The sequence below is a fragment of the Oncorhynchus nerka genome, linkage group LG4, assembly GCF_034236695.1.
Source record: "Oncorhynchus nerka isolate Pitt River linkage group LG4, Oner_Uvic_2.0, whole genome shotgun sequence".
Lineage (NCBI taxonomy): Eukaryota > Metazoa > Chordata > Actinopteri > Salmoniformes > Salmonidae > Oncorhynchus > Oncorhynchus nerka.
In genome coordinates, this window is record NC_088399.1 from 56,812,705 (window position 1) to 56,884,200 (window position 71,496).

The window sequence follows — 71,496 nt, forward strand, 5'->3', positions numbered from 1 at the left end:
GTTTTTGTGGAACGATGGGTAGCGATGCTTCGAGGGTGACTGTTGACATGTGCAGAGCGTACCTGGTTCACGCCCAGGTCGTGGCGAGGGGACGGATGTAAAGTCTAAACTGTTGCATTAGCTAACCCTTCCCTTTAACGTAACTCCTAACCTTAACCCATAGCCTAGCTAACATTATCCACCTAGCTAACTTTAGCATTAGCCACCTAGCTAACATTAGCCACAACAAATTGGAATTTGTAACGTATCATATGTAATGCAAATTCGTAACATTGTACAAATTGCAGTTTGTAATGTATCATATGAATTGTAATTGTTAACATATCATACGAATTGTAATTCGTAACATATACGAAATGGATGACGGACATCCACAAATGAATACATACCACACCATGTTACATAATTTGTAAGTCGCTCTGGATAAGAGCGTCTGCTAAATGACTTAAATGTAAATGTAAATATCATACAAATTTTAGTGTTCCCGGACTTTTGTCTACTATAGATGTGATAAAGAGGTCAATGGAACTGGACCAAAACATTGGAACTGCCATGGAAATGCATGGAGGGAAGGGCTTGAGGGAAAGATCCCGAGTCTCTCCCAGCAAGATTAGCCCACATTTAGGCTATTGTTTATATGTGTATTTCACACTATGTTGAGGTAGAAATCGGAGTATAATGCTTGTGTGGATGTCAACCACTGCCAGTCAGTGCCTTTTAAGATGAGGGAGGACAAAAACAAAATTCATCAGCATGGCCTTATTTCTATTGAAGCATATTGGATGTCTCTTATTCATATTCCATTCACCCAGTTCAATGTAACAATGATAGGTTTAGGCTACTACATGATACTTAAATTTTCCCTATACCCATCATGAGGTTGCTACAACTTAGCCTATAAATGAAAGTTTACAACATATGTGCACACAGGTCGAGAGACAAATTTGAGGTGACAGACAGTCACATTCAATACCGCCTTGCACACTCCTGCCTGCATTTAGCTGATACAGGGTGTAATAATTTGTCCAACAGTTGTCCATCATTTGTCCAATGAGAGTTTCTATTGGACAAAATCAGGTATGTTTATCCTCGTTTGGTTCTGTTTGCTTCGTTTAAGAAATGTTTTTCAACAGAATCCACCCCGATCACACATAAACACAGTTCTCTTTCAGAGCAGCCACTATGTATTCCTTCTCGCATCTCCTCTCACATCTTCCCTTCGCCTGTCGACTTCAATGCACAACACTTCAGCTGAATGTGACCAGGCGAAAAAACCTTTCCAAGCCAAACCACTACACACACCCTACATCGTTGTCACCACATTAGCTAAAGTAACGTCATAGTCAGCATAGCTAATAGAACTAATTCGTTAGTAAACCCACTAAAATCATGCAGTAACGTTACAGTGTACAGTAAGCAAATACACCGGCGGGTCCCGGTGGCAATAAATTAGTCAAATCAAAAGCTTACCTTGGCTTGGAAGAGTTCCAGTGTTGTGTTGGAATGTCATAGCCAGCTAGCTAACATAGTATTTGTCTGTTTGAGCAGGGTGTTTCAGATTTCTTTAACGAAATCTCATCTCTATTTCTTTCTTGCTTCTCCTTCATTTTTGAACTACTCACTACATGTTATACACTGCAGTGCTAGTTAGCTGTAGCTTATGCTTTCAGTACTAGATTCATTCTCTGATCCTTTGATTGGGTGGACAACATGTCAGTTCATGCTGCAAGAGGTCTGATACATTGAAGAACGTCCTTCAGAAGGTGTCATAATTACTGTGTAAGTCTTTGGAAGGGGGTGAGACCCATGAGCCTCCTAGGTTTTGTATTGAAGTCAATGTACCCAGAGGAGGACAGAAGCTAGCTGTTCTCCAGCTACACCATGGTGCCACCCTACAGAGTGCTGTTGAGGCTACTGCAGACCTTCTTTGCAAAATAGTGTTTTAATAAATTATTTGATGACGTGATTATATTCAGTATAGTTTTATCGAAAAAGGATAACTTTTTTCATGTTTTACTATTTTTTATTTTTTATGAAATTCACTGAGAAAGATGGTCCTTCCCTTCCTCCTCTGAGGAACCTCCACTGATGTCAACCCCAACATATTCATGTCATCGTTACCAATCAACTGCATTACAGTTAGAAATGAATTTGACTACCACCACTGATTTCTGTATGCTAGCCATGCTAACCAGTTTATACGAACGGGAGTTAGTATTTAGAAAGTACTTCTTCTAAACCTGAAAAGGGACAACTTATTCAGTGAAAACAGCCAAATATATCCAAATTAGTAACCACATTGTGGGCCAGTTAAAATACAAAAATCATGACAGATTTGACAAATAATTACTTTGTTTGATCAGATTTGTCAGAGGAGTGCTAATCTGTTTTTTTTATTTATTTTACTAGGCAAGTCAGTTAAAGAACAAATTCTTATTTTCAATGACGGCCTAGGAACAGTGGGTTAACTGCCTGTTCGGGGGCAGAACGACAGATTTGTACCTTGTCAGCTTGGGGATTTGAACTTGCAACCTTCTGGTTACTAGTCCAACACTCTAACCACTAGGCTACCCTGCCACCCCAGTGGATATATATACGCTATATAATGGAATGTCTGTGTTCCATTGACTCCTTGCAGATGTTCCATTGACTCCTTTACCGCATCTATGTTACATCTACCCCTGAGTCCAGGTTGCCGTTGAAGCCTTGACACCCTCCCTCTCTGTTTTTGCTTTATTGATGCCCTACAATGAATAACAATATTTAATTAATTGTTAGAAGACTACGTTTTATAAGTGTGCAGCATTCTTTGGGTCCCTCATTGTGTGTTGTGTTGATTATAATGCAGAGGGCATTTATTTTCTATAACATCAATATTTTAGTACACTAGGAAAGGGAGATTTGTGTTGTCCAAAGACAATTAAGAAGGTGTAGTTTAGGCTATAGTTTTTTATTTGGCAGAATGCTTATGACATATTTCAATATAGGCGAACCTGTGTTACCGTTTCTGCCACAGTGTCATCATGTATCAGTTTTTTTGTGTGGACCCATGCAGATGTCAACTTTTGGGCTTTTCTCTCACTGCAGTATTGAGACATCCTCCTGCCTCCACATGCCTAATGCCATATGGCTAGCATTCCTGAGATGGAGCCCGGGGCACAAGATAGGAACCCTAGGAAGACCACATGAGGGCAGCAACACAGAACTAATGGTCACTGATTAAAGTGACTGCCCAGTGTTTCCAGATTTCTATCAAATATGACCTATAATTACTTTTGGGGTATGAGTTAACAAAATATGAACTTTTAAAAGTGAGATTTTTACTGGACAGTGACTTTTAAACTGACTTGCACAGTTAAATAATGGTTCAATCAACACATGGGAGCTCAGGATGATAGACGAGATTCCCACTAGTAAACACCAGTTAGAGAGCCGTTCAAGTGGATTTTCCCCAGTTGTGCAGGGTTCATTTCCACTTCCCACTAGGTTATGAACACAGCATCATTTATATCCTAAAATTAGAAGCTCACATAGAGAGGCTTCTGGAAGTGGAGATGGACTCCCAGACCAGTACTGACATCTACTTTGGTAAGGCAGATATCAAGACCACAGCTTTGGTCGAACGTTAGGTTCTCTTCTATACTGTAGCAAGATAGCAGCATACCTGTTTTATGTTGGGGTACTGTACTCTGGTATTCAACAGATCTAAATAGCTCTGCAGTGTGTGATTGTGTGCTAGGCTGCTTGCATTTGTGATTGGGGAAAGGATCAGATGTCAGAGTATTTCAGTTGACCGTTCAGCTCATGCTGGATGATCGAGGGATACTGAAAGAAACGTAGTTACAGTGTGTAGTTTGTGTGTATTGTGTGTGTGTGTGGTCTGACAATTTCAGGGAGCTGTGTAAGATGCAGTGAAGCAGTATACGGTATTGGCCGGGCTTGCCAGGCAATGGGAAAGCTATACCATGACACCTGTTTCACCTGCAGTGCTTGCAGTACATGTCATGCATCTATTCTACACACAAACATGCACACAAAAAAACAAATGTAATTTCATTAACAGCCTTCCCTGTTTTAATTCAGCTGTGTTTTGGTTATAGTTGTGACTATTCCGACTGGAATAGTCTTTATCCCACCCCACACTCTCTCACTATCCCTCATTTGAACTCTCTTTCATGTTTAGGTCAAACGCTAAAAGGCAGGCCATTTTACTACATGTCAAAAATAATATTTTGTGAAGATGACTTCCTGGTAAGCATCTCAATGTCTTTAAATCAGATATCAGTTAAGGGTGTGGTTCTGCTTCTTAATTGTTATGCAAAGGACATTCAGTATATTCAAACGTATTCAATTAGTTAATCAAGTACTGTCTCTTGTTATGAGAATTTGATTAAATATACGCTATTTTTCAATTACTTTGAAAGTACTCCAGAATTCTGTAATGCCTATGGATGTTTAATAAAAGAAAAGGTTTACTGTATCAGAGACTACCACAGGTGAGTTTGATTGCATTACTACTCCAACACAATGAGCAAGACCTTCACACACCCTTAAATCAACATCAACACCCTGTTACAGACACACCTTTATACAGCATAGCAATAATGATTAAACTATTACCACAATTGAGTCAATCACATTTCTCTATTTCATTTACATCTTGTCCTTTTATTCTCAGGCTTGTGGCACCTTGCTGTGCAACTTGTGGCCAGACAATTCTGCCATCTGAGGTTAGCTATGATATCTTGCTTTTGAATGTTTGAGCAGGTTCTAACTAAAAGCATGGCATAATAGCCTGGGTGCCAGTTGTTTCTGAGCAGATCCAAACAGACTGAGATACAGGCTATGATATAAGGCTATTTTGCTAAATGGTGCATGTGTTAATAATGAGTTGTCTGTCCAGAGAAGGATCTGGACCTCTGTCTGTATATCTGTCTTCCCTTAGGGCTCAAGAGAGTCCGTTCAGGTAGTGGCCTTGGACAGACGTACCATGTGGAGTGCTATCACTGTGATGTTGATTTGAGGTTTGATTGGGAGATTAACCTACACATGATAATCAGAGCGGTGTACCACGAGATGCTGAGCTGGGCTTCCTTTTATATACATTTGATATTGTGATGTGCAAAATCAATCATGTGTTGATTTTTCTGTCCAATTTGTGAGGCTTTAATGTGTATCATAATATATATATAAAAAGCACAAAGTAAGAAGGTGTCTCATTTATTGGACAGTTAGGTACTATATCAGCATTGAGTAAGTCAAATTAAAGTTCTTTACATCCTCGTGGGATTCCGAACCCAGGTCTCTACTCTTCAAGTCTCACTCAGGTTAACAGCGACATCGAGCGTTAATATTTGTCCCCACCGCTCACCTCCCGGAAGAAACTACCGACAGTAGTGAACATTTTTGCTAATGCAGCAGGGTCAGTGCTATCTGAGATCCTTGGGACGGACAGGTAAACGCTATGGTTACGGTTAAACTTACGTCCCAAGGATCCCGCACAGCACTGATCAGAGAGGAAGAGGCGACGCCTCTCGTTCTTTCTGCCTAAAATCAGGAAAAAGTCCATATTGAAATGGCGTCAGTCACTGCTCGTGGTATGACCCTTTGCATCTTGGCGCTGTTAAACTTTGTCTTCGTTTTTATAACCGGTGCAGACTTTGTTCGTTTCATCTCATTTCGAGCGATATATCATAACATCACTGGAGAGTCGCCACTGTGTCAAGGTATGTTTCCTGGCTCTTTGGCAAAGGGTTGTGTGTTCATCAAGAAAAGTAGCACATTCTAGTCTCAAACTATACAAACGGTTCACAGCTGTTGCAACTTCCGGATGTATTGTTTCAGTAGCAAGTTAGAATGTTTTTTTTGAATGGTTCATTCATCTCAATAAATAGTGTAACGAACCTGGGTTTATAAGCGCAACGAGCATGCTTTTGCGGCACAGTCGATAGCGCGCCGGACCTCGGTTTCGAAGGTCGAGGGTTCGAGACCTGCTCCCTGCTGTTTCATTACATTGGTGTCAGAAGTGATCGGACCTTGCATCCACGACGGTGCGCGTTCCTCTAAGACGTAGAGTCGCAAGCTAGCGCTCTTTGAAAGGAGGGAGTAGTGTAACGATCCTGCGTTTATGCGCGCGGAAATCGACCTCGGGCTAGAAGGTCGAGGGTTCGAGACCTGCTCCCTGCCTGCTTCATGACAATACTTTTGGACCTGGAACCGAGACCGTAGAAAAAAGTACTGCAGTCGAAATCGAACGCTGTGATGTAACGTTAATGTGTCTGTGCAAAACAATGTTAGCTGAACATGGTCCGGTTTCCCAAAAGCATCTTACCTTAAAGATCGGACTTTTTTTTTTGTCTTCAATTTTCACCTAAAATGACATACCCAAATCTAACTGGCTGTAGCTCAGGACCTGAAGCAAGGATATGCATATTCTTATATCCCATTTGAAAGGAAACACTTAGAAGTTTTTAGAAATGTGAAATGAATGTAGGCGAATATAAAACATTTAGATCTGGTAAAAGATAATGCAAACAATAAAACATGCTGATAATATAATATTGGAGTCTAGGCACAATTTAGATTTTGGCCACTAGATGGCAGCAGTGTGTGTGCAAAGTTTCAGATTGATTCAGTGAAGCATTGCAATACTGCACAATATTTTCTATGAAGTCTGCCCGACTGTGCCGAATTGGTCAATTTATACATTTTCAAGTACATAACTATAGAGAACATACATTTTGTATTACCATATCATTTTTGTAAGTTTACACACTACCAGGAATGTCATACATGGTGGATCATTAGCTCATACACTAACTTTCACACATCTAGATGGCCGGGCGGGGTGAGTGTGGAGCAAGAGACAACAGGGGTTCAAATTGTAGAACCCAGTTCATACATTTGACTATAACAAAAGATTTTATCAAACAAAACTATGCTACATTTTATCCCTGGGACCCTCGGGATGACAAATCAGAGCAAGATTACTGAATGTAAGTACATAATTTACCTTCGGAGGTGAATGTATCAAACCAGTTGCTGTGATAAACGTTTTTTTTTGTTTTTGTGAACTCTCCTCAAACAATAGCATGGTATTTTTTCACTGTAATAGATACTTGGATAGTGCAGTTAGCTTAAATTCTTGTTAATCTTTCTGCCCATATAAGATATGTCTATGTCCTGGGAAGTTTGCTGTTACTTACAACGTCATTCTAGTCACATTAGCGCACCTTAGCAAAAAGCGTCCCGGTATCTCAATAAATAAATGGGGCAGTGTTGGACTAGTAACCGAAAGGTGACAAGGTACAAATCTGTCGTTCTGCACATGAACAAGGCAGTTAACCCACTGTTCCCAGGCCGTCATTGAAAATAAGAATTTGTTCTTAACTGACTTGCCTAATTAAATAAAGGTAAAATATAAGGACACTGATCTCTTAGAGGTTAAGGCTATGTTCATTGTTAGAACCAATGCTTTTGAGAAACAGGGCCAAGACTGGTACCCTCTGACTAACAAGATCACTTCAACAATGGGAATTCATCATTATACTTTGCTCCAAGACTTTGTTGTTGTCTTGTACTGATAATCACCAACACCTAACCTACCACACCATATACTTATCGTATCCCTCTGTCCATATTTCTATACTTTATATAGACTCTGTACCATGGTCTGTAGCTTTGCGGGACAGCTCTGTTCTCAAGTCTGTGGTTGTGGATCTGGGGCTTCTGGCTCTTTTTATTGTCCAGCACAGCCTATTGGCCTGGGCTCCAGTCAAGCAGGCCTGTCAGTCTGTCCTGGGGGTACTGAACCGGGCCATGTACTGCTCCACCACTGCTATGGCTCTCCAGGTAACACACACACACACACACACACACACTTTCATTTATAAAATCTTATGGTCTTAAAAAAATGATACAATTCAACATTTAAATACCCCTTTTGCTGTCCTACTTCACTGTCTTGTCCCTGTTCTAGATATTGATGCATTACTGGCAGCCTGTGACGGAGGCTCCCTGTCTGTGGTCAGTACGTAATGCCCCATGGAATACCTGGTTCCCCCTGCTCTGTTTCACCCTGCACTTCCTCTGCTGGTCCATCATCTGCAGTATACTGCTGATCTTTGACTATCCTGAACTACTGGGCATCAAGCAGGTGAAGTAAACCCATGCAGCTGTAACAGAGTAAGATTGCAGTCACGTGATTGCGATCAGAGGACCACTAGTTTGAGGCCAGTTAGGGGACAGGGACAGTGGAGGAAGTGATACTGTTCACTTTCACACTGGTTACACCAAAGCATTTTCATGCATCACATTTGATCATTGATCATTGATGTGATGCCAAAGCTATAATTAGTCAGCAATAGAATGATTAAGAATATCCTTCTGATGAAATGTAAATAATAACTGGTATAATATCTGCAATAAGTAATTTATCCCTTTCTCCCGGTCTCCCTCTTCCATCCCTCTCAGGTTTATTATGAGTGCCTTGGTTTGGGAGATCCTCTGGCTCTCAAGTCCCCCCGGGCTCAGCGTCTCTTCGCCCACCTGCGTCACCCCGTGTGTGTGGAGCTGGCTGTGGTGCTGTGGCTCCTCCCTGCCCTGCCCCTGGACAGGCTGCTGCTGGCGGGGAGTCTGTCGGCCTACCTGGCCCTGGCTCACTCCCTGGATACACAGGACTGTGCATACCTCAGTGTCCAGCTGCATAGCAAACTGCGGCTCTTCTCTTTGCCACAGGATGGCACTGCTCAGAACAATGACAACCACAAGCAAGAGTGAATTGAAGTCATGGGTGTTGTAAGCTAGGTTTCCATCCAATTGCCAAAACATAAGAATATTCTAATATGCACATTTTCCCGCCAAAGATGTTTCCGTTAAATTGACTTGTTGGGGATTAAATTACTTTTGCGGTTAAATTCCGATGTACAGAATATTTGTAATTTTTAAAAAGAAAGTTAAATGGGTTTCCATCGCATTTTAAACTCTACTGATGGTATTCTCACACAAAAAATTGCGTTATATGGCGTGGACTTTTCTCGCATGAAAAGGTTGGATGGAAACCTGGTTACTATTGAGAGCAATAGTAATGGCATCTTTTTGATATCACTAACTCCGCCATAGCTCGTTGGTCAAAGCCTATGGGGAAATTAATGTTTTTTTTGTCTCAACTCCGAAAATAAGTTCTGTGGTAAACACAGGTTTAGGAGTTCTTATAGGTTTTGTTCTATTAGATCGTCTTCATCAGCTGATGTCAATTTTGGTTAATTTGAAGCATTTCATGTAATCAAAACAAGCACATAAATTCCAATTTCCACTCAAAATTTTCCGAATTGAAAAGCATTGGAAGAGAATTGGCGTGAGGATTTCATTGTACTTTTTGAGTTGACTGGAATTGAAATGGAATTGACCCCAACTCTGGTTATCTCATAGAACAAAATATATAAGATCTTCTAAGCCTGTGTTAACCTCAGACTTTATTTCTGGTGTTTATCCCAAAACCCCATTCTTTCCCCATTAATTTCCCTTATAGGAATGGCTGAATGAACTAAAGGTAACTAATTTCTGTTTTTGGGGGACTACAAGCTGGTGAGCTTTATTACTACACATACATGAATGGGATCAGATGGGATGTTTGTGTGGCTGCACACAGCAATTGACAAAAGTACACACTGCAGTTTGTTAACTTCACTTGGTAGGGGTAACACTGTTGATTTTAGAAAATGTTAAGATTCAGAACGTCTGTAAATATGCCACCAAGCATTTAGGCATAGCTTTTAACATCAATGTATTTGTAAGTAATTACTCCGAATATATATATATATATATATATATTTTTTTTTATCTAAAAGAGTATATTTTTATATAGCCTATGAACATAACATTACATTTTACATTCCACCCCCAAGTGCTAACTCATAGCCCTTCTAGTAATTTAATAGGATCTCTGTCACAAACTGTCAAACTTCCAGAAATGGCAGCCATATTGGTCAGGGAGAAATCCAACCCAGTCTAACTGGAATGAATGGCATTAGAGGTACAATCCTAAAAGTAAGGCATATGACATAAGAAATTGTGTGATAGAATTATTGTCAACCTAAAATATTGTCATAATTAAAAATTCTGTTTATACAGGTTTCCTACACATTTTCTGTATAAATAGCCTCTAAAATATATGTAAACAGACCATAAATGCCTCCTTGGGAAGCTGTGAGTTCTATTATATGATACAATATCAGTTTACAACTTGTCTAAGTCCTATCATCAACTGATTTCAGCCAGTGTATGGCTGTGGGATGTTGGCATATTGGCAGTTAATTTGAGGGGGGAAATCATTCTGCTAAAACTGTCTGGCTAGCTAGCTAACAAGCACAGTGCAGATAAATTATTCAAAATTTTTTTTTTTTACACTGTCTTATCACTTCACTGGCAAACCATGGTTGACCAACTTCCTGACACAAATGGCTGACCTATATCCCATCATAAGGTTCATGGTCATTCTAGTATTCTAATTATATGTGCCAACTGCTGTTCCACACTGTATTATTTTCAAAATTGGATTATGTCAGTGCTACATTTTGCTGTTGTCTTTCATTTTGTTGTATTTGTCCTGTTCCTTTCCTATTTCCCCACACACATTCTGTCACATTTTGAGGGTGTCTTTGTCTTATCCTTTTCTCTCCATCATCATTGTTTTTATATCCTTTGTGTTGCAGTAAATCAATGTATAATTACTTGAATAGCTGCATTCCTTCTAATTCCAACTGTGAGCATGGATTATAGGAGAGGATAAGGTATTCATTGTTTAATTATTTTATATTGGTCTAATTACAGTATTTTTAACTACATTAATTATTTTAATAAGATAATATATAGGTGAAACTACCTTAGAGCAAACTGTTAATGTGATGCCATATTTTCATCAGTTTTGTACCAACACAAGTTCTTTGTTACACTGGAACAAATTATAAGCAACTAAAACAAAATGTCTCAATAAATACAAGTCATAATGCATTTTTTTCCTATTGTCATTTTTTCTCATTATTTTTTAGAGTTAATTTAAGTTTGATTTAGGCTCTTACCATTGATGTTGGCCAGGACTATTCAACTCTTACCCTACGAAGTTCAGAGCCTGCTGGTTGTCTGTTCTACCTGATAGTGAATTACACCCATCTGGTGTCCCAGGTCTCAATCAGTCCCTGATTAGAGGGGAACAATTAAAAAAAGCAGTGGAACTGACTTCAAGGTTAAGAGTTGAGTTTGCGAGATGTAGGCTATTCTCTCATGCATGATTCCTCCACTGTCTAAACTGGGAAAGTTTTTTTTAAATCCAAGAGAAAATACTATCAGATTTTGGAACCTATCGTATAGGATTTTATCCTATAGGATTCCAATACAAGAATCCAGTAGAAAAACCATATCAGATTTTGGACACGGTTCTATTGGACTGTTATTCCCAGATTCCGTGTGGTTAGTTTGAACAGGACGTGTAATCCGACTCTCCCGTCTCATTCTACTGATTTCAACCAGCTACATTTTGGAGTGATGCATTTTGATTTGGTGGTCGCCAAAACGGAAAGAAAAATGCAACACTTACCAGTACCAGTCAAAAGTTTGGACACACCTACTTATTCAAGGGTTTTTATTTATTTTACTATTTTTGACATTGAAGAATAATAATAGTGAAGACATCAAATCTATGAAACAACACTGTCTTGACTTGACTATCATTAATCTGGTGACTTATTTATTTTATCAACTATGTTTAATTGTTACTCAATTAAATGAATCATATAACAATTAACTCATTAGGAATTTGGGGTACCACGGGAAAATGTTGTTTAATGAGTTACTATCTCCCGACTTAAACTCTAAAGATATATAGATATCTCTTACATCAGTAACAGTCACTTATTAAATCATTACTTCATATCAGTCTCATTCTGAACGTCACATACTCCTTGATATCTGCAAGAACCCTAACCTTATTGATGAATCAGCAATACACCAATTGGCTTAATTATTTATATACTAACTACCTAAATAATAACACAGATTACACACACACAAACACTTACATGCGATAAAAGTCCCTAGTGGACTGACAAGATATGATGGCTTGTTACAAAAGGGAGGGGTCAATAGAACCTTTGAGGAGGGGGGTACTGTCACGCCCTGACCATAGAGAGCCGTTGGGGTTCTCTATGGTGCAATAGGTCAGAGAGTGACTAGGGGGTGTTCTAAGTCTTGAATTTCTATATTGGTGTGAGTATGGTTCCCAATTGGAGGCAGCTGATGATCGCTGCCTCTAATTGGGGATCATACTTAGTGTGGTCCTTTTCCCACCTACGTTTGTGGGATATATTGTTTTGTTTTGGCTCAGAGTCATGTGCGCTACGAACTGCACGTTCGTTTATTCTTTGTTTTTTAAGGTTCACTTTAATAAATATGTGTAACTCTACTCACGCTGCGCCTTGGTCTGCTCATTATGTATACAACGAACGTGACAGAATATCCCACCACTACAGGACCAAGCAGCATACCATGGAGGTAAAGGAGAGCTGGACATGGGAGGAAATAATGGGTGGATGCGAGACCCTTCCTTGGCGGGAGTCGCCAATGAGTATAGGAGGACAGCGACGACGCCGGGGTCCACGGCCACAGAAACCCCAATCATTTTTGGGGGTGGGGTACAAGGGGCTGTGGGTCGAGCCGAGGAGAGAGCCAGAGACCGTCGGGGAGTCAATGGAGATCGGAGAGAGATGTTGGTTAGGTGTATTCTGCATGGCATTCGCCCTGAAGAGCGTGTAATCAGTCCGGTGCCACCTGTGCCGGCTCCACGCACCAGGCCTCCAGTGTACCTCCCCAGCCCGGTACGTCCTGTGCCGGCTCTCCACACTCACACTGAAGAGCGTGTCATTAGTCCGGTGCCACATGTGCCGGCTCCACGCACCAGGCCTCCAGTGCTCCTCCCCAGCCCGGTACGTCCTGTGCCGGCTCCCCGCACTCATCCACCAGTGCGTGTGTACAGTCCGGAGCTTCCAGCGACAGTCAACGGTCCGGAGCTTCCCACGCCGATGCCATGGCCGGAGCCTTCCTCTGCGCCGGTGTCCAGGCACGGCGTCGAGTCCCACTCCATGGCCAGAGCCTTCCTCTGCGCCGGTGCCCAGTCCAGGCACGGCGTCCAGTCCCGCTCCATGGCCGGAGCCTTCCTCTGTGCCGGTGCCCAGTCCGGGAACGGCGTTCAGCCAGGCTTCAGGGTCAGATCTGCGGTCTGGGCGGGGGCTATGTCCTGCACCGGAGCCACCACCGACGCTAGTTGCCCACCCTAACCTTCCCCATCCAGGTTCAGGTTTTGCGGTCAGAGTCCGCACCTTTAGGGGGTACTGTCACGCCCTGACCATAGAGAGCCCTTGGGGTTCTTTATGGTGCAATAGGTCAGAGCGTGACTAGGGGTGTTCTAGTCTTGAGTTTCTATATTGGTGTGAGTATTGTTCCCAATTGGAGGCAGCTGATGATTGCTGCCTGTAATTGGGGATCATACTTAGTGTGGTCCTTTTCCCACCTGCGTTTGTGGGGTTTTGTTTTGGTTTAGTGCTATGTGCACTACGAACTGCACGTTTAGTTTATTCTTTGTTGGTTTTTAAAGGTTCACTTTAATAAATATGTGGAACTCTACTCACGCTGCGCCTTGGTCCACTCATTATGTATACGACGAAAGTGACACAGTTGTGTTGTGACAATGAAGGGGTGGTATACAGAAGATAGCCCTATTTGGTAAAAGACCAAGTCCATAGTATGGCCAGAACAGCTCAAATAAGCAAAGAGAAACGACAGGCCATCATTACTTTAAGACATGAAGGTCAGTCAATCCGAAAGTTTCTTAAAGTGCAGTCGCAAAAACCATCAAGCGCTATAATGAAACTGGCTCTCATGAGGAAAGGAATACCCAGAGTTACCTCTGCTGCAGAGGATAAGTTCATTAGAGTTAACTGCACCTCAGATTGCAGCTCAAATAAATGCTTCACAGAGTTCAAGTAACAGACACATCTCAACATCAACTGTTCAAAGGAGACTGCGTGAATCAGGCCTTCATGGTCGAATTGCTACAAAGAAACCACAACTAAAGGACACCAATAATAAGAAGAGACTTGCTTGGTCCAAGAAACACGAGCAATTGATATTAGACCGGTGGAAATCTGTCCTTTTTTGAGATTTTTGGTATCAACCGCCATGTCTTTGTGAGACGCAGAGTAGATGAATGGATGATATCTGCATGAGTGGTTCCCACCGTGAAGCATGGAGGAGGAGGTGTGGGGGTGATTTGATGGTGACGCTGTCAGTGATTTATTTAGAATTCAAAGCACACTTAACCAGCATGCCTACCACAGCATTCTGCAGCGATACGCCATCCCATCTGGTTTGAGCTTAGTTGGACAATAATTTGTTTTTCAACAGGACAATGACCCAAAACACACCTCCAGGCTGTGTAAGGGCTATTTGACCAAGGAGAGTGATGGAGTGCTGCATCAGATGGCCTGGCCTCCACAATCACCCAACCTCAACTCAATTGAGATGGTTGAGTGAAAGAATAGCAGCCAACAAGTGTTCAGCATATATGGGAACTCCTTCAAGACTGTTGAAAAAGAATTCCTCGTGAATCTGGTTGAGAGAATGCCAAGAGTGTGTAAAGCTGTCATCAAGGCAAAGGGTGGCTACTTTGGAGAATCTCAAATAGAAAATATATTTTGATTTGTTTAACACTTTTCTTGGTTTCTACATGATTCCATATGTGTTAGTTCATAGATTTGATGTCTTCACTGTTATTCTTCAATGTAGAAAATAGTCAAATCAATAAAAACCCTTGAATAAGTAGGTGTGTCCAAACTTTTGACTGGTACTGTAAGTGTTGCATTTTTCTTTCTGTTTTGGCGACCACCAAATCAAAATGCATCACTCCAAAATGTAGCTGGTTGTCTTCAGCAGGTTCTCCTCTAACACGTGATGCAAATCATATTTCCAGTTTCCATGTGGGTTTTGAGTTGTGTTAGTTTCAACAGCCTGATCAATATGAGTGATTCAATGCCACTTGTCAACAGGGTTTTGGTGCATATGCAGGTGCTCGTTTAAAAAAAGACTCAATTGTGGCACATGTACAGTATGTGTAAGTAGTACATTTTCTGTTTATGATTTCAATATATCATAAACTGTTTTGATTTGGACATTTCAAAATGGTGTTTTGACATTGGGCTATTTATCAAAGGTTATTGTAAACAGGAAGCAGCAGCAGCATCATTTTCAACTTATGTTTTAGAAATGTTATTGGAACTTTCAACATTAATTTCCAATAGTATTCTACTTATTAGGTAAAAACTGCTGAATGAGTCCAAAAACTTGATGTGATGTGACTTATTTTGATGACCTGAAATCATGAAAATGGGGTTGACTTACATTTACATTTAAGTCATTTAGCAGACGCTCTTATCCAGAGCGACTTACAAATTGGACTTGCCTGTAATAAGACACATATTGTATATTTATCAATAACAAACAAGAAAAATTATAACTGCTATAAAACATATAACAGCTATAACAATACAGTGACTCAAAACAAAAACAACAAACAAATGGCTATAACTTAGCTAGCTATCTAGCTAGTCAGCTGACAGGCAAAATATGGCTAACAGTCGTTTTTTAGCTAGCATAAAAAAGCATAATATGATGTACAATGACGAAAATATGACAAAAACATTGACAACTTTGTCAGGAACATAAGGAAACCAATACTGTACTCATGGTTCTTGCATTTATTCACAGCACAGTGAAGGATAAATAGAACGATAATGTTAGAAAACCCGAGGTTCTCTGCACAGCCACAGCTGGCAAGCTGAATTTGGGAGTTAGGCTAACACTTACGAGCTCGTGCTTGCTGTGACATCATCGGTCACTCTTAAAGGTACCTGGCATAGGCCCATCCACTTGGGAGCCAGGCCGGCCCACTGGGGAGCCAGGCCCAGCCAATCAGAATGTGTTTTCAACACAAAAGGGCTTAATTACAGACAAAAATTCTCCTCCATATCCCCGCAGTTGAAGAAGCCGGATGTGGAGGTCTTGGGCTGGCATGGTTACATGTGGCCTTTTATTTTCCCCAGCACAATGTGTGTAATGATCATGCTGTTTAATCAGCTTCTTGATATTGCACACCTGTCACAGGTGGATTATTTTGACAAAGGATAAAATGCTCACTAACAGGGATGTAAACACATTTGTGCACAAAATTTGAAAGAAATAAGCTTTTGTGCATATGGAAGATTTCTGGGATCTTTTACTTCAGGCCATGAAACATGGGACCAGTACTTTTACTGTGGCATTTATAATTTTGTTCAGTGTATAATTTTATGGGTTTGTTTAAGAAAAATATGTTCTAATAGAATTCTGATTGGGGTGACAAAATCCTACAAGATTTATCAAAAACCTATTGGATCCAATCAGATTACTTTTGATTTCCAATAGGATTCCAATATGATTCTGATAGAGGTAATAGAAAATCCTATAGGATTTCCAGAATTATATAGGGTCAAATAGGATTACTTTTGATTCCCAATAGGAAAACACATGATCCAATAGAATTCCAATAGGATTCTATAGGAAATCGAGAACCCTATAGGACCCAATAGGATTACTTTCCATTTCAAATAGGAAAAAAGTTGTCCAATAGGATACCAATAGGATTCTGATAGAGGTGACACAAAATCCTATAAGATTGTGAGAATCTTATGGGATTCTATCGGATGAATCACCATTTTTGACTTGGGAATCCACCAGGGAAGACCGGTTGAAGCTTTTCACATCACCTAGGATAATTTGCATTATCTCAACCCTCATGTTCTGGCTGAGGTGACTCCTTCTCTCCTTCTTTTTTTCTTTCTTTCTTTTTTTTTCTTTCTTTTTTTCTTTCTTTCTTTCTTTCTTTCTTTCTTTCTTTCTTTCTTTCTTTCTTTCTTTCTCTCTCTCTCTCTCTCTCTCTCTCTCTCTCTCTCTCTCTCTCTTTCTTTTGTTCTCTCTCTCTCTCTCTCTCTCTCTCTCTCTCTCTCTCTCCCTCCCTCCCTCCCTCCCAATTAGAGGGACGAGGGGGTGACCGGCAGACGGGAGTCTTCTTTAAACGCCTTTTCTTGGGTCGGCCATTATGGTGTGTGCCACTAACTCCCCTGATGGAATTAAATGTAATTAGTGGATTACAGTAGTCGGGACAGCACTGCAGTTGGGGAATATTTACTACCAATGGAGGTGTTTCAAATTGACATGCTCTAATTCACATTGTAGTCGTCATTAAGATAATCGAGTTATGTAAACATTATTAATCCTGACTTTTTGACAACATCGATTAATCAACTACATTACATTACATTTAAGTCATTTAGCAGACGCTCTTATCCAGAGCGACTTATATCGGAAAGCTTTAGATAGAGACCAATCTTCCAGTTGGTGCTTTGAACGCATTATTAAGAACAACGGGTGGCGCACAGTCGCCCGTCATTCAGAAGCTGACTCCTCTCAAACCAACACAGAGGGGGATAGAAAGCATTACTGCGGAATACCCAGGATTTGGTAAGTTTGGAGAAAAAAAAAAAGATTTTTTTTTGCGTGCATGCTTAAAACGAGGAGTGCGTAATTGTGGTGAACGCGTGGCTTGCAAATTTATAGCTACATGCAGATCAGAGGCATAGTTGGTATGTATGTTCACTTTTTATGATTAGAGAAAGTAACCATCATGGGAGGAAGAAGCCTGTGTAAAATGTCACCCAGTAAATAGGCTACATAGGTGAGTTACATAGCCTCTACACATGATATAAAGTACAAAGTAGGCCTATTAATAGGCAACATTTCAATATAAAGTCTATTCTGATTTGAAAGCAAAGTGACGCACTCATTTTTCTCCAGTTTTCTATGATCAGTTCGAAAGGGAATATGCTATACAATTTAAATCACAACATGTGTTTATTATAATTATTACATATGTGTCCTTTTTGACAGACCTGTTGCCAGAGCGTTAAAAGAAAGGAAGATTAGGCAACTTGCCAAAAGCAAGACCTCTTCTCTGTTATGTCTGTCTCCTCTTTACCGGAATGGAAACAACTCCTGCTGGAGCGAAAGAGGAGGGAGGAGGAGGAGCGAGAGAAGAGAGAAAAAGAGGAGGAGGACAAACTCGCCAGCATGCCTGCCTGGAAGCGAGGGATCATCCAGAGGAGGAGAATGAAACAGGAGAGTTTCGGGGACAAGGAGAGGGAGGGCCCCCTCCATGTCAAGGAGGGCAGGTCCCCCTCTGACCCTGCGAGTGACCTGGACAGCTCTACACTAGTGCAGCTGGGAAGTGAACCACCACTCAGCCCAGACATCACAGGGCCTTGGCTGGATGAAGAGGCTAAACCGCAGAGTCTGGTGTTAAAGGAGACCATCATCCCTGTCGGACAAAACTCATTCATTCGCACACATGGCGGATGGAGGAGGGGAAGAGAAGCAGAGAGGGCTGGGGAGATGGGCCACGAGAAAGGGAATGAGCAGGAAATAGAAGTAGGGAGAGAGAGGCAAAAGGAGAAAGAAAGAGGCCACGTCAAAGGTCATGATGGAGAGTCTGGGAAGGGAAGAGATATAGAAATACAAATAGAGCGATACAGGGACAGGAGTGGGGGCAGAGAAAGGGACAGGAGTGGGGGCAGAGAAAGGGACAGGAGTAGAGGCAGAGAAAGGGACAGGAGTGCCGGGAGAGAGACGAGCCGGGATACTGTGAGAGACAGGGAAAGGGATTGCCCGAGAGGGAGAAAAGAGGAGGAGAGGGAGGAGGGAGACTCAAATTCTCCAACCGCCAAGTACTCCTATCCACTAGTCCCAGGCCTTCGTACCATCAGAGCAGACAACATCATCATTATTGAACAGGACAGAAAGGGAAGTGATGAAAGGAGGGGTAGAAGGAGAGAGTCAGAGAGGGAGAGGGAGGTGATGGAAGAGGAGCAGGAAAATAGAGATGTAAAGATGGACCTCCAGGAGTTTCTGGCTGGTGGAGGGAGTGTCACAGAGATCCGGGCATCAGAAATATTGATCATTAAACCCTTAGCTGGCAATGAGGACTCAAGAAGTGGAGGTCTCAAAGGGACAGGCAGGGAAGGAGACGGAGAAAGAGGTAGAGATGCAAAGTGCAATAAAGATGGAGGGAAAGACTGTGAGAGGCAGCTGGAGAGAGAGGTGGCATGGCTGATGATGAAAGATAAAGAGAGGGAAAACTTGAGGGAGAAAGACCGACCACGGACACAAGTAGCTTCTTCAGAAAAAGAGGATCGGAGATATGGTGACACAGATGACAGTATCCACAACGAGAGAGGAGTTAGGGTGAGTGAGCTGCTGAGTAAATTTGGGGAGCACACAAAGAAATTCAGAGAACATCCAAAACCCCCATCCCGGTCTAAAAGCTCAGAGTGTTTCATCCGGCCTGGCAGGGGCAGAGAACCGTTTTGTCTGGATGATGGAGACAGGAGAGGGGAGGAGGAACATGCAGGATTCAGGGGTGTGCCCAAGCGGTCATTCAGCTTCTCTGACCGCGTGATATGCACAAAGGAGAATGGCATGCAGGACGAGGGGAACCACGATAGGAAGGTTGTGGAGAGGACATGTTCAGACAGGAGGGTGGCAGCAAAGGGAGATGTAGTGGAGGGGGAATGGTCAGAGAGGGGAGGCAAGCAGGGGTGCTGGACCTGGCTTTCAGATAAAGTGCCTGTGGGGAAGCATAGAGAGGGATGCATAAAAGCAGACAGGACGGTAGGGGGACAGCACGAGAGACGGCCTGCTTTGGAAAGTAACGCCGGAAAAGAGATTGACCGTTGGGTCGAGAGAGTAACAGGAGTGGAGTTAGATTTTAGCAACAAGGGGACAGAGGGACTCACAGAGAATATGTATGGGGAGGTAGGGTTTACAATGGCCTCAGTTAGAAACACAGAGGCCTCGTTTGCCCGAAGAGTGCCCATCAGACAGGATGGTCGAGAGAGAGCAGTGGAAAAAGAGGTAGAGCAAATGAGAGAAGAAAGCGAGAGAGGGTTGGACAAGGCGAGGAGCAAAGGGAGAGAGGGGGTGGGTGGAAGAGAGGCGGAACCTCAAGTGCGGGAGAGAAGGGAGTCAGACTTTAGGAGAGGATCAGAGGTAAGGGACATGAAGAGGGTATCAGAGGTAAGGGACTGCACAATTTCAGTTGAAACAACTCAGCAAAACTGTGTGATCACCCTCTCCATAGACAGAGCCAGTCCTCCTCAGTCTGTCGATAGTCATTACAACCACGTGTCAGCGTTTACAGAGTGCTCATCAACCTTGCTCAGTACTGTGGCACATAAAGGAACAGATTGGCATAGTAGTCAAGGAGCACCGGGACACCATTCAACCCAGTCACCACTGTCACAGCACACAGAGGATCTTATCAACAAGATAGAGAGAGTTGGGGGGACAGTGAATGAACGTGACAATCACAAAGGGACCCAAACATTGATGCAGGATGGCAAAGGCGTGATGAGGGAGGACACAGAGACTGAGAGAGGGAGCAAAGCTTATAGGGAGCCAGGTGAGGTAAGCAAGGACACTATACATTCACCTGGCGCACACGTGCACAGTCATGTTTACCCCAAAAAGTCAGTTCATGAAGTGACCCCTAAGTGTCCTAAGTCTCCAAAGTGCTTTGCCTCAGTTGGAACCCCTCCAATGCCACTTGAGATACACATACCAAGGACCGTGTTCTATGGTGTGGGGGAGGCAAGCTTCCAAAGCGAATACGACCAGAGCTGTGAAGGAGAGGGAGGAAAAGGTGTGGACAGTTGGAGGATCGGCAAGCCCTTGTCTCACATCGAATCCTTGCGAGAGAAAATCCAACAGAGAGAGAAGGAGAGGCTGAGGAACACGGAGGGAGTGGCAACGACGGGGGACGATGGAGATGCGACTGAGGGAACAGAAAAGGCTGGGACTAGAAGGACTAGAAAAGCTTCAAGTTCAGACTGGTGTGAGGAAGGAGAGATGGGGAACGAAATAGAGCGAGAGAGACAGAGACAGGAAGGCTCCCCACCGCAGACAACATCCACTCAGTTTGACGTCACACAGGAAGTGAGCGTGTCAAAAGCCGTCTCCCAGCTTCCTGTTCCTCTCTCGTTCTCGCAAGCTGTCAAAGGAGAGAAAGAAACCAGAGGGATCTCCATCGCAGCCTGTGAAGTAGCCTTGTTCAGCTCTCACACAACTGAGAGAGGGGAAGATCCAACCAAACATGTACTAGCAGAGTTACGGTGCGACAGGGGTCGGCAGAGGAAACAGAACACCGGAGGCAGAGGAGAAGAAGGAGAGGATAAACTCTCGGAGGAAGAGTACAGGCTGCATTATCTGCCTCCTTCACACTCTCCCGCGCCCTTAGACTCTCTCTCCCCCTCTCTGCTTCACCCTCCCTCTCTTGCTGAAATGAGCCGGATCTATAACTTGAAAACGGTGGGGTCCAGGGCGGCGGTGTGCATGAGTGACAGGACCGTGGATAGGCCTATCCCATCACACACTCCTAAGGTACAGTCCGACATATCCGCAGAACAGCAGGAGCCATGCAGTCCAGAGAGATCAGTTGGGAGGCTGACACAGAAGCAGCTGTGGGGTGGTGGTGGGGCTCCTGGGAATAAAGCCTCTTCCAGCGATGAGAAGTCCGGACTTCAGACTGTACAGCGTCAGGTGGAACAGCTTCAGTTGCGAGAACAACAGGAAGTACAGAGACTATCACATGACGACAACGCAGCACAGTCGTCTTTTGGACAAAATATTAATTTGAAAGATAAAGAGTCTAAAGCTCAGCAAAGCCCTAGGATATCACACAACCAGCCTAATAAGGAACCTCAGCAGAAGCATCTGAGGCAAAAGGACCAGCAAACAATCCTAAATCCCAGAAAATCTCACTCCAATCTGCAACTGCACTCTGAAAGGCCTCCTCAACCCAAGCAGGCCCAGTCCAACCAACCCAAACAGGCCCGATCCATTACCATCAACTCCAGATCTGTCCTGACCCCCTCTCCTGAGAACTCATTACACCCAGACCAGGGAGTACCAACCACCCCATCAGCTTCCCCATCCCAGTCCCCCTCCGTCTCTCCCTCCCCTTCCCCTTCTCCGGCCCATTTCACCATCAGAAGCCTCTCTGGAGGCCAGCAGGTCAAGAGGGGCACCACCATCACCATCATCCCCAGGAAGCCTGTTGGAGGGGCAGCCGTGGAAGCTGTTTCAGTATCCTCTAGACCCCTGGCCAATACGTCTGCCCAGTCCCAGATGCCTGTCCTAACCGATGAAGGAGAGAGAGGCAAGAAGAGGTACCCCACTGCGGAGGAGATCGAAGTGATCGGCGGGTATCAGAACCTGGACAAGTCCTGCCTAGTTAAGACTTCCAAAGCATCTCCCAAAGGGGTGAGTGTAGACTGCCGTTTGGCATATTGCAGACTATGCACTATAAATTGTATTGATGAAGTATCGCATCTTGTAGTGATGATCATGGGATCCCATCATCTAAGGTTGTGTTTAATGAAGACCCAATTGGTAAAACAAAACGAAAGTAGCAGAAAATGGCTTGAATAGATGATCAGTGTGTTATGGGATAAGATCGATGATAGTGTTTTGAGTTGTCACACGTACTGTGACTGTCAGAAAACATCACCTCTTTCCTACTTGCTTCCATTTGAACCTTTTTATCACCAGTCCCCAGAATGCCCCCCCCCCCCCACACTATCATGTAGAATCCCCTTTCACTCGCATTAGAACATCCTGTTTGATTGAACTGAGGAGTTAGAACACGTCAACTGAGCTAAGCCTGTTAATGCCTTATCAAGCACGACATCATGATTCTCAGCTGTAAAGTAGCCTACTAGTAGCAGTGGCTGTGTGGTCTCATTTAATAATAAACTAATTATAAACCCGTTATAAATCATTTGTTAGGGTGACCGTAATGTATAGAATTACCAGTCACTTTCAAATTAGCCTTCATGTAACACTTGAGGAAATCACACCGACAACTAGAGCCACCCTTCCTCCTCCCCCCCTATCTAATTCTGTCTGTCTGACCGGAGGTTTTTCAGAGACGAGGTATGTGGGTTGTGAATCAGTCATCACTTTTTTCTGTTTCATATAGAAAGACAAGTTATCTCACAAAAGTTCAAAATGCTTTTAACATTGCGTCCCCTTTTCGTGAAAACAATTGGAGCCATAGCCTGTTAGAGACAGGATGCTTCCGGGTACCATTTCAGACACAGAAGAGTCTTTTAGAGTACTGTAATTAGGACGCCTACATAACAAAGTGGCTCATCAGGGCAGAACTAAAGACAAGGCTGGCAGTCTCCCCACACAAATAGAGCAAGAGCTTTAGAATGGGATGAGTCTGGTACAGTCTGTTTATATAGTAAGTTAGACCAGAATGTGCATATTTAGAGCAATTACTGTATACAGTATACCTATTGTTATATACTTAAACATGTATGGTTCATGTACTGTACTTTACTCAGGCAGCATGACCTTTAGTATAAAGCACGTTGCTATTGTTTCCTTTAGTTTTCTGTAAGATGCTACACAGTTCACGGACTGCGTCACACCATTATGTTGCAGGTTACTTCCTCTGCCAGATCCTGTCTTTCAATGAGTCTGTCGTTGTTGCCTTTCCGACAAGTCTTCCTTTGTATTTTCCTGTTTCTGCTGAGTTTGTTCTGCTGCATTGGAATTTTGGCAAGCGTTGCCCTATCGGCATATAACAACAGGGTAGGAAAGAAATGAATAGTCTCGCGATGCCAATGACATCCTTTCAAGACTTGTTCAAATATGGGAATGAATGATAACACCTAAAAACAAAATTACTAACTTGTTAATTTAGCAATGGCACTTGAGGAAGCTCTTGCCATGTTTATTGAATAGTTTTTGCAACATTTGACTAATGATGCTATCCTACTGTAACCTCATTTCCAATTTATACTTCTTCAAATGGGGTCATCAGGCCCAATTTTGGTGCGACTGAGGAGGAACAGCCTCTCATTTGTCAGTGAAAGAGGAGGGTGGGGTTAAACAGAAGTGTAGTGAGGGGAAGCTCAACAACCTTGTGATTCCCTAGCTGACACTGCATGTCTGAGTCCCTGGTCAAAACTAGTGCACTTTACAGAGAAAAGGGTGACATTTTGGATGCATTCACTGGGTATTTGCTCTCATTTCCTCTTTCAGGCCTGCTCACTTCCTCTGAATGATAGAGACAGAGAAATAGCAAATATAGGGGAGAGTGGGGTAAGTTGAGCCAAACAATTAGTTGAGCCACCCCTCGTTTCTAAGAAACCACACACAAGATGAATCATGTGACCAAATATTTAGGAAGAGGTCATCATTTCATGTAGTCTATGAAGGAAGAAACCACATGGAAAATGTGGTAAGCAAGTTAAATGAACATATTGTGTTGTAGGTTTCATGATGCTTGTATCTAAACCAAATGTTAAAGTTTTAAGATTGTTTTATACATCAGTTGGGGTCTCTATAAGCTACAATATGAGGTCCTAAACCTAGCATGAAAGTTCCTAGCTGTGTGGGCTAATATATAGTAGTCAAAATGTTTGCCTTGGGATAAGTTGAGCCCATGTCCATGGGGTAAGTCAGGGTTTCCTAAACTTAGTCCTCTGGATCCAAAGGGGTTCATGTTTTGGTTTTACCCCTAGCACTACAAATCTGATTAAATTCATCAAAGCTTGATGATGAGTTCATTATTTGAATCAGAACCGAGTTTGGGAAACGCTGGGGTAAGCCAACGGCCACCAAACCCCATTCAAATTATGATTACATTTTGTCAGTTTTATGTATTTATGTATATATATTTTTGCCACGTGTCATGCATATGAACTAAAGATCGTGCATTTTTATTGTGACAGAGCAGACATCATCATGCCCCGTGTTTCCAAACGTAAACAAGCAGGGGTGTAGCCCCCCCTCAAGGTTCTTGAGAGTTCAGACATGGAAGTGAGAGAAGGGAAAAAGTCCATTTGAGCAAGGGATGATTCTTTTTGTTTGACTGAATGACACTGAAGAGGTACACTGACAAAAAAAGAACTGTACCTGTTCGAAAGAGAGGCTATGAAAGAGTAACAGAGGCACACAAGGTCTTATCTGATGACATGGAGTCTGAGATGATAAACATATCAAGAGTCTTGCGGACCAATTTCATTGGGCTTAGTAGCCTCAAATGCAGAGAATTTGCCTACGAATTGGCACATCGAAACAACATCCCTGTCCCAGACAAGTGGTCAAGAAATGGGAGGATAAGTGATATTGAACAGAGAGATCTATATCTTAATGTAGGTATACATTTAGGATATACAATATACCACTCCCCCATTTCATGAATTCAACTTTGACCTACCAGCACCATCACCCATTGTCACAGGACTCCATCACCCACTTACCCCAAGGCTGCTCAACTTACCTGTCACTATGCTCAAGAGACCACTTTATTTGGACAAGCTATGTTTTCAAAACTGTTATGTTTACATTCATTCTGATTATTTCCAGCGATACACCACATCCTTTGTTAGAAAGAATACTATATTTCCCCTGACGTAGTGACGCTGAATGTAAAAAACGGCTCAACATACCCCGATCTCCACTACAGACTGGTTTTCAGTGAATCAATTATGCAGGGTTGTTTATTAATCAACTATGATACAGGATGTGGATAATGACAAAGTATCATCCTCTGTAACTGAATGGACATACTCTGACTGAAATCACCCAAATATATCCACCTGAATGAATCTCACCCACTCAGTCCACACTGAGTAATGAGAAAACCCCCAAGAATTGTTTGTTTGGTATCTGTTCGGCACCAACTCCTAGCTGTTAAGCACAGCTCTCCTTTACTATAGTCGTCCTGCTGTAACTCTTCCGTAGCCTATTGGTGCCTCCTGGCCACCTGTTGCTCACGTTGCTGTCCTTGAGACTGTTTGCCGTCAGCTCCCCCGAGCAGCAGCATCATCTCACAGAGGGGGGTGACTTCCTCCTCATCCTCGGTCAGATCTTTTGTCTCGCCCTTCCTCAATCCCTAGGTTCCCTTGGCACATCTATTTCTCTCAAACTAGACCAAGGTACCATTCTCGTCCCACATCCTGTGTAAGACATTTTTTTGAGTATTCGTAAAGGTTCCCGATGTGACTATTTCCTTATTTAACCAGGCAAGTTAGTTAAGAACAAATTCTTATTTACAATGACGGCTTACCCCGGCGACGCGGGGACAATTGTGCACCGCCCTATGGGACTCCCAATCATGGCCGGATGTGATAAAGCCTGGATTCGAACCAGGGACTGTAGTGACACCTCTTGCACTGAGATGCAGTGCCTTAGACCACTGTGCCACTCGGGTGCAGCGTTTGACACAGTGCGCCTCCTTTCTTCCTCATTCTCTCTCTCTGGTTCTCTGTCTGTCCTCCATGTTCTCCCCTGCTGTGTTAGCCTGGGTTAATCAGTTCAGTAAGGGATTAGCCTCCTGGGCCTGAGCTTGATTCGTCTAACTTCTCTCACACCAGTTTATTATCAGGAGTGTGTGGACAGTCAGTCTGTTGTGAATATAAATGTACTACACCGACCTATAATATAATGTACTATAACGACCTACACATACCTCCCAGGGGCCAGGTTTTACTTCCTTTTGGGTCCAGGCAGCAACTTTGTTTACACCAAAGTGAACGCAGTGTCCCTGCTAAGTAAACAAACTGTAGGTTACACACATTTTTGTCAGGGAGGGTCCGACTCAGTACAACCTAAATATGTCGTTTTTTATGGGTGCCTTCACCATCTCCCTTTCATACGAAATAAGGGCAACACTGCAAGTACAGGTTATTTTTTGTTCTTGTTCTTGAAGCATGTCCATCCTTATTATGTAACACTGCAATGTGGTCAGGCTGTCTATAAGGGTGTGGCTCATTTGTGTGAACTGTCCTAAGCCTCTCTCCTGTGTCTTGTTTGCCCCCTCCAGGTGAAGGTGTGCTTCGACGAGACCCAGCTGGAGCAGGTGTGTGAGTACCCATCAGAGACCTCCATGTTTGACTCCACCCACTCCCCCTTACTTGGTCAGGTGAAAGGGAGGGAGGAGGAGGTGAAGGAGGAAGACGAGGAGGAGAGAGGAGTGCTTGTGTCCAGGAGCAGCAGGAATGTGGGGGCAGCGGTTGGCCTGAGAGTGCTGAGAGTGGGTCAGTATATGTCACTTCCTTACAAATACACTACATGACCAAAATTATGGGCATTAATATGGAGTTGGTCCCCCCTTTGTTATTATAACAGCCTTCCCTCTTCTGGGTAGGCTTTCCACTAGATGTTGGAACATTGCTCCAGGGACTTGCTTCCATTTAGCCATAAGAGCATTAATGCAGTCGGGCACTGATGTTGAATGATTAGGCCTGGCTCGCAGACGGCATTCCAATTCATTCCAAAGGTTTTCGATGGGGTTGAGGTCAGGGCTCTGTGCAGGCCAGTCAAGTTCTGCCACACCGATCTCAGCATTTCTGTATGAACCTTGCTTTATGCACAGGGGCATTGTCATGTTGAAACAGGAAAGGGCCTTCCCCAAACTGTTGCCACAAAGTTGGAAGCAAATAATCGTCTAGAATGTCATTGTATGCTGTAGCGTTAAAATGACCATTCACTGGAACTAAGGGGCCTAGCACGAACCATGAAAAACGGCCCCAAACCATTATTTTTCATCCACCAAACTTTACAGTTGGCTCTATGCATTGGGTCAGGTAGCATTCTTCTGGCATCTGCCAAGCCCAGATTCATCCATCGGACTGCCAGATGGTGAAGCATGATCATTCCAGAGAGCGCGTTTCCCATGCTCCAGTCTAATGGCTGCAAGCTCTACACCACTCCAGCCAACGCTTGGCATTGCTCATGGTGATCTTAGGCTTGTGTGTGGCTGCTCAGCCATTGATACCCATTTCATGAAGCTCTTGACGAAAAGACGTTGCTTCCAGTATCAGGAATCAAGGTAAGATGCAGACACGTCAAATTGACAATGGTTTAATATTCCAACAGGGGCAGGCAATAGTCAGGTCAAGGCAGGGGTCAGTAAACCAGAGGTGGGGCAACAGTACCGGACGGCAGGCAGGGTCAGGGTAGGCAGAGGTCAACAATCCAGAGGTGGGGAAAAGGTACAGGTCAGCAGGCAGGCTCAGCGTCAGGGACAGGCAGAGTGGTCAGGCAGGCAGGCTCAGAGTCAGGACAGGCAAGGGTCAAAACCAGGAGGGTGAGAAAAAGGAGAGACTGGAAAAAACAGGAGCTGAGAAAAAAATGCTGGTTGACTTGACAAACAAGACGAACTGGCAATGGACAAACAGAGAACACAGGAGACAAAGGGCTGTGAGACATACGTAGGTTTGACTCTGGACACATGAAAGGTGGGATGTATACGAAGAGTACTTGGCAACAGAAGACTAACAGCAGAGGGGCTAATAATCTTGAAAATGGGAAATGGACTGATAACCGAACACCTTCCAGAACCGGGACAAGAACTAAGGCCCCCAGTCGGAGACCATGTCCGCGGGCAGTCCATGGATCCGGAAGAGGTGCTGCACCAGGAACTGGGCCATCTCCTTGGCCGAGGGTAGTTTAGGGAGAGTTATGTAGTGAGCGGCCTTGGAAAACCGGTCAACCACAGTCAGGATGGCGTTGTTGCCCTCAGACGGGGGAAGACCATGACGAAATCCAGGGAAATGTGGGACCAGGATCGGTGAGGGGCAGGCAGTGGTTGCAGAAGACCAGCCGGCGCTTGCCGAGGAGTCTTATGTTGGGCACAGACCGTGCGGGCGTATACAAACGCGGCAACATCCGGAACCATCATAGGCCACCAAAAGCATTGCCGCACGAAGGCCAGGGTCCGACGGGACCCCGGGTGGCAGGCATGCCTGGAGGAATGGGCCCACTCCAGGACCGCGGAGAGGACAGCGTTAGGCACAAACATCCGATTATCAGGGCCCCCCCCCAGGGTTCGGCTGGGACCACTGCGCCTCCCGGACCTGGTTCCCTATACCCCAGTTGAGTGCCGTCACCAAGCACGAGGTGGGAAGGATGGTCTCGGGCTCCGGGGTGGTACCCATGGGGCTATAACAGCAGGACAGTGCATTCGGCTTGACATTCTTGGATACCGGCATTACGAGAGGGAGAAGTTGAACCGTATCAATAGCATGGCCCATCTGGCTTGCCTGGAGTTGAGGCTCTTGGCGGTGTGGAGATACTCCAGGTTCTTGTGGTCGATCCACATGATGAATGTGTGTTCCGCCCCCTCCAGCCAGTTGTTCCATTCCTCCAACGTAATCTTCACCGCGAGAAGCTCACGATTCCCCACATCGTAGTTATTTTCCGTGGCGTTGATGCCGTGGGAAAAGAAGGTGCAGGGATGTAGCTTGATTGAGGTCCAGGGCAGAATGCTGGGACAGGATCGCCCCCACTCCAACATCAGAAGCATCGGCCTCCACCAGAATGCCCGGTCAGCAGCTGGAGACTACATGAACAGAACCGTGGGCAAGGTGAGTGCAGACAGGGGGTAAGCCAGGGTGCCGTATCCCCAGGGTAAAGCGGCGATAGAAGTTGGTGAACCCCAGGAACCCCAAGCGTTGCAGCTGCACCCTGGAAGTAGGCTGGGGCCAATCCACCATCACTCTCACCTTCCCGGGATCCATTTTCACACTCCCTGCAACAAAGATGAAACCCAGAAAAGATATGGTGGAACGTTTGAACTCACACTTCTCTGCTTTTACAAACAGCTGGTTCTCCAGGAGGTGTTGGAGAACCTGTCAGACGTGGAGCACATATTCTTGGGTGGAATGGGAGAAGATGAGGACAAAGACAAACCGGTTCAACATGTCCCGGAGAACGTCATTGACCAGACACTGGAACACAGCAGGGGCATTGGTAAGGCCAAATGGCATGAACCGATACTCGCGTAATGACCACAGGCCGTGTTGAAAGTGATCTTCCATTTGCAAGGTGGGATCCCTGGGCGTGCGTGCAAAATCCAATTTCCTCTCCCTCCGTTGTTCCCGTAATCGCCCATCGATATGGATGGTCAAGCTCTGTAGGTAACTACCGGGCTGCAAGCTTGTCCTTGACCTCCTCAGAGACGCCGTGCAGGAACATATCGAACATTGCCTCTTGATTCCAAGCACTCTCCGCTTGTTCCCACACAGCAGTAGCCCAGGTGAGAGCCCTCCCGATCATCAGCGTGATGAGGTAGGCTATCTTGGAGCGATCCGAGGGGAAGGAGGAGGGCTGAAGCTTGAAGACGAGGATACATTGAGCTAGGAACGCCCGACAGGTGCTCGGCTCTCCAATGAAGCATTCCGGAAGAGGTAAGTAGGGCTCTCAAGAAGGTGGAGTGATCAATGAGACGGCGCTGCTTGTACTTCGCGGCTGAGCCGTTGTTGCTCCTAGACATTTCCACTTCACAATAAAAGCATTCACAGTTGACCAGGGCAGCTGTAGCAGGGCAGAAATTTGAAGAACTGACTTGTTGGAAAACGTGACTGTACCATGTTGAAAGTCACTGAGCGCTTCAGTAAGGCCATTCTACTGCCAATATTTGTCTATGGAGATTGCATGGCTGTGTGCTCGATTGTATACACCTGACAGCAACGGGTGTTGCTATAATAGCCCGAATCCACTCATTTGAAGGTGTGTCCACATACTTTTGTATTTATAGTGCAGCTGAATACCTGTGCAAACCATTGCAAAACATTCTGCAACTAAGCCAAGTGTTTCTTATTGGACAGGTCCAGGTTAGTCCCTCTCAGTTTTCGCCCGTCTGCATCCGTTTGGTTTCTAGTGAATACACCCCTCAGTCATGAAATGTGGTTGTCCAGTCTGAAATGTGGTTGTCCAGTCATGAAATGTGGTTGTCCAGTCATGAAATGTGGTTGTCCAGTCTGAAATGTGGTTGTCCAGTCTGAAATGTGGTTGTCCAGTCTGAAATGTGGTTGTCCAGTCTGAAATGTGGTTGTCCAGTCGGAATTGTGGTTATCCAGTTTGAAATGTGGTTGTCCAGTCTGAAATTTGTCCAGTCTGAAATGTGGTTGTCCAGTCTGAAATGTGGTTGTCCAGTCTGAAATGTGGTTGTCCAGTCATGAAATGTGGTTGTCCAGTCTGAAATGTGGTTGTCCAGTCATGAAATGTGGTTGTCCAGTCTGAAATGTGGTTGTCCAGTCTGAAATGTGGTTGTCCAGTCATGAAATGTGGTTGTCCAGTCTGAAATGTGGTTGTCCAGTCATGAAATGTGGTTGTCCAGTCTGAAATGTGGTTGTCCAGTCTGAAATGTGGTTGTCCAGTCTGAAATGTGGTTGTCCAGTCTGAATTGTGTCTCATAACTCCTCTTTATCTCTCTATTTTACAGATGAGTCTTGCCATCGGTAGACATCAGTCGGCTCGCCAAATTGCTCAAGTTATGTGGTTAAGATTAGATTTGATCTTGCAATATGACTTTTGTTTTCCTGTATTTTGTTTCTTTGAAACTATTCATTTAATGTTTGTAATCTTTTTTGATGTACAATATTTTATTTTACATAGGATCAGGGACTATTGGTTTTGAATAAAATAAAACAACAGTTTTATGTAGTTGTTGAGATGAATGTGTAACGATGTGCGCTGAGAGTCGGGAAGCAAATTCAGGGAGTGAGTGTTTTTATAATTAAACGCAATATAATACAAACCACAAACAACGCATAGACAGGGAACTGAAACAGAAACAATGACACCTGGAAAAGGAACCAAAGGGAGTGACATATATAGGGAAGGTAATCAGGGAAGTGATGGAGTCCAGGTGTGTCTGATGATGCGCAGGTGCGCCTAACGATGGTGACACGTGTGCCCCATAACGAGCAGCCTGGTGACCAAGAGGCTCGAGAGGTAGCACACGTGACAGAATGGTGGATGGAGCCTCAACTCCTCTATTTCAGTGTAAAAGTGTAAAGACAATATGAAAACATGGTACATATTGTAGCCAATAAGTTTTACTATATACACTTGTTGTATTTTTACTATCAGTTGTGTACTTTTGGGTGATGATCACGTCTATGCAAGTTAGTGGATTACAAATGTATGGTAAAAAGGGTCCGGTCAGTTTAGTTTTAGTTAGCTTAGATCAACAACACAAGGTCTCTACTGTATATAAACTCTGCATCAGCACTGTAACGATTCCCAGTGCATTCCAAATGACACCCTATTCCCGACAGGGCTCTGGACAAAAGTAGTGCACCATAAAGGGATTAGAATGTTATTTTGGACACATCCTCAATGATGCTTACCGTATATCATCTGGTCCCTGTGCCTGCTGGATTTGTTCATACCGATGACATAAAGAACAGGTCATCTACAAGTCCAAGGTGAATTTTGAGCCTTGTGAACACCCCTCATGTGTTGTTTCTGGTAAACCATGGCTATATGTAACGTCATGACAATTCTCTTTTGTTCAATTACTGTTTCTGTTTCAACCACAACATGGATGTCAGCTAGCCTTAATGCACATAATTTAAAACACTGATGATACATTATGGAATAATCACCAATACACATTATTATAATCTTTTTTTTTTTTTAGGTTTCACTGTTTGCCCTTTAGTGGAATTAATGTGGTCGAATGAAAAAGAGTAGTATATCTACTGTATCTATACTAATTTGACTGCATAGTTTTGAATGGAAAAGGTATTATGTTTGTGTCTCTGGTGTTATCATGTGAGAGACTACATGGGGGATGTGGGTGAAAACATGATCTAAGGGATGTTTACAACATTTAATCCATAGAATGGTCCTTTGGAGGAGGGATTGGTGACATATATTTGGCATTTGTATCTAAAAGCATAATTGAGAAATAATTAATCAAAGTTGGCATATTTATGAAATGTTGATCTTACACAGGTCTCTTTTAAGACTCCATTATGTTTATCTGTAGGTGCTACAAAGCAAACATTGGTGGCATATGAAGCTTTACCGCTTGCTCTGTAATATGAGTAGTATTTTGTTTTCAATAACAATTTTCTTGCATTAATTTATGAATACGGAAGAATGAGTACATTTTTTGATTTAGCAATTTTTTCTATATATTGTTGAACATAATATACTCTATGGACATATCAAAGTTCTCTGTTGCTTTTAGTTATTTTCCAATTTGTAAGCATTAAGAACAGAGTGAATGTGAAAATGTAAATGTAAAATTGATTCAAAATGGTTGCCCTCTGCTGGTGATTTGCAGGATGTACAATATGTTGAAAGATTTGCCAAATATATTTTTATATATTCTATATTCTTGTTTGTGTTATATTCATTAATTCATGTAAGAAAATTGTTATTGAAATCAAAATACCACTCATGTTTCAAAGTAAGTGGAAAAGAGACACAGGTTTTTGTAGCACCTACATATGAAACATGGCGTCTTAAAGGAGGCCTGGGTAAGGCCAAAATGTAATAACTATGACAACTTCAATGAATTATTTCTCAATTCTGCTTTTAAATACAAATGTAAAATATATTTCAACGATCCTTCCTCCAAAGAAGCATTCTATGGATTAAATGTTGTGAAATCTCCCAACTCATGGTATTATGTCATCCTGGTTTTGTGAGGAATCACCGACATCCCAAATAAGGGCACAAACATTATAATGGCTCCATGGGATGCTGTAATCTCAATATTAGGTGCTCTTTTTTGATGAGAAATAATCTAAATAAAGAATATCAGATTGATGGAATATCTGATTTATGCTCCCACGTGTGCAATTTTAATACTACTTTTATTCTGTTTTCTATTGTGGTCGAAGAAGCTGGCTTCATGAGAGAAAAACATCAAATAAATTATTTGAAACTAATTGAAGTGTCATGATGGGTTGTGTAGATGTGACTATAGATACATTTATGTTTCAAGGATATTTAGAGAGTATGTGATATTATCATGTCATGGTGGGACTTCTTGTGCACAAACGTGGCTGCATTGATGCAATCATTTACAATTACAGCACAGAGGTTACAGTCTGGCTGTCCAAACCAATGATGTATATAAACTCTGGATTACTGTTGCTATGTATTGAACAGAATCAATTTTGGATCAACAATTTGTATTATTTTCTTACCATAAAAAACAACTACTGAAAATCCTGCTGTTTTTTATATTTTTACAAATGATGTCAGAGGTGCAAGTGTGAAACTCAGAGCACGGAGATGATCGACCAGTTTCCCTAAAGTAATTACCAGTTGGAGGGGTGTTCAAGTGGATTTTTCTCAGTCTTATGCTGGTGTTTAAATTATGAGATGTTGTAAACGCAGCAATAGTCGAGAAACCTGCCTATTTTCCTTTAAAGTTCATAATGCCAAGATTTCAAAGATATACGATATCACAGATAAGTTTTTTATCTTTACATATCAGGAAAAGATTTGTAATGTTGTGTTTCTTGTTCAAGTAATTCATGCAAACGTTGGGTTTTTAAGCTAGCTTTCAATTGACTCCTTGAAGGAGTGTACCCAGAATGCACCAAGTGGCCCATTGAAAAGGTACGGGTATCGTACAGAATGGACATTAATACGAATCAAATGGAGTTTCCCCATTTATTAAAGTATTAGCCCTAGGTGACCCCAAATAACATAAATATTCAAACCACATATCAACTCGTCTTATTACTCATCCAACTACACTCAACATTGTTTATCTGGACATGCATGTAGGTTGTGTCTGGATCCAGCCAGGAGTGATGCTTTTACTCCTCAGTGCCCGTCCAACCGGTGCCCCCGCTGGCCCAGACTCTGCAGGGGTACCTACGAGCACTGGAGCCCCTGATACCTAAAGAAGAGCTGGTCCACACCCGCAAGAAGATCCAAATGTTTTGTGGAGAGGGGGGACTCGGTCCGCAACTTCAAGAGGGACTGGAGAGATGAGCTAGACACTTAAACAATTAGATATGCAAACAATGTGGGAAATTGTGCACAATTTGTAACCAACTGATTTTCACGTAACTAGACTGAGATAAGAAAATATCAGTTTTGGATGACACCTTATAGTACACACAATGCATGGTGCTAATTTCAAGTTCACTCTATGGCTCAAATTGCCTTTCCACAGCTGCTGTCCTTTATGGACTGTCCTGCATGATTGACAGTTGTTTTGCTGTTGTTCTCTTCTCTGTCGTCTATTATAGATATCTGACTGGTGGGTGCAGTGGGCATACCTGGAAAGCAGACAGCCCCTGCCCATGCATTCTAACCCAGCCATCTCCCTGACTAAGTGGGACTTCTCAGACTGGAGGGGCCAGCGTGTGTGAGTGCCAGCTGGCAGCATACTGCCATAGCTGTAGGCACAATGTCCCTGTGAGATACGAGAGGAGCAGGCCGGTTTACTGACTGTACACAGACAGTCACAGACAGTGTTGACATGGTTCTAGATTGACGATGTACACACACTCAGCATTTGCACCTGTGGATTTGCTGAGTAGAGAGTGAGCACATCCTACTCTGGTACAACTACTGACAGATTGTCACATGAAAGGGGTGATGGCTGCCTTCTAAGTTGAGGCTCCTCTGGTTTAGAGATGTTATTTCTGTATCCTACACTGAGTGTATAGAACATTAAGAACGCCTTCCTGCTATTGAGTTGCACCCCCTTTTGGCCCTCAGAACAGCCTCAATTTGTCAGAGCATGGACTCTACAAAGTGTCGAAAGCGTTCCACAGGGATTCTGGCCAATGTTGACTCCAATGCATCCCACAGTTGTATCAGGTTGGCTGGGTGTCCTTTGGGTGGTGGACCATTCTTGATACACACAGGAAACTGTTGAGTGTGAAAAACCAGCAGTGTTACAGTTCTTGACACAAACCAGTGCGCATGGCACCTACTACCATACCCCGTTCAAAGGCAATTACATCTTTTGTCTAGCCCATTCACCCTCTGAGTGGCACACATATACAATCCATGTCTCAATTGTCTAATGGCTAAAAAAAAATCCTTCTTTACTGTATAATGGCGTTGGAAAGGATGGCTGCCATTTTATTGACTTTTAATGAACTGTGCTTTTTTGTTTGTTTTTTTGCATTGTTTGTAACTTATTTTGTACATAATCTTGCTGCTACTGTCTCTTATCACCGAAAATAGCTTCTGGACATCAGAACAGAGAGTACTCACCTTAAATTGGACAAATAATATTTATTTAATGAGTCGGATGGGAGAGATTGACTGCAGACACCCGAACAGGCCCTCATCCCCGTCGCTCGCAGAAGAAAGAGACAGAGCTTGTGCGGAAGGAGATCGGGGTGCCTTGTGAGGATCAGGCGACTAGTGGCTAATCTGCCTTTGCCACCCGTACTGGTAGCCAACGTACAATCGCTAGAAAATAAATGGAATGAACTAAAAGTACATATATCTTATCAACGGAACATTAAAAACTGTAATATCTTATGTTTCACCGAGTCGTGGCTGAACGACGACATTAAGAACATACAGCTGGCAGGTTATACTCTCTATCAGCAGGATAGAACAGCAGCGTCTAGTAAGACAAGGAGTGGCGGGCTATGTATATTTGTAAACAACAGCTGGTGCACGATATCTAAGGAAGTCTCAAGGTTTTGCTCACCTGAGGTAGAGTATCTCATGATAAGACCACACTATCTACCTAGAGAGTTTTCATCTGTATTTTTCCTTAGCCTTCTACATACCACCACAGACTGATGCTGGCACTAAAACCGCACTCAATGAGCTGTATACTGCCATAAGCAAACAGGTGAATGCTCATTCAGTGGCGATGCTCCTAGTGGCCGGACACTTAAATCAGTTTTACCTCAAATAAAATCAAATGTATTTGTCACATACACATGGTTAGCAGATGTTAATGCGAGTGTAGCGAAATGCTTGTGCTTCTAGTTCCGACAATGCAGTAATAACCAACAAGTAATCTAACTAACAATTCCAAAACTACTGTCTTATACACAGTGTAAGGGGATAAAGAATATGTACATAATTATATATGAATGAGTGATGGTACAGAGCAGCATAGGCAAGATACAGTAGATGGTATCGAGTACAGTATATACATATGAGATGAGTATGTAAACAAAGTGGCATAGTTAAAGTGGCTAGTGATACATGTATTACATAAGGATGCAGTCGATGATATAGAGTACAGTATATACGTGTGCATATGAGATGAATAATGTAGGGTATGTAACATTATATTAGGTAGCATTGTTTAAAGTGGCTAGTGATATATTTTACATCATTTCCCATCAATTCCCATTATTAAAGTGGCTGGAGTAGAGTCAGTGTCAGTGTGTTGGCAGCAGCCACTCAATGTTAGTGGTGGCTGTTTAACAGTCTGATGGCCTTGAGATAGAAGCTGTTTTTCAGTCACTCGGTCCCAGCTTTGATGCACCTGTACTGACCTCGTCTTCTGGATGATAGCGGGGTGAACAGGCAGTGGCTCGGGTGGTTGTTGTCCTTGATGATCTTTATGGCCTTCCTGTAACATCGGGTGGTGTAGGTGTCCTGGAGGGCAGGTAGTTTGCCCCCGGTGATGCGTTGTGCAGACCTCACTACCCTCTGGAGAGCCTTACGGTTGTGGGCGGAGCAGTTGCCGTACCAGGCGGTGATACAGCCCGCCAGGATGCTCTCGATTGTGCATCTGTAGAAGTTTGTGAGTGCTTTTGGTGACAAGCCGAATTTCTTCAGCCTCCTGAGGTTGAAGAGGCGCTGCTGCGCCTTCTTCACGATGCTGTCTGTGTGAGTGGACCAATTCAGTTTGTCTGTGATGTGTATGCCGAGGAACTTAAAACTTACTACCCTCTCCACTACTGTTCCATCGATGTGGATAGGGGGGAGTTCCTTCTGCTGTTTCCTGAAGTCCACAATCATCTCCTTAGTTTTGTTGACATTGAGTGTGAGGTTATTTTCCTGACACCACACTCCAAGGGCCCTCACCTCCTCCCTGTAGGCCGTCTCGTCGTTGTTGGTAATCAAGCCTACCACTGTTGTGTCGTCCGCAAACTTGATGATTGAGTTGGAGGCGTGCGTGGCCACGCAGTGGGTGAACAGGGAGTACAGGAGAGGGCTCAGAACGCACCCTTGTGGGGCCCCAGTGTTGAGGATCAGCGGGATGGAGATGTTGTTGCCTACCCTCACCACCTGGGGGCGGCCCGTCAGGAAGTCCAGTACCCAGTTGCACAGGGCGGGGTCGAGACCCAGGGTCTCGAGCTTGATGACGAGCTTGGAGGGTACTATGGTGTTGAATGCCGAGCTGTAGTTGATGAACAGCATTCTCACATAGGTATTCCTCTTGTCCAGATGGGTTAGGGCAGTGAGCAGTGTGGTTGAGATTGCATCGTCTGTGGACCTATTTGGGCGGTAAGCAAATTGGAGTGGGTCTAGGGTGTCAGGTAGGGTGGAGGTGATATGGTCCTTGACTAGTCTCTCAAAGCACTTCATGGTGACCTAAGTGAGTGCTACGGGGCGGTAGTCGTTTAGCTCAGTTACCTTGGCTTTCTTGGGAACAGGAACAATGATGGCCCTCTTGAAGCATGTGGGAACAGCAGACTGGTATAGGGATTGATTGAATATGTCCGTAAACACACCGGCCAGCTGGTCTGCGCATGCTCTGAGGGCACGGCTGGGGATGCCGTCTGGGCCTGCAGCCTTGCGAGGGTTAACACGTTTAAATGTTTTACTCACCTCGGCTGCAGTGAAGGAGAGTCCTCATGTTTTCGTTGCAGGCCGTGTCAGTGGCACTGTTTGTATTTGGTCATGTTACCAGTCACCTTGCCCTGATTAAAAGCAGTGGTTCGCGCTTTCAGTTTCACGCGAATGCTGCCATCAATCCACGGTTTCTGGTTAGGGAATGTTTTAATCGTTGCTATGGGAACGACATCTTCAACGCATGTTCTAATGAACTCGCACACCGAATCAGCGTATTCGTCAATGTTGTTATCTGACGCAATACGAAACATATCCCAATCCACGTGATGGAAGCAGTCTTGGAGTGTGGAATCAGCTTGGTCGGACCAGCGTTGGACAGACCTCAGCGTAGGAGCTTCTTGTTTTAGTTTCTGTCTGTAGGCAGGGATCAACAAAATGGAGTCGTGGTCAGCTTTTCCGAAAGGAGGGCGGGGCAGGGCCTTATATGCGTCACGGAAGTTAGAGTAACAATGATCCAATGTTTGATTGTGAGGAATTCTAAATCAGGTGAACAGAAGGATTTGAGTTCCTGTATGTTTCTTTGATCACACCACGTCTCGTTAGCCATAAGGCATACGCCCCCGCCCCTCTTCTTACCAGAAAGATGTTTGTTTCTGTCGGCGCGATGCATGGAGAAACCCGCTGGCTGCACCGCCTCCGATAGCGTCTCTCCAGTGAGCCATGTTTCCGTGAAGCAAAGAACGTTACAGTCTCTGATGTCCCTCTGGAATGCTACCCTTGCTCGGATTTCATCAACCTTGTTGTCAAGAGACTGGACATTGGCGAGAAGAATGCTAGGGAGTGGTGCACGATGTGCCCGTCTCCGGAGTCTGACCAGAAGACCGCCTCGTTTCCCTCTTTTACAGAGGGGTCGCCGGCTGGGATCCATTCCGTTGTCCTGGTTGAAAGGCAGAACACAGGATCCGCGTCGCGAAAATCATATTCTTGGTCATACTGATGGTGAGTTGACGCTGATCTTATATTCAGTAGTTCTTCTCGGCTGTATGTAATGAAACCTAAGATGACCTGGGGTACTAATGTAAGAAATAACACGTAAAAAAAACTAAAAACTGCATAGTTTCCTAGGAACGCGAAGCGAGGCAGCCATCTCTGTCGGCGCCGGAAGATCTAATTTCTATCAGCATGTTAAATGTGCAACCAGATGGAAAAAAAACTCTAGACCACCTTTACTCCACACACAGAAACGTGTACAAAGCTCTCCCTCACCCTCCATTTGGCAAATCTGACCATAATTATATCCTCCTGATTGCTGCTTAAAAGCAAAAATTCAAGCAGGAAGCACCAGTGACTCGGTCAGATGAAGCAGATGCTAAACTACAGGACTGTTTTGCTAGCACAGACTGGAATATGTTCTGGGATTCTTCTGATGGCATTGAGGAGTACATCACATCAGTCACTGGCTTCATCAATAAGTGCATCGATGGCGTCGTTCCCACAGTGACTGTACGTACATACCCCAACCAGAAGCCATGGATTACAAGCAACATCCCACTGAGCTAAAGGGTAGAGCTGCTGCTTTCAAGGAGCGGGACTCACCCGGAAGCTTACAAGAAATCCCGCTATGTCCTCTGACGAACCATCAAACAGGAAAATAATCAATACAGGACTAAGAGCTAAATAACTTCTATGCTCGCTTCGAGGCAAGTAACACTGAAACATGCATGAGAAGAACATCAGCTATTCCGGACGACTGTGTGATCGCGCTCTCCACAGCCGATGTGAGACCTTTAAACATGTCAACATTCACAAGGCCGCAGGGCCAGACAGATTACCAGGATGTGTACTCCGAGCATGCGCTGACCAACTGGCAAGTGTCTTCACTGACATTTTCAACCAACATGTTTCAAGCAGACCACCATGGTCCCTGTGCCCAAGAACACTAAGGTAACCTGCCTAAATGACTACTGACCCGTAGCACTTGCGTCTATAGCCATGAAGTGCTTTGAAAGGCTGGTCATGGCTCACATCAACAACATTATCCCAGAAACCCTAGACCCACTCCAATTTGCATACCACCCCAACAGATCCACAGATGATGCAATCTCTATTGCACTCCACACTGCTCTTTCACACCTGGACAAAAGGAACACCTATGTGTGTCACGCCCTGATCTGTTTCACCTGTCCTTGTGATTGTCTCCACCCCTTCCAAGTGTCGCTTATTTTCCCCTGTGTATTTATCCCTGTGTTACCTGTCTCTCTGTACCAGTTTGTCTTGTATGTTTCCAAGTCAACCAGCATTTTTTCCGGTCTCCTGCTTTTTGCATTCTCCTTTTTCTAGTCCTCCCGGTTTTGTTCCTTGCCTGTTTCTGGACTTTGTACATGCCTGCCTGACTATTCTGCCTGCCTTGACCATGAGCCTGTCTGCCATTCTGTACCTCCTGGACTCTGATCTGGTTTTGACCTTTTTGCCTGTCCACGACCATTCTCTTGCCTACCCCTTTGGATTAATAAACATTGTAAGACTCCAACCAACTACCTCCTGTGTCTGCATTTGGGTCTTGCCTTGTGCCTTGATAATGTGAGAATGCTATTCATTGACTACAGCTCAGCATTCAACACCATAGTGCTTTCAAAGCTCATCACTAAGGTCCCTGGGACTAAACACCTCCCTCTGCAACTGGATCCTGGACTTCCTGACGGGCCACCCCAGGTGGTAAGGTTAGGTAACAACACACCCGCTACACTGATCCTCAACACGGGGGCCCCTCAGGGCTGCGTGCTCAGTCCCCTCCTGTACTCCCTGTTCACTCATGATTGCACGGCCAGGCACGACTCCAAAACCATCATTAAGTTTGCCGATGACACAACAGTGGTGGGCCTGATCACCGGCAATGACGAGGCAGCCTATAGGGAGGAGGTCAGAGACCTGACCATGTGGTGCAAGGACAACATCCTCTCCCTCAATGTGATCAAGACAAAGGAGATGATTGTGGAGTACAGGAAAAGGAGGACTGAGCACAACCCCATTCTCATCGACAGGGCTGTAGTGGAGCAGGTTGAGAGCTTCAAGTTCCTTGGCGTCACCAACCAACTAACATAGTCGTAGCACACCAGGACAGTCGTGAAGAGGGCATGACAAAACCTATTCCCCCTCAGGAGACTGAAAAGATTTGGCATAGGTCCTCAGATCCTCAAAAAGTTCTAGAGCTGCACCACTGAGAGCATCCTGACGGGTTGCATCACTGCCTGGTATGGCAACTGCTCGGCCTCCAACCGCAAGGCACTGTAGAGGGTAATGCGTTCGGCCCAGTATATCACCGGAGCCAAGCTTCCTGCCATCCAGGACCTCTCTACCAGGCAGTGTCAGAGGAAGGCCCTAAAAATTGTCAAAGACTCCTGCCACCCCAGTCATAGACTATTCTCTCTGCTACCGCATGGCAAACGGTACCGGAGCACCAAGTCTAGGTCTAAGATGCTTCTAAACAGCTTCTACCCCTAAGCCATAAGACTCCTGAACTTCTAATCAAATGGCTACCCAGACTATTTGCATTCTACACTGTTGCTACTCTCTGCAATTATCTATGCACAATCACTTTAGTAGCTCTACCTACATGTACATATTACCTCAACTAACCGGTGCCCCTGCACATTGACTCTGTACCGGACCCCCTGTATATAGCCTCACTATTGTTATTTTACTGCTGCTCTTTAATTATTCCTTACTTTTATTTCTTACTTTTTTTCTGTATTTTCTTAACTGCAATGTTGGTTAAAACTTCTTCAGGATCGGTGGGTCCCTTGCAGGACGTTGAGCTAACTTAAACTAATGTGATTAGCATGAGGTTGTAAGTAACAAGAACATTTCTCAGGACATATACATATCTGATATTTGCAGAAAGCTTAAATTCTTGTTAATCTAACTGTACTGTCCAAGTTGCAATAGCTATTACAGTTCAAGAATACCATGCTATTGTTTAAGGAGAGTGCACAGTTTTGAACATGAAAAGTTATTAATAAACCAACTAGGCACATTTGTGCAGTCTTGATACAACATTTTGAACAGAAATATAATGGTTCATTGGATCAGTCTAAAACATTGCACATACACTGCTGCCAGCTAGTAGCCAACATCTAAATTACAGCTGGGCTGGAATAATACATGATGGCCTTTCTCTTGCATTTCAAAGATGATGGTACAAAAAATACAACAGAACGGTTGTTTTGTTCTTGGTATTATCTTTTACCAGATCTATTGTGTTATATTCTCCTACAATCCTTTCACATTTCCACAAAATTCAAAGTGTTTCCTTTTCAAATGGTACCAAGAATATGCATATGCTTTCTAGGTTAAAAGTAAAACCTTGAAATCAGCCCTAGCCTTTACAGGAAGCCAGAGGCTAGCACTTGACAATGTACTGGAATTTTGGGGTTCTCGTCAAGATTCTTGCAGCTGTAATCTGCACTAACTGAAGTTTATTAAGACCTCGTGCCATATTTGGGTAGGCGGAAAGTAGGTCATTGCTGTAATCTAATCTTGAAGTGACAAAAGCATGGATTGGCTTTTCCGTATCACAATTCAATTCTTTCTGCTCCCCAAGCGCTTTCAGCTGGACGTGTACAACAGTGACGGCTCCCGGATGACAGAGAGCCAGATCCATGCCCGAGCTCCTGTGAATCAGGGCCTGGAAGACGGACAAGGAGCCCATGAGCATCCTGACCAGTGAGCATCGCCAGACCTGGGGCCAGGCCTGCAGCCGGCTGCTCAGAGGTAGGCAGATGATAGAACACAGCATTATACTATACATACCCATAACAATACCTAAAGTATGGGACGTCCAGGGTGTGGAATGCAGAGGCACGACACTGTTTTCATATGCTAGGTCTCTGAAGTTCAAAATTTTTCATTTTTTATTACCTTCAGAAGGGACTTAAGGGAGATTGTTTGCTCAGGGCTTCACCTTTCTTTCATGTTCTCCCTTTTTTCTTACACATATAAATTGAACAAGGAGTCAGTTTGAGCGATTGAGAAGGGACTTTTCACCTTGTGTCTGGACTCTCCAGTCATGAGGGTCTCAGATGACAGGTATGAGCCATGTTCTTCTCTCTTTCTCCTCCACCCACACTCTATTGGTTAAGAGTGTTGGGCCAGTAATTGTATAGGTTGCTGGATCAAATCCCAGAGCAGACAAGGTCAAAATCGGTTCCCCATCCAATGAAGACGTGGATGTCGATTATGGCAGCCCCCCGCACCTCTCTGATTCAGAGGGGTTGGGTTAAATGCGGAAGACACATTTCAGTTGAATGCATTCAGTTGTACAACTAGCTAGGTATCCTCCTTTCCCTTTTCCCCAATTTCTCCAGGGTCGCCGTCAATAATGGCTGATCCCTGGCTCTGACTCCACTCTCCGAGGGTGTCTCTGGGGGAGTGGGATATGCCAAACAATCATTTCCAATTCACATGTATAATACACACTTGTACATGTATGAAATAGGACACATGTAAGCACCCTCCTAATTATTATTGTTATGTATTCGCTCTCCATTTCTTCTTCTCAATCATTTATGCAACCAAATTATTATTATTTCACCCATCCTTTGTTACTATTTCTGTAATTGCTGTACAGTATGCATTATTTTTGCTCATTTACATTTGACACATCAAGGGACTTGTTGAGCACTTCATTGGTTACGGCTGACTGATGTGTTTTTGGATTATGAGATGAATTAGTCAGGCAGTTCTATGTTACTTTGACCTTGACTGACAGGCACTCCAGTCGCATGGCAGCTCAAATCCTGCATGGGGGCGGGACACACTTGAACAGCGGCAATCGTTGGTTTGACAAAACACTGCAGGTGAGTGGAGAAGCACAATTAACATTTATCCTTGGTCTTCTCTCTTCAGTAAGAAACCTGACCCAAAAGAAAACCCCCTTTGATCCCACTTCAGATGCCCAAGAAGCTTTACTTCAACATTGACTGTGAGATGAAGAGAGATAATCGAGCATGCCAAGCAAAACCTTGACATGTGAGTTTGCATACCCTAATGCAATTATTATCATGCATTATTTCCCCACTCCTGTGTTGTTACATACCATATAGGCTTTATTGAATCTAAATATGCGGTTGTTTATTTATATGGTGCGCATACTGACTGGTTCGACACGGACTACAGTACGAACCCTGTCGAGTGCATTGGTGTACTAGGTGATACTACAATGACAATGATAAGGAAACACTCAGCCTCTGTGTAGTCGATGTTTGCTTTGCTATGAAATTCAACACGGCTCTGAGCTGAAATGAAAGTGACACGGACCAAAGCAAATGGAGGCGTGTGAACGCGATTATCTGCCCTCAGTGTTGGTTTAACCTTTACAAAACACGGTCAGAAGCGTAAGACGGCTCTGGTTGGATTTAGTGCCCCCTAACCTCCTTATTCTATTTTAAGTAATTGTTTGTGATCCTGAGCTGCCTGTGTTATCCTGGGTTCAGACCATGTGCTTCCATCCTGTGGCCAAACTGACAACTGTCGATACATTTGTATCCCATTAGAGTGAAGATTCATCTTTATAATTTTAATTGAACAGCTAACCTGGGCCCGTGTACATGAAGTGTCAGAGCAAGAAAGCTGATCTTGGATCAGGGCCATTCATTGTAATCTACAAGGCAAAAACTGATCCTAGATCAGCACTCCCACTTGATGCTTAATTCATGGATTTTGAATTTGTCATTTTAATTTTGCCATACTTTTGCCCCCCAGACTGATCAACGACCTGGATATCCGCTGCTTCAACTTCCAGAGGTTTGGGAAGGAGTTGCCCAAACGGCACAACCTGAATCCCAACTCCTTCATCCAGGTGGCACTGCAGCTGGTATCTACAAGTGAGCTCGTAGGAATCACTTACAAAAGGGCATTCAGCCTCAAACCAGGATACTGTATGCAATAATAAGGATAATATGTGTGCAGTTGATGTTGTTTTCACACTTTGTGGTACTGATTTTCATAGATGTGCTAGTAAATGTTAGTCGCTCTGGATAAGAGCGTCTGCTAAATGACTTAAATGTTAAATGTAAATGTAATGTTCATGCAAGAAGCATTATATTCTCATTGTAAATAAATGAGACAACATATGTTCTTGGCAGCCAACTTTCTGAAAATGTGGAATATCTGCATTTTCAAATATAAACTTTTCTGTAAATGAATTGTGATTAGCAGCAATTATTGTGTCCATATCCAATATCTGAATTGCGTTCAGTACGACAGAACGTTGTGCAACATTGAATTCAACTGAAACGGTCTGTACTGAACATCCGGTTTAAAAACGTTGTGATTATGGTGGCCCAAAGGGAAGTAACTAGATGGTGTGCTGGACAAGTTTTGCGATTTCAGATGGTCACACCCATATTGATAAGGCCATTCCTCAGCACACTCACCAAATGGGAGCGAGCATACCTCAAAGGCTGTCAAAGATGGTTGTACACTGTTTCCGGGAAATGGGTCATTCGGTTCAAAGCGTCACGGAACGTAGCAAACGTTGAAGCAAACTGAACGCACCCCTGCTCTATCTTTCTCCTTCTCTCCGTCAGAGTTCACAATGAGGTCTGTGCCTCCTGTGACATCGCCTCCCAAAGGATGTTTCGAGGGGGCCGCACAGACGACATCCGCTCTTCCACCAATCAAATGCTCAAGTTTGTGCTTGCCTTTGACGACCCCACTATCTCGGTGAGAGTCATACTCAGGGCTTGAAATGTCCTTTGGACAAGTGGGAGAGAAAGCTCCGGTCAGTTAAAAAGTGGTCTATAACACTATTTTTACATCATTGTATGATGCAAGGAATCACTTTACAAAATAAAATGCATTATTATTACCATAGATAATCAGACAAAAGTGTGCCAATTGGCTTCTTTGAATATTCAAGCCTACAACACTGCCCCTTTATGGCGATCCTGAAGGGTGGTTGGGCCCCCTTATAAAAAATTGCAACTACAACCAAATTATTTTTTCTGTCTTTATAAAATAATTCCCTCATTCAATGAATTAGGGATCAAATGACTACTTCAACGCAAGGTAACTATCTAAGGCATGTTTATCTATAACCTAAAGTATTCAGATGATCTATTAACAGCATGTGAGGTTTTTGTCAATTAGGCTAGAATATTTGTCAAAATTTTGAATAGAGTGGAATCACACCTTTCCAATGGTGTCAGGTTTATTTCTCAAGTCCCATTATTGAGCACATGAGAGAGAGTTTTACAATAAGAGTATGTAGCATTGGTTTACAGTTCCTTTGGAAAGTATTCAGACCCCTTGACTTTTTCCACATTTTACAGCCTTGTTCTAAAATGGTTTAAATGAAACAATTTCCTCAGCAATCTACACACAATACCCCATAATGACAAACCAACATTTTTGTATTACAAACAAAAAACAGATACTTTATTTACATAAGCTTTCAGATCCTTTGCTATGAGACTCGAAATTGAGCTCTGGTGCGTCCTGTTTCCATTTATCATCCTTGAGATGTTTTTACAACTTGATTGGAGTCCACCTGTGGTAAATTCAATTGATTGGGCATGATTTGGAAAGGCACACACCTGTTTAAATAATGTCCCACAGTTGACAGTGCATTACAGAGCAAAAACCAAGACATGAGATCAAAGGAATTGTCCATAGAACTCGGAGACAGGATTGTGTCAAGGCACAGATCTGGGGAAGGGTACCAAAAAATGGCTGCAAAACTGAAGGTACCCAAGAACACAGTGGCCTAAATCATTCTTAAAAGGAGGAAGTTTGGAACCACCAAGACTCTTCCTAGAGCTGGCCTCCCGGCCAAACTGATCAATCGGGGGAGAAGGGCCTTGGTCAGGGAGGTGAAAAAGAACCCGATGGTCACTGTGACAGAGCTCTAGAGTTCTTCTGTGGAGATGGGAGGACCTTCAATTAGGCCTTTATGGTAGAGTGGCCAGACGGAAGCCACTCCTCACTAAAACGCACATGACAGCCCACTTGGAGTTTGGCAAAAGGCACCTAAAGACTCTCAGATCATGAGAAACAAGATTCTCTGGTCTGATGAAACCAAGAGTGAACTCTTTGGCCTGAATACCAAGCGGAAACCTGTAGGAAACCTGGCACCATCCCTACAGTGAAGCATGGTGGTGGCAGCATCATGCTGTGAGGATGTTTTTCAGCTGCATGGACTGGGAGACGAGTCAGATTTGAGGCAAAGATGAACGGAGCAAAGTACAGAGAATCTGCTCCAGAGCGCTCAGGACCTCAGACTGGGGCAAAGGTTCACCTTTCAACAGGACTACGACCCTAAGCACACAGCCAAGACAAAGCAGGAATGGCTTCGGGACAAGTCTCTGAATGTCCTTGTGTGGCCCAGCCAGAGTCCAGACTTGAACCTGATCAAACATCTCTGGAGAGACCTGAAAACAGCTGTGCAGCAACACTCCCCATCCAACCTGACTGCACTTGAGAGGATCTGTAGAAAACAAATGGGAGAATCTCCCCATATACAGGTGTGCCAAGCTTGTAGCGTCATAGCCAAGACTCGAGGCTGTAATCACTGCCAAAAGTGCTTCAACAAAGTAAAGGGTCTGAATACTTATGTAAATGTCATTTTTCAGTTTTTGTATTTATGTTTTATTACCAAAAAATTCTAAAAAACAGTTTTTGCTTTGTCATTATGGAGTATTGTGTGTAGATTAATGGGGGGTGGAACTATTTAATACATTTTAGAATACGGCTGTAACCTAGCAAAATGTGGAAAAAGTCAAGGGGTCTGAATACTTTCCGAAAGCACTCTATTTGCGGTCAGGTGATTCACACACCAAGGCTTTTCCAGGATTTACATGACCGCACAAACCCTGTTTGCTGACCATAAATTAGCTATAACTGGGTAAATAACTCACAAACTAGCAAGGAATATCAACAAATGTTGATAAACACACGTGGCTCTGATCTCATAAGCGCATCTCGCGACCTGAGGTGATAGAAAAAGGCTGTTGGTGCCGGTCAATGCAATACAATTCTACTCCGATGCGCTCTGCAGAAATTGGGATAGCATGTCGCAAATCTTTGCACCCGGAAGACACTGATCCAACTCTGATTGGAGTAATTGTTTGAAATTGTGATTTGTTGGTTATAAAAATACATGTGCATTTCGATTCAGACAATATACAGTACCAGTCAAAAGTTTGGACACACCTACTCATTCAAGGTTTACTTTTTAATGCCACCATCATTACGCACACCTGCCTTTCCCCCGTCACGTGCATCAGTGATTATTGGGACTCACCTGGACTCTATCACCTCTGTCATTACCTTCCCTGTACATGTCTGGTTCCCCGCTCTGTTCCCTGCTTCAGCATTGATTGTCGTATGTCCTTGTTTACCCATGTGCCAACGCTTTGCCTGTCTTGTTACCTGTTTGTTCCTGATTAAATGTTGACTCCACGTACCTGCTTCTCATCTCCGGCGTCGGTCCTTACAGAATGCTGAAGCCACTATACGAAACATTGGGGAGTAATGGCGTTCCGGTTGGTGGTGACGTTGATGGAACTGGGGGTTCCTAAGCCAGCTCGTCGGGCTGTCACGCCCTAGCTGGCTTGAGAGGTTCTTGCCCCAGTTGGCTCGGAAGGCGCCCATCCCACGTCGGGCCTCGGCTAGATCGTCAGGTTTTTATGCCCAGCCGGCTCGTCAGGCTGCTACGTCTCTGCCGGATCACCGGGCTCGAATGCAGCAGCGGGATTGTCAGGCTCCTATGCCTCTGCCAGTTCATTGAGAGTTTACGCCCAGCCGGCTTGCCCAGAGCTAGGATAGGGGGGTGTTCCTTCTGCTGTTTCCTGAAGTCCACAATCATCTCCTTTGTTTTGTTGAAGTTGAGTGTGAGGTTATTTTCCTGACATCACACTCCGAGGGCCCTCACCTCCTCCTTCCTGTAGGCCGTCTCGTCGTTGTTGGTAATCAAGCCTACCACTGTAATGTTGTCCGCAAACTTGATGATTGAGTTGGAGGCGTGCATGGCCACACAGTCGTGGGTGAACAGGAAGTACAGGAGAGGGCTCAGAACGCACCCTTGTGGGGCCCCAGTGTTGAGGATCAGCGGGGGGGAGATGTTGTTACCTACCCTCACCACCTGGGGCGGCCCGTCAGGAAGTCCAGTACCCAGTTGCACAGGGTGGGGTCGAGGCCTAGGGTCTCGAGGTTGATAACGAGTTTGGAGGGTACTATGGTGTTAAATGCTGAGCTGTAGTCGATTAACAGCATTCTCACATGGGTATTCCTCTTGTCCAGATGGGTTAGGGCAGTGTGCAGTGTGGTTGAGATTGCATCGTCTGTGGACCTATTTGGGCGGTAAGCAAATAGGAGTGGGTCTAGGGTGTCAGGTAGGGTGGTGGTGATATGGTCCTTGACTAGTCTCTCAAAGCACTTCATGATGACGGAAGTGAGTGCTACGGGCAGTAGTCGTTTAGCTCAGTTACCTTAGCTTTCTTGGGAACAGGGACAATGGTGGCCCTCTTGAAGCAAGTGGGGCCAGCAGACTGGGATAAGGATTAATTGAATATGTCCGTAAACACACCAGCCGGCTGGTCTGCGCATGCTCTGAGGACACGGCTGGGGATGCCGTCTGGACCTGCAGCCTTGTGAGGGTTAACACGTTTAAACGTTTTACTCACGTCGGCTGCAGTGAAGGAGAGTCCGCAGGTTTTGGTTGCGGCCGTGTCAGTGGCACTGTATTGTCCTCAAAGCGGGTAAAAAAAGTTATTTAGTGTGTCTGGGAGCAAGACATCCTGGTCAGCGACGGGGCTGGTTTTCTTTTTGTAATCCGTGATTGACTGTAGACCCTGCCACATACCTCTTGTGTCTGAGCCGTTGAATTGTGACTCTACTTTGTCTCTATAATCATAATCATGGGCTTTAAATTCACCACACTATTTACACTTAAATCAGTGAAATCATCGCAATATTATCACATAAAAATGACCCATCACAACAGTACAAATAGTGGGGTCGCAATTTAATACAATCACTGCACCTTTAACGCATAATATGGACCTTTACCACATAATACCGCATCATACCAACTTCAATAAACATTTTCCCTCATCAGCGCATTTTTACGAAAGACTGGAGAAAATCATTGCATATTGCCATGCAAAATGTCAGTTACCGCAGCAAAATCAAGCATTCTTGCCCACAAATGGCAGAAACCCCCAAGCACGTGCACATCTGTTTGTTGTCAAGTGAATTGGGTCAGGGCCAGAGCAGGAAGCCGCAAGGGGATGGGTCCCCCAGAAGAGGGTCAGGTAGCCCAGCCAAACAAGGCCAATGTCCAGCACATTACCTACTAGATTTTTTGAAAGGAATAATAATAATAAGCAATACAAAAGAAACAGAAAATAATATTTCAGACATTGCAGTTAAAATATACAGAACAAAAATATAAACGCAACAATTTCAACGATTTTACGGAGTTACGGTTCATTTAAGGAAATCAGTCAATATAAATAAATTCATTAGGTCCTAATCTTTGGATTGACTGAGCAGGGACACAGCCATGTGTGGAACTGGGAGTGCAAAGACCCACCCACATGGGAGCCAGGCCCAGCCAATCAGAATGAGTTTTTTTCCCCCACAAAAGGGCGTTATTACAGACAGAAATACTCATCAAGTTCATCAGCTGAAATAAGCTTTTGGTGCATATATGGAACATTTTTGGTATCTTCTATTTCAGCTCATGAAACATGGGACCAACACTTTACATGTTGGGTTTATATTTTTGTTCAGTATGGAATTGCCTCTGTTAAAAACCTGTTGTGACTAGGGGACAGTATTTTCATTTTTTGAAAAATTACGTTCCCAAAGTAAACGGGATATTTTGTCAGGACAAGATGCTATAATATGCATATAATTGACAGCTTAGGATAGAAAACACAAGTTTCCAAAACTGTAAAAATATTGTCTGTGAGTATAACAGAACTGATATTGCAGGCGAAAGCCTGAGAAAAATCCAATCCGGAAGTGACTCATGTTTTGAATGCTCTGCGTTCCGATGCGTCCCTATTGAGCAGTGAATGGGCTATCAACCAGATTCCTTTTTCTACGTATTCCCCAAGGTGTCTACAGCATTGTGATGTAGTTTCACGCCTTTATGTTGAAGAATAAGCGTAAGCGGCTACATTGCGCAAGTGGTCACCTGATGGCTTACAGAGTGATTCTTGCGTAAAATACAGAAGTAGCCATTTTTCCTCTCGCTCCTACTGAAAAACCAATGTTGGATATATTGGATGGATATATTATCGAATAGATATTTGAAAAACACCTTGAGGTTTGATTATAAACAACGTTTGCCATGTTTCTGTCGGCGTTGTCGTGACCGCAATTTCCGGTCGATTTCTCAGCCAAACGTGAAGAACAAACGGAGCTATTTCGCCTACAAAAATAATATTTTTGGAAAAAAGGAACATTTGCTATCTAACTGGGAGTCTTGTGAGTGAAAACATCCGAAGCTCATCAAAGGTAAACTATTTAATTTGATTGCTTTTCTGATTTTCGTGACCAAGTTACCTGCTGCTAGCTGGACATAATGCTATGCTAGCCTATCGCTAAACTTACACAAATGCTTGTCTTGCTTTGGCTGTAAAGCATATTTTGAAAATCTGAGATGACAGGGTGATTAAAAAAAGGCTAAGCTGTGTTTCAATATATTTCACTTGTGATTTTCATGAATAGGAATATTTTCTAGTAATATTTATGTCCGTTGCGTTATGCTAATTAGTGTCAGATGATGACAACGATCCCTTTCATGGGATGGGAGTTACAACAAGTTAAAGTTGATTGACTTCAATCAAAGTTTCTGAAAGCTGTAATTAACAGCCCACTGTTTTCCAGTCACGACTTATCTGTTTGTATCATGTTGCTCTCCCTCATATTCATTGTAGGCAGCAGTGATTAATTGTCAGCTGTTCTTGAGTTAATGTTGCCCACATAGTTATGTCCCTTTGTGCCATCGCTGTCCTGACTGAAGCACAGAGAGTGCACCATAACCATAGAAACGGGGTCAGCCGTTTCTAAGGAGAAGACACAGTTCACCACAGTGAGGATTCTTTGAAAGAGATGAAAATAGGTGATTTCCCCATGCAGTGCTTGTAGAGTCAACAGAGCTTTTCTGAATTCAGTGTATGTTTTACCTTTAAATTAGCTTTCACTGCACACAGAGAGGATACTGCAGGTGCATCCAAGCCCTTATCCAGCTGTGTAACACTTATGTCACACTGGAGAGAGCAAGCATTCACTCAGATTGGAGCACATGTAATCACTAGGCTACCAGTTCTTCAGTACCAAAGTACTTAAATAATTAATTGCGCATGGATCAGCTGTAGATGGTATTGTTTATTATTGAAATGAAAACATGTATGGTGTGTTATATGGTCTTGGATATATGTCAACCTGATGCCATCGCATTTAATTCCCACTATTATTATTTTTAATTTTAAATCTAATTTACCTTAATCTGTCATGGAGGTTCCACTTGGATATAAATGCTTGATTGCACATGCTCAGCTCGGCTCTGAGTCAAACCTCGATGGCTCTGCATTTTTAGAGTTTATACACATGGAGTACCGGTAATCCATGTGTATAAACTCTAAAAATGCAGAGCCATCGAGGTTTGACTCAGAGCCGAGCTGAGCATGTGCAATCAAGCATTTATCTCCAAGTGGAATCTTATTGCCATTTAGCAGTGAGGAAGGTGTAAAATTAGTTTTTTTTGATTGCTTACACACTAAAATTTAAAGTAGTACACTATTAGCAAAATCTTACACTCAAGAAGCAAAACATCAGCCCATATTTGCACAACTATAAGCACATTGTCAACCTCACACTTGTTGCAAAACTCTACACAAAGTAATTTGCAAAACACTAAACACACTTAACATACATTACACACAAACATCTATCATGAAGTCACGTCCTTGCAATACCAAAGCACTGACTGTCAGATTACCACACCCTCCAACCTATTGGTTCAACACAGTCATCAGGTGTGCAAACACTCGTTTGCTTAATTGTAGACACACCAATCAGGTGTATAAGCACTATAAAAAGCAGCAAGTGAGTTCATCGGTCTTCAAGCACAATGGAAGGAGTCAGAGAAAGAGTAAGAGGAGGAGGAGGAGGAGAACGAGGAGGAGGATGAGAACGAGGATGAGGACGAAGAGGAAGACAAGAAGGTGCTCAAAGAGGACCGAATCTGACAAATGAGATCCGCGCAACACTGGTTGACCACGTTGTCAACCACGGCCTGACGCTGAGGGAGGCTGGACTGTGAGTACAGCCAAATCTAAGCTAATATACAGTGGCAAGTGTGATGAGAACATTTAGACTGGAAAATAGGTATTGTAAAAATCATATCAAAAACATCTGCACGGTTTCAGTAACTGCTAACAGTACTGTATTCTATGCACTATCAGCACTTCTGTTACCTTTTCCTGTGAAATTACTGTACTATTGTATAGTGTGTTTTTTTTCTTCTACATAGGATTGAGGGTCAGGGACAACAAGGGGGAAGGCCTCCTATTGTTCACAGAACAGCAATGTCTAGTTATGGTTTTGGCCAACAATGCTATAACACTCAAGCAGCTCCAAGCTAACATTGTCAATAACCACGTCATTTTCAACGATATCCATCAGGTCTCAACATCAACACTGGCACGCATCCTAAAAAAAAAAAACATATTCAAATGAAGCAAATTTATCGAGTGTCTTTCGAGTGCAATTCCGAAAGGGTGAAACGACTGCGGCATGATTATGCAGAGGTATGTATTCACTTTAGCAGTGTGATCTTGCATACTGTCTCATAATCTTTTACTGTACTGTAATATGTATACTAGATCTACACAATTTTGCCTGACACTGTTTTTCAGAGAGTTTTACGAATGGATGGAGAGATTAATTTACGTAGATGAGGCTGGGTTCAACCTGACGAGAACACGAAGGAGGGGAAGAAACCTCATTGGCCACAGGGCTATAGTCAATGTCTCAGGGCAACATGGGGGTAATATAACACTCTGTGCAGCCATTACACAGAATGGGGTCCTCCACCGCCATGCCCATATGGGCCCTTACAACACAGCACTCATACTTACATTCTTGGACCAATTGCACAACATAACAGCAGCAAATCAAATTGATCATATGCAATACATTGTTGTCTGGGACAATGTGTCTTTCCACCGCTCCGCTCTGGTTCAGAACTGGTTTCAGCAACATCCACATTTCACCGTCCTATATCTTCCACCATACTCTCCATTCCACAACCCTATAGAAGAGTTTTTCTCGGCATGGCGGTGGAAGGTATATGATCTCCGTCTCCAGGCTGAGGTACCCCTCATCCAAGCCATGGAGGAGGCCTGTGACCAGATGGAGGTAACAGCAATGCAAGGATGGATTCGTCATTCAAGACGTTTCTTTCCAAGGTGTCTTGCTAATGACAACATTGCCTGCGATGTTGATGAAATTCTCTGGCCAGATCCAGCTAGGCGAAGAGACAATGTCTAGTTATTTTAAAATATATATTTTTTTACTTACAATAACGTAAAGTGACGTTTGGTTACAGTATTATGAATCTCCATGTCAACATTTTGGTCGTGTTGAGAAATAAAATAGTTTCTTCCATCTGCAACATTGGTCTTGTGTAGTGTTTGATGAATTTACATTATATTTGTACTTTGTTGATAGTAGCCTACTCTAATCATAGGGAAGTAGAAGTGCTAAAAGTGTTTTAGGTTTATCACAGCAGAGTGTAACTCGTGCAAACAGAGTATAGTAATGAGAAACGTGTGTGTTTCATATGGTAACAAAGTGTGGTTTTTAAAAAGAAGTGTATAGTTTTTACAAGAGTGTTTAACTTTTCAAAGGATCTGTAGTGATTTGCTAATTGGGTGTGTGGTTGTGCTAATTGTGTGTAGTGTTTTGAAAACACGGGCCCTGTTTTGAAAATCGTGCTTAAGCAATCAAAAAAAATGTAATCTTATAGTGGGACAGCTTTGCTTACTTTGTCCTTGATTTATGCTGCAATTTATCAGTGTGCCAGGCTTCCACAGCAGTTCCCAGCACCTAGGTAGGGACATCAAACGTTTCCACTGCATATTGATTCCATTCCAGCACATCACATAACACGAAATATGAAAATAGAAGAAGTCACTGTGGTGTGATGTTGCTGCTTCTTGTCCCTTTTAACCACATTAACCAGAGAACACAATGGAAATAAGTCATTATTTTGGGCTTTATTGTGTTTTTATCCTTGATAAATTGTAATGTATGTAATGTTATCTCTGGCTGGAGCTGCCTGCTACTTTATACAATAAGATATAGCGTTGGACTAGTAACCGGAAGGTTGCAAGTTCAAATCCCCGAGCTGACAAGGTACAAATCTGTCGTTCTGCCCCTGAACAGGCAGTTAACCCACTGTTCCTAGGCCGTCATTGAAAATAAGAATTTGTTCTTAACTGACTTGCCTGGTTAAATAAAGGTTAAAAAATATATATTAAAAAGATAAAGAAAAAAAATTAGGTGCTATATTCACACTTCTCCCATGTCTCAGTAAAAACATCTATTTTTTTCTTCCTTTACTCAACCTGACGTTGCTATGCAACAAACTCTGTGTAATGAGAATCATTATTGAATAAACTATTAACTGAGGTTATGAATCAGAAAGGAATTTTTAAAATGCAGGAATGACCTCACTGCCAACTCATTAAGCAAAAATACATTTTGAACACTTTCCCTTCACATGCTATGACAGTTGATGATAACTGGATGCCACATCGGATAAGATACATTGGCTATGTCTCAAAATTTCACCCTGACACTACTTCCTATATAGTGCACTACTTTTGACCAGGGCAAAATTAGTCTGAGGCTGAGCAAAAATTACAATAAGAAGCATTTTAGATCTGCATTTACAAAACACAGCAAGATATTTGACATGTTATATTTTTTCTCTGCATGAACAATGAAGACTTCTGCGTTAACACGACCCCTAAGATTAACTTCCTAGTTATCTAAGTAAGTTGGTGAATTAATAAGGTGATGGGGCATCATATTGTGTAAGCTTTCTGCCATGTTTGAGAAGTCAAAGCCCTTTGGATGAGTTATCTGTACAGCTGCCATTGCTATCTTGATTTCCTTGCGTTTTTCTCCTCCATTCTCGGCCCCTCTGCTCATCCCCCATCTTCTCCAAGCAGAGCAGGCTGAATTAATAAGGTGCCCTAGACAGACACACTCCAGACAGACACAGCGTGTACACGTCCTGCTTCAGAGCAGTCAAGTGTGCATCAAAACTTTCTTCATTTGAACAATGTCTCTTGTTCACATTCGCTTGTAAATGTCCAAACTCAACAAAAATCAAATGTGGTAGCTCCTACCTGTATAACTTAATGGGCTGGATTGCCTGTCTTTGCACACTTTAGCATATTTAGCTAGCAGCCTCCATGGAAATGTGCTATTACTTGTGCTAATTTTGTTAGCATTCTGGTTATCACTGCATTGTCGGAACTAGAAGCACAAGCATTTCGCTACACTCGCATTAACATCTGCTAACCATGTGTATGTGACAAATAAAATTTGATTTGATTTGATTTTATTTGGTAAGATGCTCAACAGTCCTCGTTTTGGCACCTCCTTGTGTACTAAACCGGTATTACAGTAACTCCTAGAATGAGAGAAGGACTGTATCAAAATGTGAAAATCTGGAAACTTTGCAAACCTAGTCGCTAACAAGAACTGTGTAGTTTTTTAAATTTGTAATTTCATCAATTCATAGTTCAAGATCAAGTTCTGTAGATAAAGTGCTCTGCATGTTGATTGCGTTGGTTTGTAATTTTCTATATGACCTTCCACAGACTAACTACACAACAAAATACAACTACATGGCTCAGCCGATCATTCCAATAAACTTGACACAGATCAGGCTCAGCCTAGATAGAAACAAATATGTACACTAAAACTAATGTGAGAGTCATACTCTACAGTTTCAGCAATTACTCAGCTGGAGGAAAAACATGAGGGAAGAGGAGAGACTGAGATGAGATCATCTGCATTACAAGGGAGGTAAACACATAAACCTGAGACTCAATAAAGTCTGAAGTTGCCAGTGCTGCCTGTAGAGTGGTGTGTGTGTGTGTGCTCATTAGTTTCTCCATGCTCTTGCCGTTTCAATTCCAGGAAAAACTTAAATATTTTGTATACACAATTGTTTGTTCACATGATCTTTTGAAGTTAGATAGTATCATTCATTCATCCCATATGGGAGGGGTGACTAAAGAAAGAGAACTAAGAAAAGAAAGAACTAAGAAAAGAAAGATCACAAAGGAAAGAAAGAGCACTAAGGAAAGAAAGAGCACTAAGGAAAGAAAGGGCACTAAGGAAAGAAAGAGCACTAAGAAAAGACAGGGCACTAAGGAAAGAAAGAGCACTAAGGAAATAATGAGCACTAAGGAAAGAAAGAGCACTAAGGAAAGAAAGGGCACTAAGGAAAGAAAGAGCACCAAGAAAAGAAAGAGCACTAAGGAAAGAAAGAGCATTAAGGAAAGAAAGAGCACCAAGAAAAGAAAGAGCACTAAGGAAAGAAAGAGCATTAAGGAAAGAATGAGCACTAAGAAAAGAAAGGGCAATAACGAAAGAAAGGGCACTAACGAAAGAAAGGGCACTAAGGTAAGAAAGGGCACTAAGGAAAGAAAGAGCACTAAGGAAAGAAAGGGCACTAAGGAAAGAAAGAGCACTAAGAAAAGAAAGAGCACTAAGGAAAGAAAGGGCACTAAGGAAATAATGAGCACTAAGGAAAGAAAGAGCACTAAGGAAAGAAAGGGCACTAAGGAAAGAAAGAGCACTAAGGAAAGAAAGAGCACTAAGGAAAGAAAGAGCACTAAGGAAAGAAAGGGCACTAAGGAAAGAAAGAGCACCAAGAAAAGAAAGAGCACTCAGGAAAGAAAGAGCATTAAGGAAAGAATGAGCACTAAGAAAAGAAAGAGCACTAACGAAAGAAAGGGCACTAACGAAAGAAAGGGCACTAAGGTAAGAAAGGGCACTAAGGAAAGAAAGAGCACTAAGGAAAGAAAGGGCACTAAGGAAAGAAAGAGCACTAAGAAAAGAAAGAGCACTAAGGAAATAATGAGCACTAAGGAAAGAAAGAGCACTAAGGAAAGAAAGGGCACTAAGGAAAGAAAGAGCACTAAGGAAAGAAAGGGCACTAAGGAAAGAAAGAGCACTAAGGAAAGAAAGGGCACTAAGGAAAGAAAGAGCACTAAGGAAAGAAAGGGCACTAAGGAAAGAAAGAGCATTAAGGAAAGAAAGAGCACTAAGGAAAGAAAGGGCACTAAGAAAAGAAAGAGCACTAAGGGAAGAAAGGGCACTAAGGAAAGAAAGAGAAAGAGCACTAAGAAAAGAAAGAGCACTAAGGAAAGAAAGGGCACTAAGAAAAGAAAGAGCACTAAGGAAAGAAAGGGCACTAAGAAAAGAAAGAGCACTAAGGAAAGAAAGGGCACTAAGGAAAGAAAGAGCACTAAGGAAAGAAAGGGCACTAAGGAAAGAAAGAGCATTAAGGAAAGAAAGAGCACTAAGGAAAGAAAGGGCACTAAGAAAAGAAAGAGCACTAAGGAATAGAGCATTAAGGAAAGAAAGAGCACTAAGAAAAGAAAGAGCACTAAGGAAAGAAAGAGCATTAAGGAAAGACAGGGCACTAAGGAAAGAAAGAGCACTAAGGAAATAATGAGCACTAAGGAAAGAAAGAGCACTAAGGAAAGAAAGGGCACTAAGGAAAGAAAGAGCACCAAGAAAAGAAAGAGCACTAAGGAAAGAAAGAGCATTAAGGAAAGAATGAGCACTAAGAAAAGAAAGGGCACTAACGAAAGAAAGGGCACTAACGAAAGAAAGGGCACTAAGGTAAGAAAGGGCACTAAGGAAAGAAAGAGCACTAAGGAAAGAAAGGGCACTAAGGAAAGAAAGAGCACTAAGAAAAGAAAGAGCACTAAGGAAAGAAAGGGCACTAAGGAAATAATGAGCACTAAGGAAAGAAAGAGCACTAAGGAAAGAAAGGGCACTAAGGAAAGAAAGAGCACTAAGGAAAGAAAGAGCACTAAGGAAATAATGAGCACTAAGGAAAGAAAGAGCACTAAGGAAAGAAAGGGCACTAAGGAAAGAAAGAGCACTAAGGAAAGAAAGGGCACTAAGGAAAGAAAGAGCACTAAGGTAAGAAAGGGCACTAAGGAAAGAAAGAGCACTAAGGAAAGAAAGGGCACTAAGGAAAGAAAGAGCATTAAGGAAAGAAAGAGCACTAAGGAAAGAAAGGGCACTAAGAAAAGAAAGAAGAAAAGGGAGCACTAAGGGAAGAAAGGGCACTAAGGAAAGAAAGAGCACTAAGAAAAGAAAGAGCACTAAGGACAGAAAGGGCACTAAGGAAAGAAAGAGCACTAAGAAAAGAAAGAGCACTAAGGAAAGAAAGGGCACTAAGAAAAGAAAGAGCATTAAGGAAAGAATGAGCACTAAGAAAAGAAAGAGCACTAACGAAAGAAAGGGCACTAACGAAAGAAAGGGCACTAAGGTAAGAAAGGGCACTAAGGAAAGAAAGAGCACTAAGGAAAGAAAGGGCACTAAGGAAAGAAAGAGCACTAAGAAAAGAAAGAGCACTAAGGAAATAATGAGCACTAAGGAAAGAAAGAGCACTAAGGAAAGAAAGGGCACTAAGGAAAGAAAGAGCACTAAGGAAAGAAAGGGCACTAAGGAAAGAAAGAGCACTAAGGAAAGAAAGGGCACTAAGGAAAGAAAGAGCATTAAGGAAAGAAAGAGCACTAAGGAAAGAAAGGGCACTAAGAAAAGAAAGAGCACTAAGGAAAGAAAGGGCACTAAGGAAAGAAAGAGCACTAAGGAAAGAAAGGGCACTAAGGAAAGAAAGAGCATTAAGGAAAGAAAGAGCACTAAGGAAAGAAAGGGCACTAAGAAAAGAAAGAGCACTAAGGAAAGAAAGGGCACTAAGGAAAGAAAGAGCACTAAGGAAAGAAAGAGCACTAAGGAAAGAAAGGGCACTAAGGAAAGAAAGAGCACTAAGGAAAGAAAGAGCACTAAGGAAAGAAAGAGCACTAAGGAAAGAAAGAGCACTAAGGAAAGAAAGGGCACTAAGGAAAGAAAGAGCATTAAGGAAAGAAAGAGCACTAAGGAAAGAAAGGGCACTAAGAAAAGAAAGAGCACTAAGAAAAGAAAGAGCACTAAGGGAAGAAAGGGCACTAAGGAAAGAAAGAGAAAGAGCACTAAGAAAAGAAAGAGCACTAAGGAAAGAAAGGGCACTAAGAAAAGAAAGAGCACTAAGGAAAGAAAGGGCACTAAGAAAAGAAAGAGCACTAAGGAAAGAAAGGGCACTAAGGAAAGAAAGAGCACTAAGGAAAGAAAGGGCACTAAGGAAAGAAAGAGCATTAAGGAAAGAAAGAGCACTAAGGAAAGAAAGGGCACTAAGAAAAGAAAGAGCACTAAGGAATAGAGCATTAAGGAAAGAAAGAGCACTAAGAAAAGAAAGAGCACTAAGGAAAGAAAGAGCATTAAGGAAAGACAGGGCACTAAGGAAAGAAAGAGCACTAAGGAAATAATGAGCACTAAGGAAAGAAAGAGCACTAAGGAAAGAAAGGGCACTAAGGAAAGAAAGAGCACCAAGAAAAAGAAAGAGCACTAAGGAAAGAAAGAGCATTAAGGAAAGAAAGAGCACTAAGAAAAGAAAGGGCACTAACGAAAGAAAGGGCACTAACGAAAGAAAGGGCACTAAGGTAAGAAAGGGCACTAAGGAAAGAAAGAGCACTAAGGAAAGAAAGGGCACTAAGGAAAGAAAGAGCACTAAGAAAAGAAAGAGCACTAAGGAAAGAAAGGGCACTAAGGAAATAATGAGCACTAAGGAAAGAAAGAGCACTAAGGAAAGAAAGGGCACTAAGGAAAGAAAGAGCACTAAGGAAAGAAAGAGCACTAAGGAAAGAAAGAGCACTAAGGAAAGAAAGAGCACTAAGGAAAGAAAGGGCACTAAGGAAAGAAAGAGCACTAAGGAAAGAAAGGGCACTAAGGAAAGAAAGAGCACTAAGGAAAGAAAGAGCAAAGAAAGAAAGAGCACTAAGGAAAGAAAGGGCACTAAGGAAAGAAAGAAAAGGAAAGAAAGAGCACTAAGGAAAGAAAGAGGAAAGAAAGAAAAGAAAGAGCACTAAGGAAAGAAAGAAAGGAAAGAAAGAGCACTAAGAAAAGAAAGAGCACTAAGGAAAGAAAGAGGACAGAAAGGGCACTAAGGAAAGAAAGAGCACTAAGAAAAAAAGAAAGAAAGAGCACTAAGGAAAGAAAGAGCACTAAGGAAAGAAAGAGCACTAAGGAAAGAAAGAGCATTAAGAAAGAAAGCACTAAGAAAAGAAAGAGCACTAACGAAAGAAAAAGGGCACTAAGAAAGAAAGGGCAAAGGAGCACTAAGAAAGGGCACTAAGGAAAGAAAGAGCACTAAGGAAAGAAACTAAGGAAAGAAAGGGCACTAAGGAAAGAAAGAGCACTAAGAAAAGAAAGAGCACTAAGGAAATAATGAGCACTAAGGAAAGAAAGAGCACTAAGGAAAGAAAGGGCACTAAGGAAAGAAAGAGCACTAAGGAAAGAAAGAGCACTAAGGAAAGAAAGAGCACTAAGGAAAGAAAGAGCACTAAGGAAAGAAAGGGCACTAAAAGAAAGAGCATTAAAAGAAAGAAAGAAAGAGCACTAAGGAAAGAAAGGGCACTAAGGAAAGAAAGAGCACTAAGGAAAGAAAGGGCAAAGAAAGAAAGAGCACTAAGGAAAGAAAGAGCACTAAGGAAAGAAAGAGCACTAAGGAAAGAAAGAGCACTAAGGAAAGAAAGAGCACTAAGGAAAGAAAGGGCACTAAGGAAAGAAAGAGCACTAAGGAAAGAAAGGGCACTAAGGAAAGAAAGAGCATTAAGGAAAGAAAGAGCACTAAGAAAAGAAAGAGCACTAAGGAAAGAAAGAGCATTAAGGAAAGAAAGAGCACTAAGGAAAGAAAGAGCATTAAGGAAAGACAGGGCACTAAGGAAAGAAAGAGCATTAAGGAAAGACAGGGCACTAAGGAAAGAAAGAGCACTAAGGAAATAATGAGCACTAAGGAAAGAAAGAGCACTAAGGAAAGAAAGGGCACTAAGGAAAGAAAGAGCACCAAGAAAAGAAAGAGCACTAAGGAAAGAAAGAGCACTAAGGAAAGAAAGGGCACTAAGGAAAGAAAGAGCACCAAGAAAAGAAAGAGCACTAAGGAAAGAAAGAGCATTAAGGAAAGAATGAGCACTAAGAAAAGAAAGAGCAAAGAAAGAAAGGGCACTAACGAAAGAAAGGCATTAAGCACTAAGGAAAGAAAGGGCACTAAAAGAAAGGGCACTAAGGAAAGAAAGGGCACTAAGGAAAGAAAGAGCACTAAGGAAAAAGAAAGAAAGAAAGAGCACTAAGAAAAGAAAGAGCACTAAGGAAAGAATGAGCACTAAGGAAAGAAAGAGCACTAAGGAAAGAAAGGGCACTAAGGAAAGAAAGAGCACTAAGGAAAGAAAGGGCACTTTAAGGAAAGAAAGAGCACTAAGGAAAGAAAGGGAAAGAAAGAGCACTAAGGAAAGAAAGAGCACTAAGGAAAGAAAGGGCACTAAGGAAAGAAAGAGCATTAAGGAAAGAAAGGCACTAAGGAAAGAAAGGGCACTAAGAAAAGAAAGAACTAAGGGAAGAAAGGGCACTAAGGAAAGAAAGAGCACTAAGAAAAGAAAGAGCACTAAGGAAAGAAAGGGCACTAAGAAAGAAAGAGCACTAAGGAAAGAAAGAAAGGCACTAAGAAAAAGAAAGAGCACTAAGGAAAGAAAGAGCACTAAGGAAAGAAAGAGCACTAAGGAAAGAAAGGGCACTAAGAAAAAAGAAAGAGCACTAAGGAAGAAAGGGCACTAAGGAAAGAAAGAGAAAGAGCACTAAGAAAAAAGAAAGAGCACTAAGAAAGGAAAGAAAGAAAGGCACTAAGAAAAAAGAAAGAGCACTAAGGAAAGAAAGGGCACTAAGAAAAGAAAGGGCACTAAGAGAAAGAGCACTAAGGAAAGAAAGGGCACTAAGGAAAGAAAGAGCACTAAGGAAAGAAAGAGCATTAAGGAAAGAAAGAGCACTAAGGAAAGAAAGAGCACTAAGAAAGAAAGAAAGGCACTAAGAAAAGAAAGAGCACTAAGGAATAGAGCATTAAGGAAAGAAAGAGCACTAAGAAAAGAAAGAGCACTAAGGAAAGAAAGAGCATTAAGGAAAGACAGGGCACTAAGGAAAGAAAGAGCACTAAGGAAATAATGAGCACTAAGGAAAGAAAGAGCACTAAGGAAAGAAAGGGCACTAAGGAAAGAAAGAGCACCAAGAAAAGAAAGAGCACTAAGGAAAGAAAGAGCATTAAGGAAAGAATGAGCACTAAGAAAAGAAAGGGCACTAACGAAAGAAAGGGCACTAACGAAAGAAAGGGCACTAAGGTAAGAAAGGGCACTAAGGAAAGAAAGAGCACTAAGGAAAGAAAGGGCACTAAGGAAAGAAAGAGCACTAAGAAAAGAAAGAGCACTAAGGAAAGAAAGGGCACTAAGGAAATAATGAGCACTAAGGAAAGAAAGAGCACTAAGGAAAGAAAGGGCACTAAGGAAAGAAAGAGCACTAAGGAAAGAAAGAGCACTAAGGAAATAATGAGCACTAAGGAAAGAAAGAGCACTAAGGAAAGAAAGGGCACTAAGGAAAGAAAGAGCACTAAGGAAAGAAAGGGCACTAAGGAAAGAAAGAGCACTAAGGTAAGAAAGGGCACTAAGGAAAGAAAGAGCACTAAGGAAAGAAAGGGCACTAAGGAAAGAAAGAGCATTAAGGAAAGAAAGAGCACTAAGGAAAGAAAGGGCACTAAGAAAAGAAAGAGCACTAAGGGAAGAAAGGGCACTAAGGAAAGAAAGAGCACTAAGGAAAGAAAGAGCACTAAGGACAGAAAGGGCACTAAGGAAAGAAAGAGCACTAAGAAAAGAAAGAGCACTAAGGAAAGAAAGGGCACTAAGAAAAGAAAGAGCATTAAGGAAAGAATGAGCACTAAGAAAAGAAAGAGCACTAACGAAAGAAAGGGCACTAACGAAAGAAAGGGCACTAAGGAAAGAAAGGGCACTAAGGAAAGAAAGAGCACTAAGGAAAGAAAGGGCACTAAGGAAAGAAAGAAAGCACTAAGAAAAGAAAGAGCACTAAGGAAAGAAAGAACTAAGGAAAGAAAGGGCACTAAGGAAAGAAAGAGCACTAAGGAAAGAAAGGGCACTAAGGAAAGAAAGAGCACTAAGGAAAGAAAGGAAAGCACTAAGGAAAGAAAGAGCACTAAGGAAAGAAAGGGCACTAAGGAAAGAAAGGGCACTAAGAAAAAAGAAAGAGCACTAAGGAAAGAAAGGGCACTAAGGAAAGAAAGAGCACTAAGGAAAGAAAGGAAAGCACTAAGGAAAAAGAAAGAGCATTAAGGAAAGAAAGAGCACTAAGGAAAGAAAGGGCACTAAGAAAAGAAAGAGCACTAAGGAAAGAAAGGGCACTAAGGAAAGAAAGAGCATTAAGGAAAGAAAGAGCACTAAGAAAAGAAAGAGCACTAAGGAAAGAAAGAGCATTAAGGAAAGACAGGGCACTAAGGAAAGAAAGAGCACTAAGGAAATAATGAGCACTAAGGAAAGAAAGAGCACTAAGGAAAGAAAGGGCACTAAGGAAAGAAAGAGCACCAAGAAAAGAAAGAGCACTAAGGAAAGAAAGAGCACTAAGGAAAGAAAGGGCACTAAGGAAAGAAAGAGCACCAAGAAAAGAAAGAGCACTCAGGAAAGAAAGAGCATTAAGGAAAGAATGAGCACTAAGAAAAGAAAGAGCACTAAGGAAAAGAAAGGGCACTAAGAAAAGAAAGAAAGGGCACTAAGGAAAGAAAGAAAGGGCACTAAGGAAAGAAAGAGCACTAAGGAAAGAAAGGGCACTAAGGAAAGAAAGAGCACTAAGAAAAGAAAGAGCACTAAGGAAATAATGAGCACTAAGGAAAGAAAGAGCACTAAGGAAAGAAAGGGCACTAAGGAAAGAAAGAGCACTAAGGAAAGAAAGGGCACTAAGGAAAGAAAGAGCACTAAGGAAAGAAAGGGCACTAAGGAAAGAAAGAGCACTAAGGAAAGAAAGGGCACTAAGGAAAGAAAGAGCATTAAGGAAAGAAAGAGCACTAAGGAAAGAAAGGGCACTAAGAAAAGAAAGAGCACTAAGGGAAGAAAGGGCACTAAGGAAAGAAAGAGAAAGAGCACTAAGAAAAGAAAGAGCACTAAGGAAAGAAAGGGCACTAAGAAAAGAAAGAGCACTAAGGAAAGAAAGGGCACTAAGAAAAGAAAGAGCACTAAGGAAAGAAAGGCACTAAGGAAAGAAAGAGCACTAAGGAAAGAAAGGGCACTAAGGAAAGAAAGAGCATTAAGGAAAGAAAGAGCACTAAGGAAAGAAAGGGCACTAAGAAAAGAAAGAGCACTAAGGAATAGAGCATTAAGGAAAGAAAGAGCACTAAGAAAAGAAAGAGCACTAAGGAAAGAAAGAGCATTAAGGAAAGACAGGGCACTAAGGAAAGAAAGAGCACTAAGGAAATAATGAGCACTAAGGAAAGAAAGAGCACTAAGGAAAGAAAGGGCACTAAGGAAAGAAAGAGCACCAAGAAAAGAAAGAGCACTAAGGAAAGAAAGAGCATTAAGGAAAGAATGAGCACTAAGAAAAGAAAGGGCACTAACGAAAGAAAGGGCACTAACGAAAGAAAGGGCACTAAGGTAAGAAAGGGCACTAAGGAAAGAAAGAGCACTAAGGAAAGAAAGGGCACTAAGGAAAGAAAGAGCACTAAGAAAAGAAAGAGCACTAAGGAAAGAAAGGGCACTAAGGAAATAATGAGCACTAAGGAAAGAAAGAGCACTAAGGAAAGAAAGGGCACTAAGGAAAGAAAGAGCACTAAGGAAAGAAAGAGCACTAAGGAAATAATGAGCACTAAGGAAAGAAAGAGCACTAAGGAAAGAAAGGGCACTAAGGAAAGAAAGAGCACTAAGGAAAGAAAGGGCACTAAGGAAAGAAAGAGCACTAAGGTAAGAAAGGGCACTAAGGAAAGAAAGAGCACTAAGGAAAGAAAGGGCACTAAGGAAAGAAAGAGCATTAAGGAAAGAAAGAGCACTAAGGAAAGAAAGGGCACTAAGAAAAGAAAGAGCACTAAGGGAAGAAAGGGCACTAAGGAAAGAAAGAGCACTAAGGAAAGAAAGAGCACTAAGGACAGAAAGGGCACTAAGGAAAGAAAGAGCACTAAGAAAAGAAAGAGCACTAAGGAAAGAAAGGGCACTAAGAAAAGAAAGAGCATTAAGGAAAGAATGAGCACTAAGAAAAGAAAGAGCACTAACGAAAGAAAGGGCACTAACGAAAGAAAGGGCACTAAGGTAAGAAAGGGCACTAAGGAAAGAAAGAGCACTAAGGAAAGAAAGGGCACTAAGGAAAGAAAGAGCACTAAGAAAAGAAAGAGCACTAAGGAAATAATGAGCACTAAGGAAAGAAAGAGCACTAAGGAAAGAAAGGGCACTAAGGAAAGAAAGAGCACTAAGGAAAGAAAGGGCACTAAGGAAAGAAAGAGCACTAAGGAAAGGGCACTAAGGAAAGAAAGAGCACTAAGGAAAGAAAGGGCACTAAGGAAAGAAAGAAAGAAAGAACTAAGGAAAGAAAGAAAGAAAGAGCACTAAGGAAAGAAAGGGAAAGAAAGAAAGAGCACTAAGGAAAGAAAGGGCACTAAGGAAAGAAAGAGCACTAAGGAAAGAAAGGGCACTAAGGAAAGAAAGAGCATTAAGGAAAGAAAGAGCACTAAGGAAAGAAAGGAAAGGGCACTAAGAAAAGAAAGAAAAGCACTAAGGAAAGAAAGGGCACTAAGGAAAGAAAGAGCACTTAAGGAAAGAAAGAGCACTAAGGAAAGAAAGAGCACTAAGGAAAGAAAGAGCATTAAGGAAAGGGCACTAAGGAAAGAAAGAGCACTAAGGAAATAATGAACTAAGGAAAGAAAGAGCACTAAGGAAAGAAAGGGCACTAAGGAAAGAAAGAGCACTAGAAAAGAAAGAGCACTAAGGAAAGAAAGAAAGAGCACTTAAGGAAAGAATGAGCACTAAGAAAAGAAAGAGCACTAACGAAAGAAAGGGCACTAAGGAAAGAAAGAGCATTAAGGAAAGAAAGAGCACTAAGAAAAGAAAGAGCACTAAGGAAAGAAAGAGCATTAAGGAAAGAAAGGGCACTAAGGAAAGAAAGAGCACTAAGGAAATAAGAGCACTAAGGAAAGAAAGAGCACTAAGGAAAGAAAGGGCACTAAGGAAAGAAAGAGCACCAAGAAAAGAAAGAGCATAAGGAAAGAAAGAATTAAGGAAAGAAAGGGCACTAACGAAAGAAAGGGCACTAAGGTAAGAAAGGGCACTAAGGAAAGAAAGAGCACTAAGGAAAGAATGAGCACTAAAAAAAAAAAGCAAAGATCACTAAGGAAAGAAAGGGCACTAAGGAAAGAAAGAGCACTAAGAAAAAAGAAAGAGCACTAAGGAAAGAAAGGGGGCACTAAGAAAGAAGAGCACTAAGAAAAGAAAGAGCACTAAGGAAAGAAAGAGCACTAAGGAAAGAAAGGGCACTAAGGAAAGAAAGAGCATAAGGAAAGAAAGAGCACTAAGGAAAGAAAGGGCACTAAGAAAAGAAAGAGCACTAAGGAAAGAAAGGGCACTAAGGAAAGAAAGAGCATTAAGGAAAGAAAGAGCACTAAGAAAAGAAAGAGCACTAAGGAAAGAAAGAGCATTAAGGAAAGACAGGGCACTAAGGAAAGAAAGAGCACTAAGGAAATAATGAGCACTAAGGAAAGAAAGAGCACTAAGGAAAGAAAGGGCACTAAGGAAAGAAAGAGCACCAAGAAAAGAAAGAGCACTAAGGAAAGAAAGAGCATTAAGGAAAGAATGAGCACTAAGAAAAGAAAGAGCACTAACGAAAGAAAGGGCACTAACGAAAGAAAGGGCACTAAGGTAAGAAAGGGCACTAAGGAAAGAAAGAGCACTAAGGAAAGAAAGGGCACTAAGGAAAGAAAGAGCACTAAGAAAAGAAAGAGCACTAAGGAAAGAAAGGGCACTAAGGAAATAATGAGCACTAAGGAAAGAAAGAGCACTAAGGAAAGAAAGGGCACTAAGGAAAGAAAGAGCACTAAGGAAAGAAAGAGCACTAAGGAAATAATGAGCACTAAGGAAAGAAAGAGCACTAAGGAAAGAAAGGGCACTAAGGAAAGAAAGAGCACTAAGGAAAGAAAGGCACTAAGGAAAGAAAGGGCACTAAGGAAAGAAAGAGCACTAAGGTAAGAAAGGGCACTAAGGAAAGAAAGAGCACTAAGGAAAGAAAGGGCACTAAGGAAAGAAAGAGCATTAAGGAAAGAAAGAGCACTAAGGAAAGAAAGGGCACTAAGAAAAGAAAGAGCACTAAGGGAAGAAAGGGCACTAAGGAAAGAAAGAGCACTAAGAAAAGAAAGAGCACTAAGGACAGAAAGGGCACTAAGGAAAGAAAGAGCACTAAGAAAAGAAAGAGCACTAAGGAAAGAAAGGGCACTAAGAAAAGAAAGAGCATTAAGGAAAGAATGAGCACTAAGAAAAGAAAGAGCACTAACGAAAGAAAGGGCACTAACGAAAGAAAGGGCACTAAGGTAAGAAAGGGCACTAAGGAAAGAAAGAGCACTAAGGAAAGAAAGGGCACTAAGGAAAGAAAGAGCACTAAGAAAAGAAAGAGCACTATGGAAATAATGAGCACTAAGGAAAGAAAGAGCACTAAGGAAAGAAAGGGCACTAAGGAAAGAAAGAGCACTAAGGAAAGAAAGGGCACTAAGGAAAGAAAGAGCACTAAGGAAAGAAAGGGCACTAAGGAAAGAAAGAGCACTAAGGAAAGAAAGGGCACTAAGGAAAGAAAGAGCATTAAGGAAAGAAAGAGCACTAAGGAAAGAAAGGGCACTAAGAAAAGAAAGAGCACTAAGGAAAGAAAGGGCACTAAGGAAAGAAAGAGCACTAAGGAAAGAAAGGGCACTAAGGAAAGAAAGAGCATTAAGGAAAGAAAGAGCACTAAGGAAAGAAAGGGCACTAAGAAAAGAAAGAGCACTAAGGAAAGAAAGGGCACTAAGGAAAGAAAGAGCATTAAGGAAAGAAAGAGCACTAAGAAAAGAAAGAGCACTAAGGAAAGAAAGAGCATTAAGGAAAGACAGGGCACTAAGGAAAGAAAGAGCACTAAGGAAATAATGAGCACTAAGGAAAGAAAGGGCACTAAGGAAAGAAAGGGCACTAAGGAAAGAAAGAGCACCAAGAAAAGAAAGAGCACTAAGGAAAGAAAGAGCATTAAGGAAAGAATGAGCACTAAGAAAAGAAAGAGCACTAACGAAAGAAAGGGCACTAACGAAAGAAAGAGCATTAAGGAAAGAAAGAGCACTAAGAAAAGAAAGAGCACTAAGGAAAGAAAGAGCATTAAGGAAAGACAGGGCACTAAGGAAAGAAAGAGCACTAAGGAAATAATGAGCACTAAGGAAAGAAAGAGCTCTAAGGAAAGAAAGGGCACTAAGGAAAGAAAGAGCACCAAGAAAAGAAAGAGCACTAAGGAAAGAAAGAGCATTAAGGAAAGAAAGGGCACTAACGAAAGAAAGGGCACTAAGGTAAGAAAGGGCACTAAGGAAAGAAAGAGCACTAAGGAAAGAATGAGCACTAAAAAAAGAAAGATCACTAAGGAAAGAAAGGGCACTAAGGAAAGAAAGAGCATTAAGGAAAGAAAGAGCACTAAGAAAAGAAAGAGCACTAAGGAAAGAAAGAGCATTAAGGAAAGACAGGGCACTAAGGAAAGAAAGAGCACTAAGGAAATAATGAGCACTAAGGAAAGAAAGAGCACTAAGGAAAGAAAGGGCACTAAGGAAAGAAAGAGCACCAAGAAAAGAAAGAGCACTAAGGAAAGAAAGAGCATTAAGGAAAGAATGAGCACTAAGAAAAGAAAGAGCACTAACGAAAGAAAGGGCACTAACGAAAGAAAGGGCACTAAGGTAAGAAAGGGCACTAAGGAAAGAAAGAGCACTAAGGAAAGAAAGAAAGCACTAAGGAAAGAAAGAGCACTAAGAAAAGAAAGAGCACTAAGGAAAGAAAGGGCACTAAGGAAAGAATGAGCACTAACTAGGAAAGAAAGAGCACTAAGGAAAGAAAGGGCACTAAGGAAAGAAAGAGCACTAAGGAAAGAAAGAGCACTAAGGAAAGAAAGAGCACTAAGGAAATAATGAGCACTAAGGAAAGAAAGAGCACTAAGGAAAGAAAGGGCACTAAGGAAAGAAAGAGCACCAAGAAAAGAAAGAGCACCAAGGAAAGAAAGAGCATTAAGGAAAGAAAGGGCACTAACGAAAGAAAGGGCACTAAGGTAAGAAAGGGCACTAAGGAAAGAAAGAGCACTAAGGAAAGAATGAGCACTAAAAAAAGAAAGATCACTAAGGAAAGAAAGGGCACTAAGGAAAGAAAGAGCACTAAGAAAAGAAAGAGCACTAAGGAAAGAAAGGGCACTAAGGAAAGAAGGAGCACTAAGAAAAGAAAGAGCACTAAGGAAAGAAAGAGCACTAAGGAAAGAAAGGGCACTAAGGAAAGAAAGAGCACTAAGGAAAGAAAGGGCACTAAGGAAAGAAATAGCACTAAGGAAAGAAAGGGCACTAAGGAAAGAAAGGGCACTAAGGAA

General features: G+C 42.5%; 2 protein-coding genes and 1 pseudogene across 5 annotated transcripts; all 3 read left to right on the top strand.

The window, feature by feature from the left end:
• The first annotated feature begins 5,473 nt into the window (after positions 1 to 5,473).
• nrm (nurim) lies at positions 5,474 to 11,010 on the top strand. Its single transcript, XM_029657916.2, has 4 exons — positions 5,474 to 5,726; positions 7,658 to 7,851; positions 7,979 to 8,155; positions 8,473 to 11,010. The coding sequence occupies exons 1-4, from the start codon at positions 5,576 to 5,578 to the stop codon at positions 8,776 to 8,778; spliced, it is 828 nt and encodes a 275-aa protein (XP_029513776.2). The 5' UTR covers positions 5,474 to 5,575; the 3' UTR covers positions 8,779 to 11,010.
• A 7,037-nt stretch (positions 11,011 to 18,047) lies between these two features.
• Positions 18,048 to 33,902, top strand: LOC115128239 (serine/arginine repetitive matrix protein 2). Of its 4 annotated transcripts, XR_003863489.1 has the most exons (4): positions 18,048 to 22,455; positions 27,035 to 27,248; positions 30,240 to 30,401; positions 31,439 to 33,902. XR_003863489.1 is itself a non-coding variant. In XM_029657917.2 (3 exons), exons 1-3 carry the CDS (start codon positions 18,100 to 18,102, stop codon positions 30,284 to 30,286), a joined length of 4,617 nt encoding a protein of 1,538 aa, XP_029513777.1. In that variant the 5' UTR covers positions 18,048 to 18,099; the 3' UTR covers positions 30,287 to 33,902. The 4 variants fall into 4 exon arrangements, 3 of the variants coding, with proteins under 3 accessions (XP_029513777.1, XP_064873742.1, XP_029513778.1); XM_029657917.2 differs by having other exon boundaries at positions 30,240 to 33,902; XM_065017670.1 differs by having other exon boundaries at positions 30,243 to 33,902.
• An 8,923-nt stretch (positions 33,903 to 42,825) lies between these two features.
• On the top strand, positions 42,826 to 46,685 carry LOC115128762 (carnitine O-acetyltransferase-like; annotated as a pseudogene).
• Positions 46,686 to 71,496: the final 24,811 nt, after the last annotated feature.

What these genes read in the sequence shown, in the direction of transcription:
- nrm (XM_029657916.2), top strand. Translation starts at nt 5,576, where the DNA reads ATGGCGTCAGTCACTGCTCGTGGTATGACCCTTTGCATCTTGGCGCTG. An exon ending in AGAGTCGCCACTGTGTCAAG is followed by an intron (nt 5,727 to 7,657) that starts GTATGTTTCCTG and finishes TACTTTATATAG; the next exon opens with ACTCTGTACCATGGTCTGTA. An exon ending in AACTACTGGGCATCAAGCAG is followed by an intron (nt 8,156 to 8,472) that starts GTGAAGTAAACC and finishes CATCCCTCTCAG; the next exon opens with GTTTATTATGAGTGCCTTGG.
- LOC115128239 (XM_029657917.2), top strand. Translation starts at nt 18,100, where the DNA reads ATGTCTGTCTCCTCTTTACCGGAATGGAAACAACTCCTGCTGGAGCGA. An exon ending in CCAAAGCATCTCCCAAAGGG is followed by an intron (nt 22,456 to 27,034) that starts GTGAGTGTAGAC and finishes TGCCCCCTCCAG; the next exon opens with GTGAAGGTGTGCTTCGACGA. An exon ending in CCTGAGAGTGCTGAGAGTGG is followed by an intron (nt 27,249 to 30,239) that starts GTCAGTATATGT and finishes GTTCCCACACAG; the next exon opens with CAGTAGCCCAGGTGAGAGCC.